This window comes from Arvicola amphibius, chromosome 9 (assembly GCF_903992535.2).
Source record: "Arvicola amphibius chromosome 9, mArvAmp1.2, whole genome shotgun sequence".
In the NCBI taxonomy this organism is placed as follows: domain Eukaryota; kingdom Metazoa; phylum Chordata; class Mammalia; order Rodentia; family Cricetidae; genus Arvicola; species Arvicola amphibius.
Genome location: NC_052055.2, coordinates 60,681,855 through 60,750,437, shown reverse-complemented (window position 1 = coordinate 60,750,437; position 68,583 = coordinate 60,681,855). Strand labels below are relative to the sequence as shown.

General features: G+C 51.6%; 5 protein-coding genes across 6 annotated transcripts in view; all 5 read left to right on the top strand.

Annotated features, from left to right (window-relative positions):
- The first annotated feature begins 8,684 nt into the window (after positions 1 to 8,684).
- Positions 8,685 to 16,901, top strand: LOC119822449 (keratin, type II cytoskeletal 75). The gene is made up of 9 exons (XM_038341772.1): positions 8,685 to 9,218; positions 9,728 to 9,942; positions 10,831 to 10,891; positions 11,405 to 11,500; positions 12,185 to 12,349; positions 14,006 to 14,131; positions 14,233 to 14,453; positions 15,501 to 15,535; positions 16,663 to 16,901. Exons 1-9 carry the CDS (start codon positions 8,685 to 8,687, stop codon positions 16,899 to 16,901), a joined length of 1,692 nt encoding a protein of 563 aa, XP_038197700.1.
- Positions 16,902 to 18,826: 1,925 nt separating this feature from the next.
- Positions 18,827 to 28,669, top strand: LOC119822441 (keratin, type II cytoskeletal 5-like). Its single transcript, XM_038341758.1, has 9 exons — positions 18,827 to 19,306; positions 20,983 to 21,191; positions 22,278 to 22,338; positions 23,104 to 23,199; positions 24,448 to 24,612; positions 25,613 to 25,738; positions 26,491 to 26,711; positions 27,221 to 27,255; positions 28,446 to 28,669. The coding sequence occupies exons 1-9, from the start codon at positions 18,827 to 18,829 to the stop codon at positions 28,667 to 28,669; spliced, it is 1,617 nt and encodes a 538-aa protein (XP_038197686.1).
- Positions 28,670 to 30,463: 1,794 nt separating this feature from the next.
- Positions 30,464 to 40,067, top strand: Krt82 (keratin 82). The gene is made up of 9 exons (XM_038341739.1): positions 30,464 to 30,868; positions 32,515 to 32,723; positions 34,738 to 34,798; positions 35,462 to 35,557; positions 35,878 to 36,042; positions 37,826 to 37,951; positions 38,466 to 38,686; positions 38,878 to 38,909; positions 39,391 to 40,067. The coding sequence occupies exons 1-9, from the start codon at positions 30,464 to 30,466 to the stop codon at positions 39,624 to 39,626; spliced, it is 1,551 nt and encodes a 516-aa protein (XP_038197667.1). The 3' UTR covers positions 39,627 to 40,067.
- A 7,721-nt stretch (positions 40,068 to 47,788) lies between these two features.
- Krt84 (keratin 84) lies at positions 47,789 to 54,559 on the top strand. Its single transcript, XM_038341648.1, has 9 exons — positions 47,789 to 48,322; positions 49,433 to 49,641; positions 50,210 to 50,270; positions 50,848 to 50,943; positions 51,731 to 51,895; positions 52,015 to 52,140; positions 52,574 to 52,794; positions 53,204 to 53,235; positions 54,225 to 54,559. The coding sequence occupies exons 1-9, from the start codon at positions 47,789 to 47,791 to the stop codon at positions 54,557 to 54,559; spliced, it is 1,779 nt and encodes a 592-aa protein (XP_038197576.1).
- An 11,659-nt stretch (positions 54,560 to 66,218) lies between these two features.
- LOC119822558 (keratin, type II cuticular Hb5) overlaps positions 66,219 to 68,583 on the top strand; it is a 7,004-nt gene continuing 4,639 nt past the window's right edge. For both annotated transcript variants that reach the window (XM_038341983.1, XM_038341984.1), the window contains exon 1: positions 66,219 to 66,638. In XM_038341983.1, coding sequence (XP_038197911.1) covers positions 66,219 to 66,638 — 420 coding nt within the window. The remainder of the gene's footprint in view (positions 66,639 to 68,583) is intronic.

Here is a 68,583-nt window from a genome sequence, read left to right as displayed (position 1 = left end):
CATGAATGGTGGTGAGTTCTCAGGAGTGGACGACAAGGCGCCTGCTACTTTGCTTTCTGTGCTCTGCCGCTCCGAGAGAAGAGCCTTCTCCCTGTCCTGATGGAGTACCCCTTCTGTGGTCTGTCAAAATCACTCCTGTTTCTCCGTGGTTCCGGTGAGCGCTCTGATCTCACCGTCAGTAGCTGTTCTTCCGTGGTTCTGTTGAGCCCTCTGATCTCACTGTCAAAAAGCGCCAGAGCTTTATGTGCACCGCCAGCCTCTATGTTCACTTACAGCACTTTCAGGCTGTTTGCCACCAATGCTGTTGTTCATCCCTGGGTTTAGCATCGCTTCTGTGTTGCCAGATACAGCTGTTTTCACATCCAAGGCAGTTCATGGGAAAAAGTACCGATTTCCGTGCCTTGGTCTTATGTTCAATCCATTAAATGAGAGTGAAAAAAACAAGCTTTAAAAAAAGCTCATAGGAAGTGCAGGATGTTGGGGTTGGCTGCTGCCCAATCTGTGCTGGAATTCGCCCCACAGGGATGCTTGGTCTCACCAGTCTGTTAACTCCACTCTGACCATGGGCAGGACCTGCCTTTCCCCTCCAGCCTTGCTTGCCCTCTGGTGGAGATACAGCTATCTCAGAATACTAAGAGAGGAATTAGGGATCAGGTTCTTCACCTGAGATGCCATGTGCTGGGTGCTGATGTCAGCTGGTGACAGATACACCTACACTGAGGGCAAAGGCTAAGCAATGCTTACTCTATAGCTTGGTAATTCCAGCCTGCACTGGGGGAAGATGAATGGGAGCTTTTCTCAGGTTATCTCTACTACCACTCTCTCCCTCCTCAGCTCTGGGCTCTAGCCAAGCTTTATTTTTCTGTCTATCATTTTCCAAGAGTCCTTTTGTGCCTCTGAAACCACGTTCCCCTGCTCTGAGGCTTCTTTATTCTTTGGAGATGAGGAGTAGAACATGTCTGTCATCGGCTCCTGTTGCCACATTATTTTGCTTCTAAATATCTTTAAAACCTCATTATTTGCTTTTCTGTACCTTTGGATGTTTAGTGGTCCAGAGGTCACTTATAGACATAGTTACGGCTGTCTGTGGCACAGCAAAATTCTGGACATTGAAGAACAACCTAAACTAAGATCAGCACATTAAAAGCTGACTTTAGTTGACTTTTGTACCTATCTTTGAAAAATTCTAACCTATGAAATCCAGAATGGTGGACATACACACACAGGCATGCACACACAAACACACACACACACACACATACACACACACCGTCACCATTGCTTCCATCACACTGCAGAGACCAAGAGTAAGAGGCAAGGGGGTGGAAAAAGTGTGTAAGTGTGTGCAGTTGGCAGGCTCAACTTCAGAGAGGCAAAATGAGTACTTGTGTTTTTAAGGGGACATACAGAAAATACCACACTTTCACAGTGTCATCAGGACAGAGAACATAAGTGTTTATCTTCTAGAAACGAGAAGTGGAACAAACAAAAAATAAAACGAACAATGAAAGCCCACTCCCATCCATTGCAGAATCGCATTTCCTTAGTCAATCCAGAAATCTCTGCAACCTCTCGAAGAGTCTCTCCCCAGTTTGTGCTAGAACACAGAAGCCCATTGAAAGTTCAGTGAATCCTTCCTTAATGGAGTCCCTGTTGCCATAGCAACAGCAAAGCAACACATCGGGGCCCTGTCACAACTACCTTCCCCCTTCTTCACACCTGTTATTTCCCAATCCATTCGTCATTTTTCATGAGTCTCTGAGCTCACTCGAGGTTGCCCAACTCTTGCTTAATAAGGTGGTGCTCAGGGTGAGTGAGCGGCACTTTCGGCTATTTCCTTTAAGGGACATCCTTCTCTTGTTAGTCTGGTGGGAGCACAGCCAGAGTAGGCATGGGCAGGAATCCCATAGAGAGCAAGGGAGCCTTGCCCACAGGCCACCTGCCATTTCTCCTTTTTCCGTGAAGGAAAGAGCCCAGTGTCCCAGAGGCTCAGATGTAGACTGCTCTGCTCAGGGACATGTTTCCTCCCACTGAGTCCAGCGGCATGTCTGCTTCACACCCTGAAGTTGCATGTCAGTCACTTACCTGGATTGCACACCAAGAAAGCTGACTAACTGAAAGGGCCTTCCATCAAGCTCCTCATCAAAGACACTAATTCTGCTGTCGTGCTGAGTCATAGCCTAAACTATCCCTCTGCATCTGGGCTTTTGAGTTTGCACCCTCTAAAGGCAGATCAGGGAGAGGTTCCCCTTCTCTGGGTGCCTTCAGTTGATCATTCCCAGCTTAGCGGCTTTCAGTGCTCCAACACCAGTGCTATCATTGTCTTCATGGTCAGTGTTGCTGATTTGGTACCAGCAGCTCACATCTACTTTCACATCGTGCCATCTGAAGGGGAGAGCAATTCCTAGCACAATTCTGAGTGTTGCACGAGACAAACCTTTCTGGAGAACAAAGCACAGCCCCATACCCAGAGGCACTCAGGTGGGCAATACCCACAAAGGTATGACGCAGAAAGAGAAGGTGGGTAAACATTCAACAAATGAATACAGTCCCGTCCTCAGCGTCGTAGGCGGGTTTACTCTGTGGTTCTGTCTTATTTAATCCCAGCTAGCTGAACTATACCTCCAAAAACCTTTCTCCTACTCTCAGACACTGCTTCATGCCTTTCTCTCATGTGTGCCCCAAATGTGACCTACAGAGCCACCAGAAGAGCAAGCTCATGGACAGTCCTCAAGGACTGTTCATAAACAGACAAGTCTACTCACTGTATAAATATTATACTTTCTATTTATGTTATATACCATTGCATAAGACTTTCATCTTCCTCATAGTCCAGAAAGCCACAAGAGAATAGGAACTACAGAAAACAAGCACTTCCGGGCATATAGGCTAACAACACAGAAGCAGGGTGCTGTGCTGAGGAACAGAAGACAACAGTCCTGGGACTCTCTTCGCTCATAAATCATGGAGCTTCCAAGTAGAGGGTGCTTTCTGGGGAGTCTCCAAGCTCCCCTGCACATCCTGGCGTGCCCCTAAAATGACATCCTACCACTGTGGTCCCTGAGGTGACCATGCCTCCCTGTTGCATCCCAGTACCCAGTACCCAAAGGCCTCCATTATTTCCTTTAAGAATAAATAAATAAGAGTGCAGTTTATTGGAAGGGTCAAGATCTGGGGTGTCTCCATGGTAACTGGGATCAGAGAGGACTAGAAAGCAAGGGGCAATCAGTTTCCAGGACCTCCAGGTTCCTGAATACTAAGACGGAACCTGCAAGGTCATGGGGATGAGGTGACTGCTTCAGAGTTCCCTCCCCAGCTGTGACACACACACCAGGCTCAGCAGCCACCTCCACACCAGTTGCAAGCCAATGAAGTTGTGTCAACAGCGTCCCTCAGTACGTCAGTATCGCCCAGCCCACCCAGACTGTGCCCACAGGCTGTGTCTCCATGCCAGTGCACAACACACCAGGTTTCTAGGGAATGCACTCCTTGCTTATTCAGAGGACTTCCGGGTTTCCACCTCCAAGGAAGAGCCAGAGCAGCATTTCATTCGTTTCACCTTCCTCCCTCCCCCGTCCTTCCCACAGCCTCTCAATGGGAGCCAGAAGACCAAGTGGACCAAACAGCCCCATCTTGGGAATAAAAAAAAAAATCCACTGAAGTGGTTGGAGGTGAATGGCCAAGATACATTTTAAATCCTGACTTGTCAAAATCCCCTGGTGAAATGCTGGCATCCCATCCACACCCTACCCCCAGGAAGGGATCTAACTGTGTGTCACAGACAACAGACTTTGTCCCTCTGTGATCTACAGGGTAAGGGAGGCTTAGGCATATGTGGGACAGCAGACAGAAAAAAAAATAAGTAGCGTAGCTGCTGAGAGGCTGGGGGTTGTCACTGGATGGCTTGTTACAGGTTTGTCTCCTCTGGGACCCCAAGGTTCCCCATCTGCACAGCTTCTCCAGGAACCCCAAAGACTTCCGCCCCTTTGCTTCACTCCTCCCTGCAGCTGCGCCCCGTCACCAGCGCATTCCTGTGCAGACCGTTGTTCAGTGTTAAGATGTGTGTTCGTCTACAGAACTTCACACAGGTAACTTCTCTGGGTGTGTCTGATATGCTTGTTCACGGAAGAAGGGACATCTTGCTTCTTAGATGGAAAGAGTGTAGCATTTTGCTGCTAAAACTTCCTGGGAGAATTTTGAGGACTCTGCACTGCCCATCACATAAGTCTGTGGGAAAGAGCGGGCGGTGAGTGGAGGAGCTACACACAGGCATGTCTCGCGTATTGGGCGTCATCAGAACACTGATGACGGCAGAACTCAAGAGAGAACAATGATCATGGCTGAGCTGAGGCAGGCTGGTGCTGCCTTGTAGTACATCATAAACTACTGAGGAAGTGTGACCACCCTCCTGCACAGTCAAGCGAGAAAAATGTTTAAGTCTGGATGTACTGTCTCAGTGAAATCGCATTCTCCCAATTCAGCCCCGCAGAGCAAGCCAGATGGGAGGCTCGGTCAAACTGCCTCTGCTCCCTCCTTTTCCAGAAAGAGCTCCAGGGGCAAAAGGGTTCTGTCTGCTTTACTTCAAACTCTGCCTACCATGACTATAACAGTGAGCAGTTAGCACAGGATAGATGCTGTGGAGCGGTTAGCACAGGACAGGTGCTTCTGAGCTGAAGAGACTCAAGGCAATGGGGTAGGTGGCTATGGCTTGGGTCCTCTGATGCCCCAGGAATGGCCTGCTCTGGGGAAGAAGTCTCCTCTGTCCAATGGTATTCTACCCATATTCCTCCTTGGCCCTGGCCTGATTGAAAGCCAAAATTTTCAGGTACAACCCCCAGCTTCTCACCCCTGATAGGCCTGTCTCCTTCTCTTCTTATCCTCCTCCCAAGTTCATTCCTAGTTGCCAGTCCACTGCCTGTCGATGGGAACGACACTCTGCCAAGGGCCTCAAGTTCCACCGAGCAATCAGCCTAAGCTCAAGGGGCAGGCATGAGAGAAACCTCAGGGTCCAGCTGTCTCAGCTCTGGATCCCAGAATGCACAGTGTCCTTAGGCCCACCACTCCACCAGACCACAGAAGGGTCCCAGAGAAGCCCAGGTGGTCAGGGAGCGGAAAGGAGCCTCTAGGTCTCCTGTCAGGTGAACTCTTGATGCCATTCTCTCTGAGGATCTGAGGAGATACATCTGGGGAGGAAGCAGCCACCCTCCAGAGACACACGGCCACCTAGACCACTAAAGCTCAACAGGACAGGTGGGAGAGTTAGAGCTGGGTCTGCCTTACTGGGAAGGCTTCTTAGCCAGTTGAGGGCCAGGCAGACAGTGCCGTCCGTAGAGTATCTGTCACATAAGCACGAAGACCTGGACTTAATCCCCAGAGACCACATAAAAAAGACCAATAAGGAGGCTCACACTCATAATTCCATCGCAGGATGTCAGGAAAGGTGGACCTGGAGTTTGCCAGCCAGCAAGCCTCACCTAATTGCCTAATCACCTAATCGGTGAGTTCCAGGCCCTAGTGAGAGACCTTGTCTGAAAAAATAAGGTGGCTGGCTCCTGAGGAAAAACATCCAAGGTTGGCCTGTGAACTCCACACATGCACATATGCACGCATACATGCACATACACACACACACACGCATGCACTTGCATGCACATAGATGCACATGCACATATATGCACATATGCACACATATATGCACATGTGCACGCATACGTGCACATACAAACAAGCATGCACTTGCACACACATACGTGCACATACGCACATATATATGCACATATGTACACATACAGGCACTTGCACACACACTTGTGAGTGTATGCTACTCACACATATACACACCAATAAATAAATAAATCAACTAATTAATTATCAAAAGAAACCTCCTCGGTAGAAAACAAAGAAGGAAAGTTTTAAGAGTAGGTAGATGCTTTGGGGAAAGCATTAAAGCAAACTCCTGCTGCCCTTTTCTTCTAGTACAATGGCCAACTTTTGGTGTTCCATTGCTACTAAGATCTATTTCCAGAATAAAATGTGTTCTCCATTCAAAGAAAAGAGTAGGTAGGAGAGGAGTATAGATATTTATGTAGGAATGAAGTTTTCAAAGAGTAAATAAAAATACTATTTTAACAAAGAGTCAGTATGTTTTGAGATTTTAAAGAGGGCAAGCTTAGCACACACAAGATCTCCAATTCACACACATGCTAAATGAATACAAAGAAAGAGGATAATGGCCTGTGTGTTGGCAAGTCCGGCTCGCTGAGGCACTTGCCATCTATTCAAGTGAAGAGGTGGTTGTGGATGGGAAACAAGGCAACAGTGAGAGAAACTGGGGTGCCATGAGGAGGATGAGTGACCAGGAAGATGCCAACATCCAGTTGCCATGGACAGCTCAAGGCTAAGCACCAAGGCCTCTGCTCGCATTCCCTCCCATGGACTAGCGCCATGCTGTGCTCCTGAGCCCTGCCCAGTCAGTCTTTGCTCCGCAGAAGGCTCTGACTTCACTCAAAGTGCTCAGGAAACAAAAGGTCCCTTCCTCTGGGAGGCAGATTCTCGCACAAAGAGAAGCAAAGAACACAAAGGTGTTTGTTACTTCTATGGGCAAAGGCAAGCATGCACCAGCCTAACTAGGACCTAGGTACACTGGCAACCAAGTAAAGAACTGAGCTCTGCTTGGCCCGTGTCAACAAAAGCTGTGGTTCACGGGTTCCCGTGGAAACAAGGAGTCTCAACCCCAACAAGAGAGGCCCAGCCCTTCCTCAGAGCCCCAGGTAAAAGATGGCTCCCAGGATGGAGACCGGCCCTCTGAGTGCCAAGCTGCCATTTCAGGCAGGTGAGAACATCAGCCAGGCACTGTGGGCCTCCCAAAGGTGCCTGTACCATGGCACCTGGCTCCATTTCCCACCTATCAGGTGGTATCAGCCTGTCTCTAGATTAGCTTTTCTGAGTCTTGTTTCCTTATCCACATTTGGGGTCTGAACACCTGGCTATTGTTTCCTATTCACCTACCCTTCCAAACCACAGCAAGAAGCAATCAGACAGCAAGATCATAGAGGACCTGACCATCTGCCAAACAGCTCACAGTAGACACAGGGAGAGGGATAGGGGCGGGGGGGGCGGGGAGGAAGAGGTCAAGGCACACTGGAAACCCGTCAATCCACGCTCTAATACAGAATGTAAGAAACAGTGGAGAAGAGAAGGAGGAGCCAAAAGCAGGGCTCTGCGACAGAGTTCTGTCTGCGCAAGCCTGATGACCTGACCCGAGGTCCACCCGGATCTGTAGCAGAAGGAGAGAATCAACTCGTAAAAATCGTCTTCTGACCTCCACACGTATGCTGTGTCATGCGTGGGTGCCAACAGTCTCTCTCCCTCTCTCCCTCCCTCCCTCCCCCCCCTCTCTCTCTTTCTCTCTCTCTCACACACACACACACACAAACTAATAATAGTAACAATAATAATAATAATTTTTTCAATTTTTAAGACAAGATGAACGAGAGTGGGGGTTTCTCCAGTGTGTGTAGCTTTGGGGGTACAGGTCTTCAGGAAAGCATAGCCTGGGAGATTTCTGGAAGAAGACAACCTCAAAGATAGCTTGATTGTGTATTGTCTTGTTCAGTTACCCAGCATGCTTCAGTTTTCTCTCCCCAGCAGGACCATGAACTTATTGCTAAGGATCAAGAAAGTGTGCTGTGTTACTTCTGGATCCTCACAGGAGCCGTTCTAAGGCAGGCATGTGGCCAGCGTTCATGAGTGCCAGTCTCTGCAGGAGACAGAGTGGACATGTAGTCTGCACTCACACTAGAGGCACTGTGAACGGGTTTTCATACGTGAAGACTCTCCATAAACTCCATTTTGCAGACACACCCTGAAGTTCAGAAAGTTTTATGATGAGCCCAAGGTGCCGTGGATGGGCACTGGAGGGGCTAGGATTCAAACCCAAGTCTTCCTGCTCCCACTCTGTCCACAGAAGACAGAATTGTAAACGGCCTTGAATGTCAAATATTGGCATAAACATGACATACACACAAGTGCATACCAACATACATGATCCAGGAAGTTGCATATGATGTCCAGCAAGCAGATGGTTTTGAGCAAAATTAAAGGGTAGTCAACGCTGTGTGGAAGGCTGTGGGAGATGAACGCCGACCTGAAGGACCAGCCTGATGGGGTTGGGGAAGGCAGCCCGCAGCTGCTGAGGGAATGCTAGGACAGAGACACATACCAAGAATAGGAAACACTGTTGCAGTGGTTGTGTTGACACAAGATGTTTGGACTGAAGGGAGTTGGTCCCAGGCCTAAAAAAGCTGTTCAGAAATGAGGCAGTGTTTTTGCGTCCATTAGGAGATGCATGATTAGGACATGACTGAGGCAATTAAGTCGCTTCTCACCCGTCTGCTGATCAAGTTACAACTAGAAAGAAGTTTCCACGTGGGGGAGGGGAGGCAGCAAACCAACCAGTGCTTTTTTTTTTTAAATGCCATTTCCTGCAGGGGTACTCAGGGTGAGCTCAGGGTTGGCAGATGCCTAGGGGATGCCATCAGCATGGCCCCCTTCATTAATCAAGCCCCGCCCTCTGTGGGGGCCTATAAAAACCCAAGGGCTTGCCCTTCCTTAGCTGCCTAGCTTCTCCATCCCCTTCAAGAATCTACCTCGAGAGCTCCTGCCACCTGCCTGCTTCACCCGCCATGTCTCGGCTGTCCACCGTCACCTTCCACTCCAGTGGCAGCCGCAGGGGCTTCAGCACAGCCTCTGCCACCACCCCAACTGCTGGCCGCACCCGCTTCAGCTCTGTCTCTGTGGCCCGCTCCTCAGGACACAGTGGGGGACTGGGCAGGATCAGTGGTGCTGGTGCTGGTGCGGGCTTTGGAAGCCGCAGCCTCTACAACCTTGGGGGGACCAAGCGAGTCTCCATTGGTGGGTGTGCTGGTAGTGGCTTTCGGAGTGGCTTTGGTGGCAGGGTAAGCAGTGGGTATGGGGTCAGCAGTGGCTTTGGTTATGGTGGTGGCATTGGAGGGGGCTATGGTGGTGGCATTGGAGGGGGCTTCGGTGGCTCTGGCTTCCCTGTCTGTCCCTCTGGAGGCATTCAAGAAGTCACCGTCAACCAGAGCCTCCTGACTCCCCTCAACCTGCAAATCGACCCCACGATCCAAAGGGTGCGGAAAGAAGAGCGCGAACAGATCAAGACCCTCAACAATAAGTTTGCCTCCTTCATCGACAAGGTAGGGCCTGTGCCCACCCTCACACTCCCAGTGCAGGAATGGCTAGATGGGAAAGCTCAGCTCAGGAGACAACAGCAATACAGGTTCCCCGGGAGAACATTCACCAACCAGTACCAGCCCTGGGCCATGGACAGAGACATTTTCAAGCCAGGCCAGCTGGCCCACAGGACCTTGTAGAGATGCCCCACCCCACCAGGTCCTCTCTGGGAGTCCTCTTCCAGAAAGAGGGCTTTCACTGTGCCAGCTACCCTGACCCAGAGAAGCACTGAGAAACTCAACCCAGACTCCATGGCTCCCACCATAGAGGTTATGTTCTCCTCCGTGTCCAGTCCATTGAAATCTTAGAGTCCTTGCCTCCATGGGCTTCCTCATTTGGGAGTGGAATTATCAATTGTGTCACTTCTGGCTGAGCGTGGGGTAGAAGGGGCTTGCCTACACTGTTAACAAGAGCTCACGGTTCTGCCTCCCTAGCTTCTCACGTGAGGCTCGTTCTCTCTGCTCCTTTGTAGGTGCGCTTCCTGGAACAGCAGAACAAGGTCCTGGAGACCAAGTGGAACCTCCTGCAGGAGCAGGGCTCCAGGACTGTCAGACAGAACCTGGAGCCCTTCTTCGACGCCTACCTCAATGACCTCCGCCGGCAGCTGGATGGCGTCACTGCAGAAAGAGGCAGGCTGGATGCTGAGCTGAGGAGCATGCAGGAGGTCGTCGAAGACTTCAAAGTCAGGTGAATAGGAGACGGGCTCCCGACTCCACACAACCATCCCCGGGGCTGTTTCTCCAAGGTCCAGAGAGGTGCAAAGGGAGTGAATGCCACATGAGCTAGGAGGCTTGGGTGTGCAACCCAGAGTGCAGACAACAAAGATGGTACATGCAGGGTAGCAAGGGACCTCTGTCTCTGCCTAGCTGCTAACAAACACAAAGGGCCCATTCTTATCTGTCTACCTGCCGAAATGAGCACCAGCGTCATCAGACAAAACAAACAGGGTCGCTCATTCTGGGCAACAATGTTGCTGCACCTGCAGCCTGCTGCTTATATCTATTGGATGTGAGCCCGGGGAGGAGGGGGGTGGCTGAGATGGCTCAAATTTCCCAAAAGGGCGAGTGAAGGAAGGTAGCAAGGCAGAAGGAGGGGTTCTGATCTTCCTTGTGGAGGTGAACACTGTTTATTGTATGGGCTACAGTGCAAAACCATGGTCCTAGCAAGTCTGTTAGCTAGCTTGATCACAACACACACTGAAAATATTTCAAAATGTTCCTGAAAGACTGTCCTGAACAAATAAAGTTTTCTTTGCAGGTCCGGTGGGCACTACTGAGGCAGCATAGATTTTTGGTGATTAGGACTATGTGTCCATAATGGAATTGCCTAAGCTCATGATTCTATTCTCATAAGTCTATGCTCACCTTCTAATCTTATAAAGGTTTCTTTTAACTGGAAGAAGAAATGGTCTACCTTTTATAGAGGAAGAAGTAGAGGTTAATGAATCATCCACAGTCATGTGCAGGGCACCGAAGAGCTGGAAAGGAAAGGAGGTCTTTAAGTCTTGCCAACACAGCGGGAGAAGCTAAACCTTGCTCAATCTCACACCCCCTTGCCCTCACCTCGTCCTTGCAGGTATGAAGATGAAATTAACAAGCGCGCCGCTGCTGAGAATGAGTTTGTGGGCCTGAAGAAGGTGAGTAGGGACATCTCTTAAATGAGACTGAGGTCTGAGCCTGTCCTCCCGGCACTCAGAAACAGGAGAGCTGTGTCTGAAGCCAGCCTAGGCTACATGGTGATAACATGCCTCAAAGAAAGGAGGGCTGGACATCCAGAGTAGGATCAGGGCTTATCCAGCATTCCCTTTGGTCAAGATCCAGCACTGAGTGGTGGAGAGAAGGAACTTCTAAGAGGAGGAGGAAGGTAGACAATACAAAAAGACATGAGACTTAGCATTAAATCTTGGGGTATGAGAGAGTCTAGTCCTGAACTCATCCAAGAAATATCACATCAATGAGATTATGTGATGAATGCAAACCTCCCAGAATACACCCCTGTATTGAAGGCCCCCACTACTTCTGCTCAGGTCTCTGTTAGCCCAGGAAGCTTAAACCCCAGTCTCAGTGAACTTCTATCCCAACCCCTGAAATCCAGGCTTGATTCTGCTCAGCTTCTTTTGACTTGCTGTTTGGATCTGGGGTCATTTCAGGATGTGGATGGAGCCTACATGAACAAGGTGGAGCTGGAGGCTAAGGTTGACTCTCTGACCGACCAGATCAACTTCTACCGGATGATCTATGAGGCCGTAAGCGTCTGCAGGTGTTTCTGTGGCTCCTGGTACCAGAGCCTAGAGAGGAAATGAAGCCTCAGGTGTCATTCCCTTAGTGAGTCCAGTCAGCATGGTGCCAGAGAGGAATGCTGGAACTTTGGCATCTGAAACAGTTTCAACTCTGAGGCCTCTCTCCCCACAAATGTCAGAACAGCCCTAGCTAGGAGGGATGCTGGTTCCCAGGTTCCAGGCTCTGCACCTGCTCCCTTCCCTCTGCTGTAGCTCAACTGACTGGCCAGAAGGCTTCTAGGGCTCTAAAGACACCTCATTTGGATCTCTGCCATGTGGAAGGCAGATACCTGGGTCTATGGAGAGACGGAGGAAGGAAGTGATGAAATCACCGTGCAGAGGTATGGTGGCAGGACCACCTGACCCTGCAGAATGCCTCTGTGAAGCTGGGGGGCCACTGAATGCATAAATAGAAAGCATTGTTAGACGTCTTGAGAGGCAATGTAGAGAGAATGGCTCCACCACACTGATCAGTTGTCTAGAAATTTCCAGGGCCAGGACTGGGATCCCTGGCACGATGGCCCAACTAGGAGTCTGGGAAGGGAAGGATTTCCACCAGGGAAGCCAGAGAAGGGACTCCTAGCCTAAATAGTTAGTCACTTCAAGATCCCTTCCTCTTGCCTGTGGTGACACTGAGTTGATGCCCTGTAGGAGCTGTCTCAGATGCAGAACCAGGTGAGCGATACCTCTGTGGTTCTCTCCATGGACAATAACCGCAGCCTGGACCTGGACAGCATCATCGCCGAAGTGAAGGCCCAGTATGAGGACATTGCCAACCGCAGCAGGGCAGAGGCTGAGTCCTGGTACCAGACCAAGGTGAGTTGATAACGTTCGGGTGAGTGTTCTGAGGCTGTACCTCATCGCCTCTCTCATTTCTTCACTGCGCAAGTGCAGCCCTGGTACTAGGAAAACCTAGCTTAAAGTCCTTACAGACCTCTAACCACATGCTAAGTGTGTGTGCCCAGTTGGTGTTGGGTGCTCAAAAGGACATGCATGGTCCCCACATTTCTCTCGATAGAGTGGCCTGGATGAGATTCCAAAATAACCAAGAATTATGTATAACAGTCCTAAAGGGCCCATGAATCCTTCCTATAAGCTCTGAGGTCCTCCACTCTGCCAACGGGGCTTTCGATATAAATATAGAAGGTGCAATCAGAGAGCCCAAAGTCGGGAAGGCCAGAAAGTGGGTGGGCACCATGGAAGGGGAAGAGCGTCACCAGAGCACTTCCAGCAAGATCTGGCTCAGCAGCCCAGCAGGAAGGGTGAGCGACAGTGAAAGAACAAGAGGATTTTAAGGCTGAGTGAGAGGCTAGAAGGCAAGGACATGAATATGAGTGGGAGACTCGTATTTGAGAGAGGGAGGCTGGAATGACCTTAGAGAGCTCCAGCTGAAAGCCTGGGTGAACAGCTTTGTCCTAAACAGTGTAGCAGACCCTGAGGCATCCCCTTGCCAAACCCAGGTCCCTCACAGGGGCATCTGCTTGCCACTCTGTGACATCCCTCCCACCCCGTCCTGCCCTGAGCCCTGCACTAGGTCCTTCTGGTAGGTAGTGAAGCAGGCAAGGAGTCGTCTGATGCCAGGGTCCACGGTGCATCTCCTTAGCAGTGAGCAGAAGATAGGGAGGACTTAACTCCAACTGGAAGTGAAATTGGAGACCTCTCCCTGTTGGCTGTTGTTCCTTCCAGTCCTGAGTATCTGGCCGCAGGGGAAGCTGGGCTGTTCAGCACTTTCCAGACAGAATGGATCTTGACTCAGACAGGCACTGGTCTGGAGCGGGCAGGAGCAGGCAGGACAAAGCTATCCCTCCTAAACGAGCACGTCCCAGACACAGCTAACACGAGCACCAAGACCAAGGTTTCTGCTGGGTCAGCACTGGGCCTCCTGTAGCCTTTGCGCCGTGTAGTTTCCTGCCTTTCCTCCCTGGTCCCCACACTGCTGTCTGCAAGGTTACCTAAGTTCATGGGCTTAGCTGATCCTGATACAAGCCAGACCAAGAACTCCTCTCCCACAGCGACAGCCAGCAAACTTGCCATCATTCACCCTGCCACAGGGTAATCTCCTACGTCCCCTTTTCCAGTCTAGAATGTTCTCTCTCTGAGCTGTCCACATAGGCCCCTCTTCTCATCCTGCAGATGATAGCGTATTTCCTGCAGACGCTTCCCTTCTGCCCTCCCACCCAACCACACACACCTTCAAACCTAAGTCGGACTCCTTTGGGGCACTCTGAAGGACCCTGCTCATTTACTACTTATCTTTTGGATACAAACTGAGCAATAGTATAAGCGTCTGGAAACGGGGGTCAGCTTGTGTTTGTATGCCACTCCCGGAGTCTGCTGCCTCCCCAGGGAGCAGAGGGGCCAAGGAAAACCACCTGGGAAGATGAATGAGGGGAAGGGGCGAGTGATTAGAGAGTGCGTGGCCTGCTGGGCACACAGGCGTTTGACTAGACTGCCCACGTCTGCTCTTACCAGTATGAGGAGCTGCAGTTGACAGCTGGCCGCCATGGCGACGACCTGAGAAACACCAAGCAAGAGATCGCAGAGATGAACCGGATGATCCAGAGGCTGAGATCTGAGATCGATGGCGTCAAGAAGCAGGTACAATTCAGTCAGACCAGGAGTTCCCATTTCTTCTGTGTTATCCCACCACCTCCAAAGGCTCCTCTCATGGATCACAGCGACACCTCCTTTCTTTTCAGTGTGCCAGTCTGCAGACTGCTATCTCTGACGCTGAGCAACGTGGAGAGCTAGCCCTCAAGGATGCTCGGGTCAAGCTGGTGGACCTTGAAGATGCCCTGCAGAAGGCCAAGCAGGACATGGCCCGGCTGCTGCGCGAGTACCAGGAGCTCATGAACGTCAAGCTGGCCCTGGACGTGGAGATCGCCACCTACAGGAAGCTGCTGGAGGGCGAGGAGTGCAGGTCTGTTCTCAGAGCAAACAGAGCTTACCGGGCAGCCTGAGCTGCAGCAGTGAGTGAGGGCACAGTCTCTTCTCAGGCTGCTACGCCACCCCAGGTGCCATGCGCCCACAGAAATGCAAGGCCTGAGCAGGTCTAAGCAATCACTTTCTGTTAAAGGAAAAGACATATAATTTTTTAAAAAAATAGTTATTTAAAGATTTATTTATTTATTTTATTGTGTGGGTATTTTGCCTGCTTGTGTACTGAGAGCACGCCTGGTCCAGATCTCCCTGGAGCTGGAGTTACTAATGATTGTGAGCTACCATGTGGGTCGTGGTAACCTGGGCCCTCCATAAGAACAAGAGCTCTTAACCACAGGCCGTCTCGCTACACACCTTAAAAAGCTTTACTTTAATTAAAAAATAAAAACCTTGCTCTCCTTCAATTTAGTGGTCAAAGGGATGGGCTTTGGAGGCAGATGTACCCTGTTTCAAACCTCGTGACCATGAGCAAGTAGCCTCTCTGATCTTCAATTTCTCGCTGTAAAATGGATGTAATAACAGCTACCTAATAGGGCTGATGGGAGACGCAAATGGCACGGTGAGCGTGACAGACTCTCAGTAGAGCGAGCATTTAGGAACAAAGGCCAGTTGCTGAGACAGTAATAGCCTGACTTTGGATACCTTTCCACACCTGGAATAGCATGACAATACTCCCTTACTGAGAGGAAAATCTGGTTATAGGGGCCATCCGGCCTTTTTGATGGACTCTAATCTGATTGGTTTTCACTTCCTCGGGGTGGTGGGGAAGGAGGGAATGGGTAGACGCAGTTTAACACCAAGCTTTGCCTCTGAGGTTCCAGGCTCCACACCTCCACACCTGGGGATCCTTTACTGTTTTTAGTACTTTGTTGTTTTTAGAGTTTCAACTGGCATGACTTTCTGCAATAATAAAAATAAAGGGGTTTTCAGTGCACTTAAAACAATCACAAAATTTGTATTGAAAATACCTGCCAGGTGAGAGCCTGGACAGTGCGTTTGTAACCTTTCCTCCTCTCCTCCCAACCAGGCTGAGCGGAGAGGGAGTTTCCCCAGTGAACATCTGTGAGTACACACCTTTGGCTTGGCGCTCATGTGGTCAGGAGAAGGGGCCAATACAAGGCAGCTGTTAGAGCCCTCAGGCAGAGTTCACTCTGATAGTCAGAGGGCTCAAGTTGAAGACAAAATCATAGTGGATTAGGGGAGCTTGTGCTATTTACTTATTTACTGTAGTATTGGGAGTTAGACCTGGAGTCTTGGTGTATTCTGACCTTGTTCACATATCCCCACCCTGTCTACGGGTCCTCATACCCGACGCCACATGTCTTTGTGTTTTGTGTCTCCCATTGAGCTTAACCTGAGTCACCTGTGTGAGCCTGGGATAGCACTAGAGGGATTTTTTTGTTTTCTGAGACAGATTTCATGGAACACAAACTGGCCTCAAATTCCTGATCCTCCTGCCTCTAGTTCCCAAGGTAGATGTGAGTTTTTGGGCTCATGGTTCTTCCCTCTGGAGCGAGAGTGCAAACCACTGCCCAGGTGGGGTGGTTCCTGAACTTGTTCTACAGGAAGCGCAAAAGCCCAGCCATATCTCCCACCTCCCAGAATTCCATGGGGCTACAAGTCTAGTTTCAAGAGCTCAGAGATGAGCACCTGACGTGGACAGGAGTTTTGCCTGAGTCCTTTGGAGAGAATCCTTTACACTAGTGCCAAACCAGGACAGTGAGGCAGTCCTGCCACCTCTGAGAAGTCCAAAGAGCCAGCTGCTGGTCTCGGCTCTACAGAGCGTTGCTGCAGGAAAGCCCTGGGCTTTACAAGACAGCCACCATCTGCGTTTAGAGTGCCACACCAGGGGGACACCAGGGGAGGAACATGTGTATTCCTATGAGCTTCCAGAAGAAAGAACATGCCAGAGTCAAATCCAAAGACAGCAACAGCGGTGGTAGAGCAGAGGGGAGAGGGGAGCGCCTTCCTGGAGACGCCTAAAGAGAAGCACTGTGCAGTAGAGAGCCTGGAGAAAGAAGACAGCTCAGAACAGCGGAGGTGGAGGTCTAAGGCAGCATCTCACAGAGCAAGCAGGGGATGTCTGTGAGACCACCCATCTCGGCCACAGACACTCCATAGCACAGGCTCTGACATCGGGTGCCTTCTCTCCTGCCTGCAGTTCTGATTCTGTCCCCTCTTCTCCACAGCTGTGGTCACTTCAACAGTTTCCAGTGGCTATGGTGCTAGCAACAATATTGGAGGTGGAAGCCTGGGTCTTGGTGGGAACAGTGGCTACTCCTTCACCACCAGTGGTGGGCACAGCCTGGGTACAGGTCTGGGAGGATCTGGTTTCACCACCTGTAGCAGCCGAGGCCCAGTGGGCAGTGGCTCCAGTGTCAAGTTCATTTCCACCACATCATCCAGCAGGAAAAGTTACAAGCACTAAGGCGGCCAGCCTGCGGTCTCCCTTGCCACTACCGCAAGTAGCCTCCTCGCACTCCTAACTGGATGCCTGGGCCCTTCTCCCATATCCTCTTCACAGAGGCCCCCTGTGCTGCCAGAGATCCTGGCCTCCTGGCTAAACCCATCCCCTGACCTATGGCAACCTCCCTACAGTCCCCAAGCTGCTCCTGGTACTTCTATGTGCCAGACACACAAAACGAAAGCCCACTCTCTTCCAAAGTTCACAGTCAGTGGATCTGCAAGTGCCCCTTCAGCATCACCTGTCCCTTTCCTCCAGCCGAGCGATGGGGGTCTGTGTTGGCCACCTCCACACCAGGCTGTCTTGTCCTTCTCTGGAGCCAGCCAGAGCCAGTGCTCCTCTGTCTCCTCCCGGAATGCCTATTAAATACATGTGTCACATGTTTGGCTCAGCCCTCTGTGTGTAGTGGTGATGAGCCCAGGCCAATTCTCAACCAGGGTTCCACACAAGCGGTACTCAGGACACAACAGCTTCCTAAGGAGCTGAGGGGGGAGTATGGGGATGACAGCAGCCAACAGCCTTCCTCTCACTTTTCTCTGGGATACTTGTTTGGGAAGTCCCAACCCCTGGGCAGAAGAAGCCTTGCCCAGCCTTCTCCTCTTCAGTATGTCATCGGGGCGAGGCCAGCCCCTCCCCACGTCAGCCTGTGTTCTTGACATCACTGACGTAGGATGGGTGGTCAAAGCAGTGGCCAGCAAAGGAGTCGATTGTTCCCCGACAGCTTCAAACTCGCAGCCCTGAGCAGCAAAATGACAGGGCGGTAGAGGAGTTAGAAGTCAGCCCTCAGGCCCGGCCAATGAGCCTGTAATCGCAGACAGCGGGAAGACGCCCAGGAAGCGGCTGCACATTCCTGAGGTTATAGTCTCCTGGTCCCCTCCTCTCAAGACTATGGGGGGGGGAGGGATGATGGGACTAATCCTGAGTAGGGCTCAAGTTTGTTTAGACATGGTGGGCTCGACCCTTAGGATTCACTGCAGAACTGATAGAAGCTGTCAACCAGAGCTGCAGAAACCATTTGTGCTAGGGAAGGAGTCCAATGACATAGGAGTCAGGAGAGCAAACTATGAAATAAAGGACCACCATCTAGAATGGTTAAGAGGGTAGAGGTTTCAGATAGAGAGAAAAGACTCTGAGACAATTGTTAAATTCTCTAAGACCAAGGAAGACAACAGCTGAGGGGAGGGATTTGGGGTGACCTCTGACTGCTCTTTAGGAAGGACAAGACACCCCATTTTCCCTAGCTTTGAGAAGTTCAGGGATTCTGGGCATGTAGCCCAGCCAGCATGGGTTCTAGTATTGTCCCAGCATTCCCTAGCTGTGTGGCTTGTGTGCCAAAGGCTGCAGGTAGGAACCAAGGGCAAGAACAGCCATGTTGAAAGGTAGAAGGTGGGGTTCAGCTCACAATACTCACTGCCCAAGAACTGTTGGCAGCGACTCACCTTCCATTTTCTCAAAGTTACAAAAATACAATGTAATAATGTTTATGGTAGGCCTGCCACAAAGCATGGCGCCGACTCAACAATGGGGCCTGAGCACAGTTTGGGGTCCAGAGTCTGAGAGCTGGGCATGGAGGAGAAAGCTGTAGGTGGAAGCAAGTGGGGGGATGAGGGGTGTCTGGCAGGTGGGGAGCTCTGAGGCCAGGCTTGCCTCAGGCTGGACTCCCCAGGCCCGCTCCTGCCCAGGGAAGGGAGTTCCCCACGGTGATTAGCGGGCAGGAAGATGGACTGCGGCCAGACATGCCATTGTGGTGAATGCAACAGAGGGGTCTTTGATCTGCTCTGGCCAAGCCCAGCTCTTGAAAGGGATAAAACTCAAGTTGAGTCCAGGCGAGCCAGAATCTAAAGACTCTTCGCTCCTGCCTTTGCTGCCCTTTGACACCAACTTCCACCATGACCCAGCGTTCCTCTGTGACCATCAAATCTGGGGGCACACGGAACTTCAGTGCCTCCTCAGCCAGCATGATGCCTGGCTGTCGACCCGGTTTCAGCTCTGTCTCTATGTCCCAGAGCGGGAAGAGTTTTGGAGGCAGCTTTGGGGGTGGTTTTGGGACAAGAAGCCTACACAGTTTTGGGGGTAACAAAAGAATCTCCATCAGTGGGGGCTACCGCTCCAGCCAGGCCAGCTTTGGAGGTGCTGCCTGTGGGCTAGGGGTCAGCGGCATAGGGTACAGAGTTGGAGGAGCCTATGGTGGGTATGGATTTGGAGGTGGGATGGCCCCTGGAGCTGGAGGCATCCATGAAGTGACTGTCAACCAGAGTCTCCTTACCCCCCTGCACCTGGAAATTGACCCATCTCTCCAGCGGGTTCGAAAGGAGGAGAAGGAGCAGATCAAGACCCTCAACAACAAGTTCGCCTCCTTCATTGACAAGGTGAGGGGCAAGTGGGGGCTCCACCACTGAATCACTGAATCTCCACAACTCCTCGCTGTCTGGGTTTTCCTGAGGTCACCTGGGGCTTCCCAGGACCTATGCACCCGGGGCCTATGCAGTCTGCTGATAGGTAAGGAGCAGAAAGTACCCTCTCTGTCAGCCTGAGAGCTCTCAGACCCACAACGAGGGCATTGCCACTCTGACCGTCAGTGAAAACGGGCTTAGCTAGACAGTTTGGAGGGAAGGTGGTAAAAGAACAAACAAAGGCTAAGGGTGCGTGGAAGCGTGTTGGGTTCCTTTCCTTCTCCCAGGTAACTAACTCTAGTGTCCTCCCAAGGCAGAGGTGTTTCCCTGGTGACACACCTTGGGAATAGCGGATGTCTAGGAAGAGGAGTAGTGAAGGGCACTGAGAGGACACGTGTGACTTCAGCCTGAGTCCCAACAGGCCTAGAGGTCCCCAACTCTGGGAGAGAGCCTCTCGGGACACGACGCCATTATGCACCCTCTCATGCCTCAGCTGGGAAAGAGCGTAGTCACAGCCCTGGTCCACTCAGGCTGTATCGCTGGGAGGAAGGCGAATATGAGGTACAGAGACGTCCAGCTCAGGCCCCGCTTTGGATTCCACCGAGGGGAGAGTTTCCTCTCCTCTCCAGCCCCCGTGGGGTGGAACAGATGGACTCTCAGGTCCCTTTGTGGCTTTGTTGCTTTATGAATGCCTCGTCGTAGGGAGCAGATGCTTGGGTGGAGAGACCCAACCGAGGACGCTGCTCAGGCACCAGCCCTAAAGCTTTGCCACTTGTCATCCCACCTGGCCTGGGTTATCTCAGCAGGGGTGTGGCGTCCTGGAGCCTGCTGAGAAGGGGAGATAGGTCCTGGGCTCTTCTTTGTTCTGGCTTGTCTAGAGGGGGTGTGGAAATAGTGGGGGAACCTGGGAAGGACGGGGGACAAGGGCATGCTCTCTCCCACAGTGGGAGAGGGAAAGAAAGACACACTTGTTAAAGACCTCTGTGGAGACATTGCTGCCTCCGAAGTCAAGGAGGTATTGTTCTTCTATTTTTGCAAACTAAGTGGCATTCCAGTTCCTCCCAGGGGAAGGACTTCAGGTTGAAGGAAATCAGGATCAAATGGAGCTGAGTCCAGAAACCCAGACTGCAAGGGACTCAACCAGCAGGCTCAAGGGAGGGGATTGCTCAAGAGCTGGTGAGAGGCGTGGCTAGGACTGTGCCCAGGTTCCCTTAGTGCCCAGGGGTGGCCCACACTAGCATTTGTAAAGGGCACAGGAAGTGGAGTCCAAGTTCCAGATCTTGAGAAATCTTCCCAGAAGGGAAAAGGAATGATAGACTTGTCTGCCACATCCTCCCACACATATAACAGGAATCATTTTGGGCTCAGGCAGTCCTAAAGTTCTTTTCCTAAGTTCCTGCCAACACGGTTGGTGTATCAGATGTTCCTTTCAACACAGTTGTGTGTATCTGATGGCCTCCAGCCCCCTGGACCTAGTACTTGCCCCCCAAGACTACTGTTCCAACACTGACATGGGTCTGTGCATCCAGGCCCCTTGCAGCTCAGGGGGAGCAGTGGAAGCCACCACCTGCACTAGCGGGGATCCCACATCGCAGAGCATGTGAGAGGCTGAAGCAGGGAAGCCCTCACAATCTCTGACCTTTGCGGGACAGGTGCGGTTCCTGGAACAGCAGAACAAAGTCCTAGAGACCAAATGGAGCCTGCTGCAGGACCACAAAACCACCAGGACCAACTTGGAGCCCATGTTTGAAGCCTACATCGCTAACCTGAGGCGCCAGCTGGAGTGTCTGGGCGGAGAGCGGGGCCGGCTGGAGACAGAGCTAAAGAGTATGCAGGATGTGGTGGAGGACTTCAAGAATAAGTGAGTGGGCACTCAGTCTAGCGGCTCCAGAGCCCTGCCCTGGTGCTCCGGGGGTTCAGGCAAAATGATGAGGGTGCGCTGTTCTCGAAAACTGCCCATGTGACGGGAATGGGACACACATTTGGGGCATGAGATGGAATCAAATTGATACACAGAAGTTTAAAAAAAATGAGCAGAGATTTTGGTCCAGAATGTTAGGGTCTGAGGAAGGAAGGACTGGAATTACCGAGGTAATGACCATATGAATCCAAAGACTCATCCATATGTAACAGCCTTTAACTTCTGCAGATAGGAAACACAAGCGCTGAGATGGCCCTGCACTTACTCAAGCTCTAGAGTTAAGAATTTTAGTCAGACTCCACCTTCCCTTTTATTCAACTAAGTGTTAGTTTATAGGGCTTGTGTTTTCACCCAGTCCTGTACAGGAGACTGGAGAAATAGAGAAGAGATTCTCCCAGGAATACACGTGGCTCTCCAGTCACAGTGAATCCCAGCTGGCTTCTGCAGGGAGCATGGGCTCTCCCGATGCTGAGGCAGCCTGGGTGGGGAGTGGGCCGCTGCAATGGAAGGGAAGCCCCCTTCTCAGACGATGCTGGGCAGGGAGTACTGTAGCGCCATGGGTGCCAGAGCGAGTGCTGCCAAGTTGAAGAACGAGGCAGCCAGGGCTGGGGAGGGAGGGGGTCTTACAGTCTGAAGATTCCACCTGTCAGGATACGGTTCAGTGTGACTGAGACATTGAGGGACATGGCAGCAGCCTAGAGTGGCATGAGTCAGGCTAAAGAGGAGGAGGGGTTGGAAGGGGGGATGCTTCTTTAGCGATCCAGGTTACAAAAGCACATCACAGGAACGGGCATGGTTCTACTCTGGCACTTTCAGATGGAGTTTTCTTTCGGCAGAAGTGGGGCTGTTTGACTTGGGGTCCGGAGGCACATGTGTATGAGGGAGGCACACCACAGCAGGATGTTTTCCATGTGTGCCTTCCTGCCATAACCTTGAGCAGAAGGATACGCAGGGTGTGCTGGAGGACTTCTCGGCCTCACTCCCAAGCCCTCCTCCCAATACCCACTCTTTTCCTCCTTTCCTCAGGTATGAAGAGGAAATCCACAAACGCACAGCGGCAGAGAATGAGTTTGTAGTACTCAAAAAAGTAAGTGGCAAAGGCGTTTTCACTCACTGCAGGTTCCTGGGGGAGGCAGAGCCTTTGCTGAATCCTCGGTCTTCTCGGAGACATATTTGACCTTAAACAGGAGGCCACTGAGGTCCTGGCATGTTCAGTTTGTTGTACAGAGGTGATTAAAAGCAAGTCAGGATCCAGGACTCTCAAATCCAAGCTGTATAAGTCACAGCTCCAGCCTCTCTCTGTGCACGGTGCAGTGTAGGGTAAGGAGAAGACAACTGGGCCTGGTCTTAAGCTCAGAATCCAGAATCCAGAGCCGATCTTTGGGCAGGGCTGTAGGAGGATCGGGCAATGCAAGTCTAGAGGTCTGACTGTCTGGCTTTGAGACTGGCAGAGGGAAGGAAAAACACCAAGGATTAAACTGAAGGAAAAATGGAGTAGCAACAAGGAGAAGAAGGGAAAGGGGCAGAATGGGCAGGGGCATGAGGATGGGAGCCCATGCAGTCTTTGGGGAGAGTGCTGAAGAGCTCATAGGAAATGGGAGCCCCATGACCCAGAACAGGGCATCCCCACCCTTGCTCTTGGCACTAACTGAGGAGCAGCAGACAGGCGCTCCTGAAAGTCATACTATGTGGGCCTCCCCATCCCTCTAGTCCCACTCAACAGCATGCAGCAATAACATGGATTCCCTGGGGAGCCGAAGCTGCCCCAGTAGCTTCAGAGATATAGTCTCCAGAGGCTGCTAGTCGACCCAGGGGAGGAAGGACTCAGAATGACCTCATGTTCCGTGCCCAGGATGTGGATGCAGCCTACATGAACAAGGTGGAGTTGGAGGCCAAGGTGGATGCCTTGATGGACGAGATCAACTTCCTGCGAGCTTTCTATGAGGCGGTGAGAGACACTGGTGCCCTGTCTGGAGGGCTGGAGGCTGGGACCCACCCTCACCCCACTACCCCACCCCACCCCACCCCCGGCACACAACTGCCATCTCTTTACTGACCTCCTTTCTCCTCTCCTCTCCTCTCCTCATCCCACCTGTGGATTGGTTTTTTTTAATATTTATTTATTTATTATGTATACAATATTCTGTCTGTGTGTATGCCTGCAGGCCAGAAGAGGGCACCAGACCCCATTACAGATGGTTGTGAGGCACCATGTGGTTGCTGGGAATTGAACTCAGGACCTTTGGAAGAGCAGGCAATGCTCTTCACCTCTGAGCCATCTCTCCAGCCCCCCACCTGTGGATTGTGATTCATGGGGCAGATCCTACTCTTTAAGGGGGAAAATAAGGTTCTTGGGAGTAGCAAAAAGTTTCCAAAGGTGAAAAACTCAGCCTTGGCTAATTAAAATAATCAGAACATGTTAGAATACTGTGTTCTGCTGGGCAGACAGCATATCTGTCTGTCACGATTCAGGGGATTCCTACAGAACTGTCTGAGTCCTATGGCTCACTCCTTAGCCAGCCAGCCCCACCGCTGTTCTTTCTGGAGCACCGGAACTGTTACAGCAGCAATCATGGAGCCTGCAGGTGCTTCCTCTCCAGGTGTGGCGACTGCCTGTCCCTCCTAAAGATGTGTTTTGTGGAGCTCCAGGGTACTCGTCTGTGGGTTGTAGGGGCAGCACCACAGACTGAATCAAGACCCTAGGTTTTGGCCTTTTTTCGGAGCCCTTTCTGCTGTTTCTAGCTAATCTTCATGCCCCATCCTATAAGCATAGCACAGGACAGTCGGGAACAGGATGGACTCAGCAGTGCCTGGTCCCTTCTGACTCAAGCTTCTTGCCCAAGGCAACAACAGTCTATTGGGTGTGAAGGGCTGGGCCTCTTCAAAGAGTGAGTGATCACACTCTGACACTCCCTCAACAACGGGAGTGGCTTCTGGAGAATTCTAGCTGGAGTTACCCGCGCTGCACTCAGGTACACGTGTGCTGATGCTGAAGAACAGCTGTAGACTCGATGGTCTCCTAAATATTCAGAGCTGAGAGAGGAGCTGCACTCCACAGTGCAAGACGCTCCGTGCCAGAACCTGTCCCAAGGGGTTGTCAACCCCAAAGCACATGTATGCACTCATATACACATCTGCACACATGCGCGCACATGCATGTGCATACATGAATGCCCTGTCTTATCTCTCCTCACAGGAGCTGGCTCAGCTTCAGGCTCAGATCTCTGAGACCTCTGTGGTTCTCTCCATGGACAACAACCGCAGCCTGGACCTAAACAGCATCATTGCCGAGGTCAAGGCCCAGTATGAGGACATTGCCAACCGCAGTCGGGCAGAGGCTGAGTCCTGGTACCAGACCAAGGTGAGGTGCCAAGATCCAACAAATTAAACGGGCACAGAGATTGAAAGCTTTATGAGCAAATAAGATAGGAGTCTATCCTCTCCAGTGTCCCAGCCTAGTGGGGTCCAAAGTGTCTGAGTCCCACTGAAAGGTTCATGTGTTCTGAACATCACCCAGGGCCAACACCATCAGGAGCAAGGGGAAGAGTCGGAGTTTTCGAGGCTCTGTATCAGAGAAATGGGTGTAAGTGGTCAGTTGCAGTCACCGTGCTAGTCGGAGGGGACGGTGTCAAGATGAAGGTCTAGTGCCTTCTAGATGAGGCCAGAGGATGCAAAAGAGAGAGCTGGAGCTGGTTGGGGCCAAGGCTCTGAGGACAGAGACTTGGTATGGACAACAGAATGACATTTCCCAAGTTGGAATAGACACTCTGTTCTGGGAGTCAGGGAGACAGTACGCTCTGGTAGCATGACAAATGTATGGAAGGAGGATCTCTATCAGAAAGTACGTGCATGCATGCATGTGTACGTGTGTGAGTGCGTGCATGCATGCGTGCACGATGGAAGGAGGATCTCTATCAGAAAGTATGCCCTGCGTGTGTGCATGCGTGCGTGCGTGCATGCGTGCGTGCGTGCATGCGTGCGTGGTGTGTGTGTGTGTGTGTGTGTGTGTGTGTGTGTGTGTGTGTGTGATGCTGATCTGGGAGAGTCAGATGCATGGATAGGGAAGAGAGAGGCCAGGAGCAGGAAAGGGGGAACTAGCATGGCCACAGCTGTCCAGCTGCTGCTGCAGTGTGTGGATAAGGAGAGCAAGTCCGGAGCAAAAACTGATGCCACTGAGCAGACTCAGTGGGCACATTGAGACAACATGGGACCTTCTGAGCAGTGCCATAAAGGTCTGGAGGGCCCTGGGGAGCTCCAGCCCTGACCCTCTGAGCAGCGCACTGAAGGTCTGGAGGGCCCTGGGGAGCTCCAGCCCTCTCTCCTTGGACCTGACTGTTCCTCACCTGAAAACTCTCCTCCAGTATGAAGAGCTGCAGCGGTCTGCCGGCCAACATGGGGATGACCTCCGTACTACTAAAATGGAGATCTCTGAGCTGAATAGGGCCATGCAGAGGCTGCGTTCTGAGATTGACAACCTGAAGAAGCAGGTAGGACTGATATCTCAAAGACAATCCCATCCAAATCCCTGCATCCAGGAAGACCTGGATCTGTGCTGTCCTAGTCAGGGTTTCTATGGCTGGGATGAAACACCATGACCAAAGCACCTTAGGGAAGAAAGGGTTTATTTAGCTTCTGCTTCCACATTATAGCTCATCATGAAAGGAAGTTAAGACAGGAACTCAGGGCAGGAACCTGGAGGCAGGAACTGATGCAAAGGCCTCAGGGGTGCTGCTTACAGGCTTGCTCCGAATAGCTTTCTCCGCCTGCTTTTTTGTAGAACGCAGGACCACCACTCACAGTGGGCTGAGTCCTCCCCCCATCAATCACTAACTAAGAAAATGTCTACAGCCAGATCTTACGGAGACATTCTCTCAACTGAGGTTCCCCCATTTCAGATAATTCTAGCTTGTGTTAAGTTGACATAAAACTATACAGCGCTTGGGGCTTACCTCAGTTGGTGCAGAGAGAGGTCTGTCAGAGAAGGAATGGAGAAGTACTTGCCTGAGCCAGGCCCTTTTCCCTGGAGCACAACAAAGCCAAACTGGTCTTGCTTTATATGCTTACCTACGACCCAGAGGAAGACCACAGAAAGCCATCCTGAGAACTCTACATTATCCATGGGGACTGAGAACAATCTTACACTCAGACTCAGTGCTCTGACTTCCACGGCACTGACACACTTCAGGGAAATTAACCTCCGTGAGCGGTGTCACAAGCTGCTCCTTTCTCCTGTGGGCAGTGTGCCACACTCCAGGCTTCCATCGCTGATGCGGAGCAGCGTGGGGAGCTGGCACTCAAAGATGCCAAGCACAAGCTGGCGGAACTGGAAGAGGCCCTGCAGAAGGCCAAGCAGGACATGGCGCGGCAGCTGCGCGAGTACCAGGAGCTTATGAACGTCAAGCTGGCCCTGGACATCGAGATTGCCACCTACAGGAAGCTGCTGGAGGGCGAGGAGTGCAGGTGAGCTCTCACCATAGCCCAGACAGATGCTACCAGAACAGGATAGTACGCTACAGAGGCCTCACGGACCACTGACCGCCCTGCCCCTGCATAGAAGGGTCAAGGTTAGATACAGGTGGCATTCACTGTTCCTTCACAGGTTCCCTCCTATAGCTGTTCTGGGCCTGGGCTAGGGGCAAGGCTATGAGGCAAAGGTGACCACAAACTCCAAAACAGGGCCCTTGTGACTTGAGCCTTATAACACACTCAGCATCAGTTGTCCCACACTTCAACCACTCCGTTCTACCTCATTGGCACGGGGGCTCACTTCCGGTTTCTATCTCTATTTCCCTCTGGGCTTCCCCTCCTGTATTTTTGCTAGAGTCTAGAGCTCATGAGCCGGATGCCAGACTTGTTAAACACAGGGCAGGCTCACAGCATGTGCTCAGCATTGATGGCTTCACATGCAAGGGACTGGGAGCTCTCTAAGTCTTCAGCAATGACACATTCTCTCTTCCCACCTGCCACAGGCTCACTGGAGAAGGCGTTGGTGCCGTGAACATCTGTGAGTAAATGTCTTGGAAAGACAGAAGGCGTGGTTGGGGGAGGAGAGGTGGCGTTGGGGCCCTAACATCACTGAGATTTGGAAATGAACAACCAAGGCAAACATGTCATCAGCCCCTCTTCTTTGTTTGGTTTCCTTCCCTATTGGTGTTAAGAGTGCTTAACATTCTTTGTCCCTGGAAAAGGAGTCTGTGCACTATTCCTCATTCTGGAGAAGTGTCCTCAAATACTGCAGGGGACCCTTTACCTCTTGGTGGTTGTAATGTGGTCGCATGCCTAGCCTAGCCCTAGAGGATCCTGAATAGGAAAGAACTACCCATGCAGCCAGGGTCCCCAGTCCTCAGCTACTCTGGCAAAAGCATGGGACAGCTTAAAGACCTAAACGTAGGATTAAAGCAAATTATCTGAGAAAGTAAAGCAGACATCTCAGCTTTGCCTGGACATCCAGGATACCAGAAGGGTTGGTCTCTTGTCTTCAGCAGTGATGTGACAGTCCTTAGTCATGATCATGGGGATGAGAGCCCCGGGCCTCACCCAGGTCAGACAAGCCAGATTCTGTGGTGATTAGAGAAAATGTCAGGAAAAGTCACAGGAAGAGCAGACTCCCAGAGGGAGGACTGGCCACAGATTCAAGTGTCTGACAGGCTGGGAACACTGTCCCCTCATGGGCCTGAGTTCACTGTTGCCAAGGTATTGGAGCAGACACTAGCAGCTCTAGAAATGAAGCTGAGGAGATTCCAGTACTTGGCAGGGAGACTCATCTAGGTGGCCTTTGGAGCTGTCCTGATATAGGAGTCCAGAATCCCCTCCCCAAATTTGAGGCCTTGTGTCCCATCTAGTGTGAGAGCCCTAACAAAGAAAGGGACAACACATCCTAGGAACCTAAGACCTGTCCTCAGGCAGGAGTGACCTTGAGCGTGCTGCTTGGTGCTTTGCACCTCCATCTGCTCATCTCTGCACTGGAGGTCACGGCCATGGGGGCATCTCTTTGAGGGACCAGTACCATCACAACTGTGGGAGCTTCAAGAGTCACAGAGTCCCTGGTGGAGCTCACCCCAGTGGATCTGCCTCCGGAGATAGCTATCTGTCATCTGAGCTTCCGTGGCAAGAGAGGCAGCCTGGAGATGAGGGTGGGAGGGACGACTGACAGCTGACAATCTGACAATGTATCCTGTGGCTTCTTTTCTTCAGCTGTGGTCTCTTCCTCTGGGGGCACAGGCTACAGTGGAGGTGGCGGCCTCTGCATGAGTGGCGGCAGTTACAGTAGAGGTGGCTACAGTAGCAGTGGCCTCTGCTACGGTGGCGGTGGGAGTAGTGGTTTTAGCTCCACCAGCGGTCGCAGTGTGAGTGGCAGCAGCTCCAGCATGCGGATCGTCTCCAAGACATCATCCAGCAAGAAGAGTTACAGGAGCTAACGTGCTACCTGCCTTGCCACTGTCCCCAGCCCCCAGCTCCCGGCACTAAGGCCTGATGCTTAGTTACGCTCACCATCCCCAGCGAGAGACACTGACACCAAGTGGCCTGTGAGTTTTAGGTCACCTTGTCCATCTTCTGCCTCCAAGCAGGCCTTCCAGGGATACCCCACCCACTGTTCATCTCAAAGTCCTCCCTTACCCACACTGACCCAACTGCTCTAGGCCAGGCCTTTGCCCCTAAGCAGTAGGGGTTGCAGAAGTCCTCCTCTGGTACCTGCTTGGGCTTTACAGTCCCAAGGGGTTTTTCTTACTCATTCCTCCATGAGAATTTGACCTTGGTGTCCCAAAGTCACTTTCATTGTGTGCTTCCCAGCCTCTGAGGTGACTCTGAGTTGGGAGGATCATCCACCCCCTCATCCTGGCTTTCTAAGCACTCCGGGCAGAGGCAGACAGGAAGCTGGAGGAGAAAGGCAGATCTTTGCAGCTTTCTCTTGCTCCGGGGCACAGGGACACAGGTAGCAGAGGAGAAGTGTGGGGACATAGGAAAGGAGCTGCATGGAGGGTTTGGGAGCTGGTCTTCACAGTGGCTTCATCTGAAGAATTGTGGGCCCTCAAATATCTGTTATGAGTTCAAGACCAAAATATTTCCCAAAGGCAATTAGGCTATCCGCTGCTGCACTGTATGTAAAGGAAGCTAACAGCTCTGGAGTAGCAGCCGCACCTCCTGAGCTGTTCACTGCTCTTCTGCGTGCCTTTTTCCTGCTTCAATAAAACGCCTTTGAGCACCGTGGGCCTTCAGTGTACTGCATCTTACACCAAGCGACAACCTTGGAGCTGTGAACTCTGGGAACGGGTGATTCCCACACTACAACTATGAACGATCCTACGCTCTGCTCCTGAGCCCCGGGGTTCCAGGAGCTGAGCATGGTTACCGAGACCATCATCTGTTGGACACAGTGGGAGGCTCCGGCAAGCCCTGTCCTCATGGCTCAGCCCACTTCCCATGCCCAGATCAGTTTGGTCTCTCGGTACCATCATCCCTCACACCATTTCCTGGGCCTTCCAGCAGGAAAAGTCCCCACCCATGTCCAAACAGCCCATCTCACTCTACCCCTTGCCTCCCGACTGTCACCTGACCTCTAGTTACACCCCTTACTCTCAGACCCAAAGCTAAGCTATGAATTAATTCCCAAGGCCCAAGACAGTTTTACATTTCAGTCTGCTGATTTATAGGTGGCAAGAACACACAGCATACTGGGTCAGGGCTCTGAACCCAGGCTTCCTCCTCTGGAGCCAAGACCACAGGAAGGATAGAGAGAATGGGGTCCTATCCCAGAGTGCAGGATCTAGAGGAAGACACTGATACAACCCTCTGACAGTCTTCAGAGCATCTGGCCTGCCCCCACCTCAGGGAAGTCCCCTTCTGTGAACAACCCAAGTCCCACTCTTCTTTCCCAGAGGCTGAGCCACCGCATACGACATCCATAAGTGCTGGGTTGGCCCCTTTCATCAACTCCATAAACAAGGAAGAAGGACAAATAGAATTTTTATGGGACTACCACCCCCCAGCTTTGACCACTGGGGCTCCTTCTTGCTCTTTGCTACCCTAATTATGCAATGTGTACCTAATAGCTGCCAATATCCCAAGCTCATAAACCTGATTTAGTAGTGATTAGGGGTTTGAACCAGTCCAGTCTCACAGCCCCCACCAGATAAAAGGGGAAAAGCTGAGCCACTGTTTGGCCAGTCCTGCCCCATTCTGCTCTCCAGGGATCCATCTCTGCCTCTCAAGCCATGTCATGCCGAAATTTCCAGCTGAGCTCCAGATGTGGCAGCCGAAGTTTCAGCTCATGCTCAGCCATCATGCCCCGGATGGTCACCCACTATGAAGTGAGCAAGGGGCCCTGCCGGCCTGGGGGTACTGGGGGCCTCCGAGCCCTGGGCTGCCTTGGATCTCGGAGCCTGTGCAATGTGGGCTTTGGGAGGCCACGTGTGGCCTCCAGATGTGGCATGCAGGGCTTTGGGTACCGAGCGGGAGCTGCTTGCGGACCTCCCATGTGCATCACCCCTGTCACGGTCAACGAGAGCCTGCTGGTTCCCCTGGAGCTGGAGATCGACCCCACGGTGCAGAGGGTGAAGAGGGATGAGAAGGAGCAGATCAAATGCCTCAATAACCGATTCGCATCCTTCATCAACAAGGTAGGGGCAGCAGGTTGGGGTGAGACATGCTGTTGCTGAGCGCATCCCAGAGACAGGCCGTTTGTCCATGGGTCTTTAGGCATTCCAAGGCTGCTTGTCTTTGGAAATTCCTGCTTCTCTGTCCAGACTAGATTCAAACTTGCAGCGTTCCTCCCGCCTCTATCTCCCAAGTAAGTGGGAGTACCTGCGTATATAATCACCTCCAATCCAAGCTGCCCCCACCCCACCGCTGGGGTGAAGCAAAAGTGAAGCAAAGCTCAGGCCACAAGGCGACTGTTACCCAAGTCCTGTACTTGACAGCCCCAAAACCAAAGCTTTGAAAAGCTACAAGGCAGAGTGACATGCTAAGAAGAGTGTCACCTCGAAGAGTACTGAGCTGGCCTGTCTTACCCTAGGCCACCTGGGTTTGTCCCCACACCCTAGGGAGTCAGGATCCACGCCAAGGGCTAGGCTGTTGTTTCTGGAGACCTCAAGGATTAGGGCAAACAAGCCTGAGTCAAAATCAGAAGCCCTAGGTCTAGCCACCCCCAAGAAAACATAGGCCAGGGATGGACCAAAGGGTAAAGTCAGTTGCTACCAAGCCTGACACCCTGAGCTAGATTCCCAGAAGCAATATGTTGGAAGGAGAGAACTGACTGCCACAAAATTTCCAATGACTTCCACATGTATGTCGTGACATATATATGCTCTCGTGCATCTACATGCACGTGCACACACACACACACACACACACACACACACACACACTGGTCCACTAACCCTGTTTTACTCTTTTTTGTTTTGATTTATTTTTGGAGACAGGGTTTCTCTGTACCTTTGGAGTCTGTTCTGGAACTTGCTCTGTAGATCAGGCCAGCCTCAAATGCACAGAGATCTGCTCGTCTCTACCTCCCAAGTGCTGGAATTAAAGGCATGTGCCACCACCGCCTGGCTCCGTTTTTCTCTTAAAGCCTGTTAGGTTCTGGTTATAAACATGTCACAGAGGGAAGCCCCACCTGGGAGCCTCTGCAAGGTTACCAGCCTCCTGCTGATGTGACGACTGGTCCAGAGTAGAGCAGTAGCCCTTCCGCAGCTACCTTCAGAGGCCTGATATGGGAAACCCCATACCAGAACTGCAGACCATGCTCTGTGTGCCCATGACTGCCCAGGGACCAGAGCAACTCACTCAGGTGCTTCCAATCTTAATTCCAACGCACAAAGATGGAAGAGGTGGCCCACAGCTGCCCGTATTACTGGAACTCAGGCTTCCTTCAGATGCAGCCACATAAAGTAAAGCCGCAGAGACAGAAAAAGTCAGCAGTGCTAGGTCACAACCCTTGACCTATGCTGAGGGACCTTGGACTCAGGCATTCATGTGGGTGTGCTTACGGCAAGGAGAGGCTCACAGAAGAGGAGGCATGGTCCAGGTCATGCAGCTGCCAAAGGGCCAGCAAGAGAGCTGCATGTGGGCTGCGCAGGCCAGTGAGACAACACTCTTTCCACACCCTCATGGACCACTGAGGGGAAGGTGAGAGTCCTCTAAGGTCCCTAAGGTAAAGGAGACAGAAAGCTAGCTCTTCTTAGGTGTCAGTCTCTGCAGAGCCCTGGTGATTACAAAGCATGGTCTCCAGGTCTTTTCTGCATAGTGACACCCATTCTTGTGGCAGGTGCGCTTCCTGGAGCAGAAGAACAAGCTGCTGGAGACCAAGTGGAACTTTATGCAGCAGCAGAGGAGTTGCCAAAGCAACATGGAACCACTGTTTGAGGGCTACATCTGTGCCCTGAGACGACAGCTGGACTGTGTGTCCGGGGACCATGGGAGACTGGAGACTGAGCTCTGCAGCCTCCAGGATGCGCTGGAGGGTTACAAGAAAAAGTAAGTGGTCTCTGCCCTCCCCCTAGAAAGGGACTAGAGCAAGCTGCAGAAACAGCTCAGACTGCAGCTTCCCCATCTGCAAAACAAGAAACTCAGCAGCAAAACAATTAAGTAGCACAGAGCATCCAAATTATTAACCACAGAGGAAGCCCTGAAGTGTGTCTTTGCTCCGTCTTCCTTCCCTTCACCCAGCTTGAACGGGGTCACCTGCCACTTATGGAACTTAAGTCTCTGCAGCCACATTTCTATCGACATTCTGCTCGCCTATCCCCTGCAGACTGAGAACTAGCCATCCCTGGGGCCCTTTCCTCCAGGATTTTTTGTCTTCTCTTCCCTCCATTTGATGAGCCTCTTCTCAGGATTTCCCCGACTCCCATCCAGCCATTAAGCTCATGTTTTCTCTCTCCTGACTTCTGACTTCCCTGTCCTTCCCTAGAGAACTGTGGGTTTCTGTTGGCTGTCCCATCCCATCCACTCTCTATAGGACAGGCTCTGAGCTTCCCTCTCAGTGTGCAGTACATGGCTGATGTTAAGGAATAGGCTGGCAGGCAAGGAAAACACCAGCTGGTAGGGGAACCAGAGAACTTGTACCCTGGAAGGTTATGGGTGGGTCTGCCCAGAACCTCATGGCAATGTATGGGGCTTGGGATAGGAAAAAGTGTTCCCACTGAGGAGAAATGGTACAAGAAATCTAGACAAGGGATGTGCCAATGGAGTGGAGCCGTGACTGTTAAGTGGGAACCATGGCCGTCTTGGTGAGAGGAACTGTGCCGGGAAGCGATGCCAACCCCTACCTCACAGCACTGACAACCTTCACACTCAGCTTTGCATGGGTACCATGAAGACTATCGGAAGAGAGAAGGGATGGGGGCAGGGGCGTAGGAAGCATCTGGACGAGGTACCATTAGACCATGACCTTGACAGATAAGTTTTCTTCCCGTAGGCTCCTTCTGAAAGAGACCTAAAGCCTGGTGCCAGCACTTGGGAGACTGAGGCAGGAGGATCGTGAGTTCTAGGCCAGCCTGAGTTCACGGGTTACAGAGTAATACTGTCTCAAAAAAAATCTTTTAATTAATTAAAATAGAAGCCAGAGTGACTTTAAAAACGGAAGGGAAGGAGGAGCAGGTGACAGACAGACATAGAAAGGTAAAACCTTCTTGAGAAGTACATGGCCAGACAAGCTTAGGCTGGTTTGCAGCTCAAAATGAGTTTTAAATATGAGGTCCTTCTGGCACACCAACCTCAACAACAAACTTATACAACACTTGTCCTAGCCAGTGCTTTGGCATGAGATATCACAGGTGTCACCAACTCACAAGGGCCCTTTGAGGCAGGCCTGGGTTACCCTGTTCTACTGGGGATACCCCCATGAATAATGAGGCCCACAGAAGCCATCATCCGCCCAGTTTGGTTATGTCTAGTGAGACAGAGTGAGGATTCGAACTTGGGCAGTAGCTCCAGAGCTCCTTGTCGAAGCTGGGCAGAGTTCCACTGGTCAAAAGAGAGCTGGGCGTCAGGAACACAGGGACATTTCCACGGACACACTGCTCATCAGTCACTAGCCACTGAACCCCTGCTTCCTTTCCCTCTACCTTGGGTACAGTGTGTGGGCTGAGGAGCCCGCACCTAAGCTGTTTCTGTGCTCTGGTAAGTAGGTAATTGCTACCTCTACCACTGGGCTTCAGGTGGGGGCCAGACTTACCCTGCAGGCAAGGAAGAGGCACAAGGTCAGCTGGGAATCTCCCTAGAACAACAGCCACCTCAGAGCGTGACCTTTCTCCCATTCCAAAAGAAATGGTTAGATAAGGGGACTTCCTCCACAGCAAGAGAGTGAAGTATCCTTGAGGACCCCAGGGTGTCAGCCATCACAGATGCAGGTGGCAGTGGGAAAAGTAGGCTGACAGGTAACTGTGAGATGTTCCGGTGACAAGTGTCTGTCTCCAGAGAGACACAGGCACAGCCAGAGCCCTCACCCCCTCAGAGGCCTTACCAAAGCAATGCCCCCCTGTTATAGGTACGAAGAGGAACTGTCGTTGCGCCCCTGTGCTGAGAATGAGTTTGTCACCTTGAAGAAGGTGAGCTGGTGCTTAGGGAAGCCAAGATCCTGGATACCAGCCCTAGGCGGTGTCCACCATGTCCCAAGCCCTCCACCACAAATAAGTTCCTCTCCGTGGTCTCTCGTGTTGACCCTGCTGACCGCGGGAAGGGAGAGAGCCTGACACCCCAATCAGCTCCACCTGCATAGAAACAGGGACTGACCTGGTCTCCACACATCCTCCCCCAGTTCACATGGGTCAGAGCTGGGGAACGTCAGGGCATCCGCCTGCACAAGCAACCGTCTGCCCACGTGGCTGATGCCAAGGAAGAAGACAAACACTGATTCAAACCCACACAGAGCCACCTGCCCAGCCCCTCAGCTGGGCACTCAGCATCTCCAGACCCCTCTGCAGTGGACCTCTGGGGAGCCCCTGGCCCTGCTCCTGCCACATCCACCCCCATGCAGCCCTGCCCCGCATAGAAACAGTGATTGATCTGGTTTCCACATATCCTCCTGGGGGTCAGGCCCAGGCCTTTCCTCCTACCCATGGCCCCATCTTCCTTTGCCTCCACCTGGGTCGGAGAAGAGCCCTGGGCCCAAAGCTGCCCCTGCCATCAGTTTGCCTAGGGTCCACTTGGCTGGTGTTGGACATGACTGAGCACACACTGACCCAGGTCATGGCTCTTCCACTGTGTTACAGGATGTGGACACGGCCTTCCTGGTGAAGGCTGACCTGGAAACCAACTTGGAGGCTCTCGAACACGAGATTGAGTTCCTGAAAGCCCTGTTTGAGGAGGTACTGTCAGGGACTCGGTCTTCTGGGTGACCTATCAGGGCAGTTCCAGAGGGGCCGGGTGGGCAGGAGTGCCAAGGCAAGTTTTAAAGGGACATCTCACGAACTCAGGGACTGAGACTCCCCAAAGTCATATTATCTATATCGGTGGTTGTCAGTTTGCCCCTGGAGAAATTCTGGGTCACCACAGGGACAAAGGGGACAAGGACAAAGAGCAGACAGGGAACTGTGGGTCAGGAAGAAAAGTTACAAGTCTCAGGAAGCTCAAGCAGGCTGCTGTCATGGCTGGACCCTCAGTGCTCATTCCTGCCTGGCCTCCTCAGGAGATCAGCTTGCTGCAGTCCCAGATCTCTGAGACCTCAGTCATCGTGAAGATGGATAACAGCCGAGACCTGGATGTGGACGGCATCATAGCTGAGATCAAGGCCCAGTACGACGACATCGCCAGTCGCAGCAAAGCAGAGGCAGAGGCCTGGTACCAAAGCCGGGTGAGGCTGGGTGCAGAGGGGGCAGGGCTGGGGAGAGGCATCAGAGCAGAGGAGGAGGCAAAAGCAGGGAAAGGGGAGAAGCAGAAAAGAGGGTCCCAGTGCTCTGTACCCCAAGAATAGCTAAAGATTTAACAAGTCTGGGCCACTGGTTCCACGGCACCAAGGAACCCCATAGACACAGGTGTCAGGGCTTCAGCTCTGTCTGTATGCAGACTCTAGAGTGGCCCTCTAAGCAGCATACAATCAGTATAATTGGTGTTGATGGCAAAGAAGGTCCCGGGCTTGCAGTGTAGGCGGAGGCCGCTGGCCTGGGTGTTACTGGTGGTACAGAAATGGTGATTAAGAGTGTCCCAGACTCAGTAATTAGGGGCTTGCAGGGAGGGTAAGGAGAGCCCCTGGGCAGCTGGATTTACAATCCTGCCATCTCGTCCTCAATGCCTCGTCTGTAATACAGCCTGTCTCAGCAACTGTACAGAGCATTTCTCATAGGCCAAGCACAGAGCACAGAGCTGCAGATACAACAGGGACCAGGGTGGTGGTCCTCAGGCCTGCCTGATACAGCAGGGACTGGGGTGGCCCTTAGGCCTGCCTGATATACAGCAGGGACCGGGGTGGCCCTCGGGCCTGCCTGATACAACAGGGACCAGGGTGGCACTCAGGCCTGCCTGATACAGCAGGGACCCGGGTGGCCCTCAGGCCTGCCTGATACAGCAGGGACCGGGGTGGCCCTCAGGCCTGCCTGATACAGCAGGGACCGGGGTGGTCCTCAGGCCTGCCTGATACAGCAGGGACCGGGGTGGTCCTCAGGCCTGCCTGATACAGCAGGGACCGGGTGGTCCTCAGGCCTGCCTGATACAGCAGGGACTGGGGTGGTCCTCAGGCCTGCCTGATACAACAGGGACTTGGGTGGTCCTCGGGCCTGCCTGATACAGCAGGGACTTGGGTGGTCCTCGGGCCTGCCTTCCTGTTGTTTTCCTTCTTAGAGGCAAGGTCAAGGACCAGCAATAAACAGGACAGAGCACCAGAATGTCTGTCAGATGGTGACACACAACATAACCATGAGTGGGTAGGGAGGATGACACACAGGGGTGCTGTGGAATGTAGCTTTAAATAGGGTAGTGGGGGAAGAGGTGACACCAGGCTGTCCCTGTCTGAAGGACTCTAAGGTCCTGTTGGGAAAGACAGGACCAGCAACAGCCAGCCCCGTGGGAACACTCAGTAGTTTCAAGGACAAACAGCAGGTTTCCACAGCTGTCAAGAGGGGCAGGAGATGGCATCTGGAATAGCAGGAGCATGGACACCTGACCTGTTCTCGGAGAACACGTGATGCCCAGAAGCAGAAAGCAAGGGAAGGGCAGCTAACTTAAAAGAATTTGTTTTACCTTGAATCTGATTTCTGGTTTTTGTTGTGGTGGTTCATTTGCTTGCTTGCTTGTTTGTTTGTTGTTAGCCAAAGCAAAACACCACATTTTATTTTGACTGTTCAACTCTAGGCTGAACACACAATCTTTTCAATGTGCAGAGGGACATGGACAATGGAAAGAGCCCTCAGAACAGCTCAGGCTCTGGGGCAAAGGAAAAGGGGACAGAGACTGGGGCTGCATGACTTAGGAATGAGAAGTGGCCCCGACACTGGTGAGAGAACCAGAAAAGGAATGGAAAGCAAGATGGGTATGGGATACGTGTGGGCATGGAAGCCCTGGAGAAGAAGCTGGGGACAGTGAGGAAGGGACCAAGAGACGCCACAGTGAGGGTCTGGGGTCTCACCTCTCTGTCCCTACAGTATGAAGAGCTGAGACTGACAGCTGGGAACCACTGTGACAACCTACGCAACCGCAAGAACGAGATCCTAGAAATGAACAAGCTGATCCAGCGGCTGCAGCAGGACATTGAAACAGTCAAAGGCCAGGTGACCCAAACCCCTGAGGCTGGGAGAAGCCTCTAGAGGCCCACTTGTCTGCTGGGCCTTGCAGGACGGGACAAACATTGCTGGTGGGCAGGGCTGAAGAGAGACAAGCCCAAGTCACCTTGTTTCACGGGAGGCGAGCCCTTCTCTAGAAGCTGCCAAACCATGGCACGGGCAGACCACAAAGTCGGCTGGCCTGCTCTCAGAGCAGTAGTGTGGAAATAGATTTCAAACCCAGGCTCAAACCCTGGAATCCTAACCTCCAACATGACTAAGGTGTTCATAAAATTAGACCTACTCAGTTCTCCTAGGCTAGTGAAAAACAGCCAGGCACTAAAATCTCTAGCCACAACCCCACCCCTACCCACCCCTAGCTGCAGTAAATGCCAGATCTCCCCACAGGGAGAGCCTTTTTCCCAGGATGGGCCAGGTGTACAATCCTAGGGCCTGCAGTTATAAGCCATGTGTTCCTCTGCCCATCTAAGTCCAGTGACACCTTCCTGTGCCCTCTCCCCAGTGCTGCAAACTTGAGGGAGCCATTGCCCAGGCAGAGCAGCAGGGAGAGGCGGCCCTCAGTGATGCCAAGTGCAAGCTGGCAGGGCTGGAGGAGGCCCTACAGAAGTCCAAGCAGGACATGGCCTGCCTGCTCAAGGAGTACCAGGAGGTGATGAACTCCAAGCTGGGCCTGGACATCGAGATCGCCACCTACAGGCGCCTGCTGGAGGGCGAGGAGCACAGGTGAGCTGAGGGGAGGGCGGGCGTCAGGGTGGTTGTTATCCTGCCTCCCCAGGGTGGCTGCTGCTGTTGCCATCCCACAGTCTAGAAAAACAAAGCAGGGACCGCCATAGCACCTCCTCAACACAGTGGGGGACGAACTAGCGGAGCATTCTCCTCGAGGCAGTGCCTGACTTCTTCCCTTTGTTCTCTAGGCTGTGTGAAGGTGTTGGGCCTGTGAACATATGTAAGTAGCTGGGTCATACAACCTGGAATCTGGGTCTTGGTATTTGATTAAGTGAGGTAGAAGCCCATTACTTCCACCCTGCCCTCTGGAGCCTCTCACACCCCCACAGGAAGAGCTTACCTGCCATGTATCCTGGGCAACTGGAGAAAAACCCAGCAGGGCTGTCCAGGGGCCCAGCCCAGTTCACCACCTCCATGAGAGGATGCTTTGCTGGAGGGTTAGCCTCAGGGTCAACGAGAGAGGCACAAGGAGCGAGGAGAGTCTGAGAGGGGAATCAGGCATTAGGCCTGACTTCAACAGGCTCCAGGGAAAGAAGGGTGAATGTATGGGAGGCTTCAAGCACTGGATGTGATCGGATCAGGAGACAGGGAAGTCAGCTGCTGAAATGGCTGTCCTTGGAGGCGGTGGCAATGCTGGAAGGATTGTAGTTCTGACTGGATAGTCCAGGGTGGGCCCTGAGCACATCTTCCTGTCCCCACAGCGGTCAGCAGCTCCAAGGGTGCCATGTTCTATGAGCCATGTGTGGTGGGCACACCCATGCTGAGGACTGAGTACAGCACAGGGACCATGGGTGTCCTCAGGAGCAATGGCGGCTGCAGCGTGGTGGGCACCGGTGAACTCTACATCCCCTGTGAACCCCAAGGGATCATGGGCTGCGGAAGTGGGCGGAACTCCAGCACGAAGATGGGGGCAGGTAGCAACTCATGCGGTCGTTAGTGTTAGCACTGCCTTGGTCTGGAAACCCTGGGCATCACACCTCCACAGGGCTGAAGACTAGAATCTCCCAAATCCTCCCCTCCCACACCAACTTCACATTGCTCTAGAATGGTCCTGGGAGCTGAGCCACGCTCACCTCCACTCTAATCTTCGAAGCTACATTTCAGATATCTGGGTGCAGACCCCAAGCTGGACCCAGCACGGGTGGGGAGCAGTGAGAGACTGTATTCCCCCCGTCACCTGAAGTTGCAATGGTCAAGAGAACGACAATAGTCTAACCACTTCTCCCCCGGGTGAGATGGCTAATTGGGCACATGACAGCTTATTCTGTAGAAGGCTCCCGGCTTTCCTCACACAGGCAGCCCTACCCTGCCCACCCCTACCCAAGCCTTCCTAGCTCCCTTCTCTCCGGCTCTCAAAGACCTAAGAAAATTTAACTCACAGCACTATTATAAAAAAAATCAAAAGGAGATTCCCCAAATCCCATTCTGAATTCCAAAACCAAGGTCCAAAATTAGAGTTCCCGGGCCACTGGACGCTGCTGGTGTCTTCCCAGTCCTGAAACTCAAGAATGATCTTTGGGTAGTATGTTGGACTCAAACTGAAAAATATATGTAGCTCTCATTGGCAGTTGATGGCGAGACATGCTCAAAACAAGGGTGATAGCATGTGCATAGACGCTGCTCAGACAGTGAAGAGCTAGCCTTGGCTAAGGACCCAAGCCCCAGCCCTGTCCACCTCTGTACATAGCCACTGCTTCCTGCCCCCTCTCATTTAGTACCTCTAGCATTGGGCCTTGAGTCAAATAGGAATCTGTTTCACCCATACGGTGCCATGTAGCTGCCCCAGTCATTTAGTGACTTGTTCCGGGTCTGAGAGAGAGGAGGTGCCAGGCTGACCTACAAAGCCTGCCCACCTAGAGTTCAATCTTTGAGGAGTCTCTGAGCTGACTGTTCCCAATAAACTGACTCTGTTCACACTCTAGGAATCAAAATGTCTCCTGCTTGGTATGGGTTATGATACGGCTGGGGGGACTCATGAGCAGCCTTGAAGAATTGTGGTTTAGGAACAGAAATGAATGTATTACGCTCACAGGAAAACCCCTGTATACAAGATATGCAAGTGCCCTACGGAATAAATATGACATCATACAAGTCATACCTAAAACGTACATCACACACTTGCAAGACCTTCTCCATGTTATAAGCAACACACGCATTGCACATAGGCCTCCCCATTTCATGGATCCACACACATGATCTAGAGACCCTCAGGGGCCTATCATGTCAAGCTTAGCATCTCCCAAGCCCTTGGTTCTTCTCCCTCTGCACCTTTCCATTATCTTGGCAGCTCCCACCTGGGGAAAGCTTTGGAAATGAGTGACAGCTGGACTGGGTGAGGATCAGGACTCTTCCTCACTTCTCCTCCTTTAGCGAGGCTCAGGGCCTGGAAACCAAACTGGATGACCGGATGCCAGCAGTTCCATGCTCCATGAGTCCCTAGTACTCTTCCCTGCTGGCCGCATTGATCCGAGTTCACCCCCTCCTCAGGAGCTTTCTGTCCCTGTGTCGCTCTTGCCAGAGTCAGAATGAGCCTCCTTCCCACAGCCACATGCCCTGTCCTGTGCAGAGCTGTAAACTAGAGGACCATGTTACTGGGATGATGAAGAGGCCCTGTTAGCCCCCCAAGAACTCTGGGCCAAACTATAGAGCCCTAAATAATGCTCAAGACGAGCTAGCGACTGTGCTGAAAGTCAGTCTACTCTTAGGTACATACCCAAGAAAAACGAATGCCTATATCTACACAAAACACGCACACAATTGTTGCAATGTTCATAATAACCAACATTTGAAACAACTCAAATATCCATCAACAGATAAGCAAAATGCAGTGACCCAGCCAGACAGTGTAACGCTACTTTATCCTTGAAAAGGAATATGGTGCTAATGCATGCTGCAACATGGGCAACTCTTGAAGCATGCAATGGAATAGAGAAATCCATGGAGATAAAAGGTGGAGGGCAGTTGCTAAGGGCAGCCGGCCAGAGAGGACACTAGGAACCAGGGAAGCAGCGAAAAGGTTCTTTCTGGTGTGATGAAAGTGTTCCGTATCAGTGAGGACAGCTGCAAATGCCTGTGATTAGACAGAAACTCTGCCAAATCCCCTTAAATAAGCATGGCGCTGCGCCCACGGCGCTGCGCTGCGTATTGAACGCTGGTGCAGTCAAGGGCAGTTTCACGAGAGGGCAGACCTGGAGCACTGAATACAGTTGGGGTGACTGAGCTAGAACGGTGGGGGGCATGGAACTAAGGGTCTCACTTTAGTCAACAGGACCCAAAGCTCTCCGGGAAGAGGAGCAGGTGGCAGGCAAACCCGAACCTCAGAGCTCTGCAGGATTGTGAGGGGAGAGAAGCCCCTGGTGAGAGACCAGGAGGTGGGTCTAGGGCTCGCCCTTCACATATTGAGGGAGAGCCTCCATCTCTGCCCCTGTCCCTGTGCCTGCCAAGCTCCCTGCTGGCTACTAAGCCAGGACTCTGGGAAAAGGGCTGGCCTGGAGTCAGCAACCAGCCCCTCTGAGACTCCGGTTCTAGGTCAATGGGGTTCCTAAGAGTGTTTGATGGAGAAGGAGCTCCCCAGCAAGCACAACCCGCTGTGCACACCTGACTCAGACCTGCTTGCTGGAGAAGGAGCTCCCCAGCAAGCACAACCCGCTGTGCACACCTGACTCAGCCTGGCCGCATCTCAGAGACTCAGCACATCTCCAGATTTTGGCAATCAGGCACTTCCTGTTGTCTTACAGTAACCCATTCTCCCTTCTACTGTGGGAGGTGACTCAGGGAAGGCATAAAGTGCCCCCTGGTGGTGACCTGGTAGTTCTCATTCTACTCTACTCAGGGAAACCTCCCATCTGTGCAGCACCTCTGGGTGCTGGGAAACAAGAGGGATTGCCAGTCCTGCTGGCTGGCAGGAATCCTAGTTCTGCATTGAGGGTCCCAGTAAAGGCAGACCCGTGAGGAGGATGGGAGATACCCTTGTGTCTGTCTTCCTGAGTGTCTCATAAGCCTGTGTTCCTCTCCCTGTCCTGCTCCATGAGCTTGTTCCCAGAATCCTCTGCTCCTACCCCAATGGCCTTTCCTCATGCCATCACCTCTGTGGCCCCAGGCTCTCTCTCACTGCTGCCTCTCTTCAGCTAGGGTTACCGAGAACACAGAAGGAAGCCCAGGAGCTTGGGTTGAGACAATGGCTTCAGAAATGGCAATATGATCCTGGAGGCTGTGTCAGGAGGATGGCAGAGTCAGGGTTCGCACGGAGTACAAGTCGTTCTAGGCCAGCCTGGGTAAGCGAATGGAATGGGGAGTGAGAACAGAGCGCAGTGATAGAGTACTTGCCTAACATACGCAAGGCCCTGTGTTCAATCTTCAGTACGGAATGGGGGAGGAAGAGGGAGAGAAGAGAAGGGCAGGGAGGGGAGGGGAAGAGAGGGGGAGAGAAATAGGGGAGGGGAGGGGAAGTAAAGTGAAAGGATGAGGAGGGGAAAGGAAGGGAGGAAAGAGGAGAAGAGAGGAGAGGAAAGGGGAGGGGAGAGGAGGGAGGAAAGGAGAGGGGAGAGGAGAGGAGAGGAGAGGAGAGGAGAGGAGAGGAGAGGAGAGGAGAGGAGAGGAGAGGAGAGGAGAGGAGAGGAGAGGAGAGGAAGGGAAGCTGGGTCACCAGAACTGAGCGAGCAGGCGTCAGTGCACACACTGAAAATGTGGAAGCCATCTGAGTATCACACCTGTGAGGAGCAACATTTCCACTCTGAGGAGCTTACATTGAGTAGGCAAGGAATTTGAATCCAACCTGAAAAACATACCCCTCTGGTGGGTAGGGGTGTCACCCAATAAAAAGGGGTCACTTTACCTCCTCTAGGGAAACTTTGGGTCCTCAGTCTGAGAGGGCACAGACAAGAAGGTGCTGGACAATGGGCTTCCACCTCCAACCTACCTAGCCACTTTCGGGGGTGAGGGAGGGGGGACGACTCTGGAGCTGGCTTTCCGGGCCGGAGCAGGTCTCAACATGAGACTCTCCCAGCCAGAACCTGATGCTAGCACAAACTCAAGCCCAGGCAAAGAGGAAGCACTTTGAAGAAGGTGGAGTTGAGCAAAGCCTCCTCGGCATCTGGGCTTTCCCCTCCTGCCCTTCCCTCACACACCTGCAGACCCAGCCAGGCCTACCCAGGGTTCCTGGACCTCGCCTGGCTAGCTAGGAGGGGATTCCCCTCTCCTCCCATGCCAGATAGTATCATGATGACCCAGCAATCGTAGCTCGGTCACACTGCTGAGCAGAGGCAGGTCTCTGGGATTACACCCAGGCTTCCTGACAAAAGAAACTGTCGCAGCAGCAAAACCTCCAGCCGAGAGAGAGCTGTCAGGGCGACTTCTCCTCCGGCCTCCACCCACCACCCCCGAGAACACCACTCAGGACTGTGTTACGCATCATGTGGCGAAATTATGTCTCAGAACTCTAAAGTGCTGATGGTGACAGGGCTGTGCTTGACTGGCCCCAGTCACTCACTCCCACCTTTCCCGCTCAGGAACCCCAGGAATGCCTAATGGGGTGATGAGCATCTTGCCATGGGAATGTGGGGTACAGTACAGAAGCCGGGGTGGGGGCTCATCAGAAGTAGAGGGAGGATTGGGTCAGAGGGCCGACACCAAGAACAAGTATGAGGAACCTGGACTTGGGCAGGCTAACCAGGCCCCTGAAGGTCACTGGCACACCACGTACCCGGGTGATATTGACTGCTACACTATTTAGAATGGCTAGGGTGTGTTAGTGTTGAGGCCGGAGTTTCTAATTGGTAATGTCCTTGTTCCTAAGCTCTCTGTGCACAGCACTGCTGTTACTGTACCTACCTGTCCAGAGCACCCTGTGCACGGCCACACTGCTGCGGGGTGGGGAGAGTGGAGTTAGCCAGTCCACCCAACTCCATCAGCGACTCAAGCCTTCCTTCCTCTGTCCTTCCTGCCACCTGTCCAGCTCCAGTGGCGTTCTCTTGTCCCCTTCCCACTCTCTTGTGACTGCTAGTCTTCGAGACATGCAGATCTCTTTCCTCCAAGCAGGTAAACACAAACTCCAAGAATCAAAGCTGGAGAAAGATCTGGCTCCTTCCCGTGAGCTCCCACATTTCTGTACCCCTACCGTCTCCAGGGCCATATCTTCCCATGCTGATGCCAGGAGGCTCCTCTGCCTAAAATAACTACAGAGCCAAATGCCCAAATGCCCCTCTATCCTTCCTCTGTCTGCTTTGTCTTTCTACGTTTAACTCTTGAGATGCATTCATTCATTCAACAAAACCCAGCAGCACGTCTACCCATGCCCCTCCCCCAGCATCCAGTGCGGGGTTAGGGGGGAACACCTGGTAATGTTGCTTCCTAGAGCTAGCTCTTCTGACAGGGCATACAGCAGACAGATGATTGCAGTCAAGCTGATGCAGAGAGTACCTCAGGTGGTAAAGTGTTCTTAGGAAGAAGAAACCAGGGGAGGAGGAGAGGGGACTCCAACAGCAGGTGAGAAAGTGGCCTATGGATAAATACCTGAAAGAGTTGATGGAGCTCTTAGAGGACAAACAGCCCCAGGGTAAAACAGCACATAAAAGCTCAAATGTGGTAGCTCATGTTTTTAGTCCCAGAACTCTGGAGGAGGCAGAGGCAGGCAGATCTCTGAGCTCAAGGCCAGCCTGGTCAACGAAGTGAGTTCCAGGATGGCCAGAGGTACACAGTGAAGCCCTGTCTTGAAAACGAACAAACAGAAACAGGAAGGGATAAATGTCTGCAGCAGGGAAGTCCCTCCTGAGCGGAGCAAAAGCAGGGGGGGCTGGGCAAAAAGCAATGAGGCGGCAGGAGCAAAAGTGTTGGCAAAAGCGTTTCCGAGTCCCTCCAGAGAGGCACTGGCTCTGAAGGCCCTCAGCAAAGCTAAGGCATGGTTAAGTAAGTCTTTGAAGGACTCCTAGACCATGGTGTTAAGAATGGTCTGAAGGAACAGGATCAAAAGCCAGAGACATCCCAGGAACGTGAGTCAGTAGACCCACTGAGGAGCAAGCAATGGACCTCGGCTAGCACAGCCCCGTGGGCTAGTAAGCACGTGGGGTCCAAGTCTGCTGACGGTAGGGTGTGGATGGGGGATGAGACAGGATGATTCCAAGCTTATCACATGGGCTCTTAGACAGTGAGACTGGAGAATAAGAATATGAAGTCGAAAGAACTAGGGGAAGTTTGGGATGCATTGCTTGAGGTGCCTGTTTGATATCTAAATGGAGCTACTGGTTAATATATATGCTTGGGGGTCTGGGGGGATGGCCCGGTGGTTCTTCCAGGGGACCCAAGCTCCATTCCTAGCACCTATACTAAGCTCACAACCCAGTCTAACTCCAGCTTCAAGCCATCCAACATTCTCTTCTGGCCTTCGTGGGCTCCTGAACTCTCGTGCACATACCTTCCACACAGATATACACACACAGGCACATACTAAAAATAAATCTTCAAGAGGACACAGCATGCGGGGCAGTGTGAGGTGCAGGCATGCGTTGGTGCTCACTGACAGGCAGAGTATTTAAAGCCTTGAGTCTGTGTGATGTCACCAAGGGGTGATCACGGGCGAAGATTAGAAACAGTCAGAGGCTGACCCGGGGACACCGGGAATGTAAAGCTTGGACATGTGACTGGCTAAGAAGACTCAAAAGGAGTTGGAGAATACATTGTCTGGAATGGAGAGAAGGCCGTGTTTGGAAGATAAAAGGGAGTGAGGGAGACCATGGAGGCCGTAATAGAAGCTGCTGGTGAGCCTTACTAGAAATATTCTCCTGTTCTTTATTTTCCTTCTCCTCCTTTAGACTAACAGCTGACAGAAAAATACTGATATGGCATGGTGTATACACACACACACAAACACACACACACATATATACACATATACATACATACACACATATATACTATATATATACATATACATACACATATATACTATATATACACATATACATACATACACACATATATACTATACATGCACATATGCATATGTATACACACATATATACTATATATACACATATACATACATACACACACACATATATATACTATATATACACATATATGTAGACAGATATATAGATATCCCAATCATTCAAGCACATGTTTCCGCCAAGCATAAAGCAAGGCCAGGCACTATAATGTAAAAAGCGAGCTGGAGCTTAGAGTCCTGAATATCTGTAATATTGCCAACTGTGATCAACTGCATGGCTTATCCAGGTCCTTTCTGCTTTGTTTCTTTAACCCAACCAAAAAATTATGAATGATTCAAGAAACTTGTGAGGATGTAACTCAGCTCCAGGATATGCCTGGGGCTTAAAGGTGGAGGCTCCAAGCCATGTGGATAACTCTACACATGATGCCTGGGACAGAGTAGAGACTGAAGGAGAAATGTCCTTTGAGAGTCTTAAATTAGGAATGTGTCCACACCAGCCCCAGTGAGGTCTGCTCTAGAATGAGCCCCTATAAACAGCCAGACCATGGAGGGAGAACTCTGCAAAGGGACCTTCTGAGCACTGAGTCTTTCCGCACAAACGCAGGAGCTCTCTTCTCTCTGCAGGATCTCTTCCTTGAGCTGTGCATACCGTGTCTCCTATGCACACACCCTCCTGCCTTGGGAGAATTCGCTCTGGATATCCACATTCCTCCAGAACCTCTGTCTGGAGCTGTTGACATTCTGACTCTCTGGTGGTTAGCCACACTTGGGCGGGGGGCCTTTGTATTTATGAGCAAGGCAAATTAATATCCCCATAATGGCAATTGTGGTGGACTTATAGGGAAAATAAGACTATAATGTTTATGTGTTTATATGTTTTTAATATTTATAGGTTACCTGCTCCAGCCCGCATCCTGATGAGACTAGGTGTGCCTGAATTAGTTCACTGTGAAGGACGTTATAGACAAGAGTTTCTGCTAACTACCCAAGCTCATAAATGCTTTTAAATGGCTTTTTTTTTGTTTTTATGAGGCCAATCCTCATGTCCACACACACATAAAAGGGGTGAGAGGGATCCACTAGCCTCACAGAGACTCTCAGCTCCAGCTCACCCCACTGTATATCGCTCCTCAGCTGTCGTCCACTAAGCTGCCATGTCTTGCCGCTCCTACCGAGTCAGCTCTGGTCATCGGGTGGGCAGTTTCAGTTCTTGCTCAGCAATGGCCCCTCAGAATCTGAACCGCTTCCGGACTAGCTCTGTCTCCTGCAGGAGCGTGTCCGGCTTCCGTGGCTTGGGTGGCTTTGGTAGTCGGAGTGCCATTCACTTTGGATCATCCTCACCTCGGATCGCAGTTGGGTGCTCTCGTCCTATCCGCTGTGGAGTTGCCTTTGGAGTTGGCTCTGGGGATGGGAGTGGAGTTGGTCTGGGCTTCAGGGCCACCAGTGGTGTTGGCCTGGGTTTTGGAGCTGGCAGTGGCCTAGGCTATGGTTTTGGTGGGCCTGGCTTTGGGTACAGAATTGGAGGAATTGGAGGCCCATCAGCCCCCTCTATCACGGCTGTGACTGTCAACCAGAGCCTGCTGACTCCCCTCAATCTGGAGATCGACCCCAATGCCCAGAGGGTGAAGAAAGATGAGAAGGAACAGATCAAAACCCTCAACAACAAGTTTGCCTCCTTCATTGACAAGGTACCTTGCTGGATGACCCCTGAAATAGGTACTGAGAGTTAAGGAGTGCCAGGGTGCTCTTCTCCTTCAAAAGAGCTGGCCCTGGTCTGAGCCATTGCTTTGTACCTAAGGCATCTGCCAAAGGCATTGAAGGACTGGTGGCTTTAGACTGTTCTTCTCTGAGAATAGACAAACCAGAGAAACTGCTGCATGATGAGACAGACTAAGATGCTGGCCACAGATTCTGGAGAAAAGGAAGATGGTCCAGCCAAACCTACGGGGATATGGGCAAACCAAGTCCTATTTCTTTGTTACTTGAAAATGTCTCCTACAAAGGTGGAGGCTTCAGTCAGGTATTCGATTGGCTCCCGTGTGAAATATTTCATCCTTTAAGATCACGGTGTTCTGAAGGGAGTTTTTATAGTTCCTGAGTCCTGTGGACTCATCCATTTAGCCTCGGGAGAGTGGGGAATGGACTGGAGCGATATTCACGTAAAAGACAAAGAATTCATGCACCCAACATAGGCTACCACGATCTGGTTGAGATGGAGCAAAATACAGATGGCCATCAATAGCTGATACAGAGAAATAATGATGTGAATTTTACAAAAGCAGATACCCAGTTGACTGTGTGTGCATGGAGATGAGGCTTGGTCTCTGGAGATAGGAAAGAACCTCTGTGAGCTCATTTTGCCTTGGAGCCAAAGAGCTCAGCGATAGTATATAGGAGATGCTGGTCAAGATGTACGGTTCCAGGTAGCCACTTCTATAGCACATCCCCGATGTAGTCGCTGCTCCATGTACTCTGCTGGGGTTGGCCGATATCTGCTCTCAGATACAGGCAAGCCCAGCGGAAGCTCATCCTTCGAGCTTCCTTGTGATGACACTTTGCTTAGGTGTGGAGGGGAGAAGTGGTACTGAAATGTCTCTGTAGCAAAGTGTAGCTGGGTGTGAGGAGAGGGTCACAGAGCTGCCCTCCTGGCTTCTGATGAGCTAGAGGCACAACGAAAGTCAGAAGAAGGAGGAACACTGATCATACGCGGCAGAGCCTTCACTGGCTATCTGGAGACCTGGCCCACACAGGTGTACTATCAAGCCCTTTAATGTGTTGCCTTTGTTTCTTGGATGTAGGTGAGGTTCCTGGAGCAACAGAATAAACTCCTAGAAACAAAATGGAGCTTCCTTCAAGACCAGAAATGTGCCCGGAGCAACCTGGAACCTCTTTTCGATAACTATATCACCAGCCTGAGGAGGCAGCTGGATGTACTAGTCGGTGACCAGGCTCGGCTGCAGGCTGAAAGGAACCACATGCAGGACATCCTTGAGGGTTTCAAGAAGAAGTGAGTATGCCTGGGTTGCCCACACCTGGGCTGCCCACACCTGGGCACTGTATTTCCAGAAGCAGAAGCCCAGTACAGATGAGATAGAATTGGCTAGAAAACCAAGCTCCAGGATGCAAGGAGGACAGTGTTGTGAGAAGTCAGACAAGGAGGTCCTCTGTGCGGAAGAAACAAATTTGGAATGGCGTGGGGTGGGGGTCGTTCTTAGCACTGCCTGTCGGTATGCCTAAATCAACTCTGGAAAGGAGGTCTTTTGGTTTTAAAGAAGCCCCCACCCTCAGCACTGTGTCAGGTCCTACCTCCTCTGTGCTCAGCTGCAATTCCTGAGTTGTTTCTCACAGAGAAGTGTAGGAAGGTCCAGATTTTCAGACCCTAAATCCAGGTTGAGAAAGTAAAGGATTTGGAGGGCCACTAGCTTGGAGAAATTTCTAAAGAGAGGACTGACAGATGCTATACTGTGAGTAGCAACGGAGAACCATGTTCCTAAATAAACCAGGATCATGCTGAGGGCTTAGTGAGGGCTGGGGGGTAATGTAAGTAAGGGCTTACCCTCTCCTCCATGCCCCAGGTATGAAGAGGAGGTGGGATGCCGAGCCAACGCTGAGAACGAGTTTGTAGCTCTGAAGAAGGTAAGGCACAGCAAGGAGTCCACGGGAAGTTCTATGTTGAGTCACATGTTCTCCAGAACCCCAACCCCAGCCCCAGCAACTTCTCAGACAGCCCTATAGTGGCTGAAACTGCTCATCTAACAACAGAACCCTAAAGATCATATCCAGTTCCCTTCAAAGTTTTGATTGGACCACAGATTGAGTTTGGGTGCTGTGAGTTTGAAAAAGATGGACTCTTAAGTTTTTTGAATTACCAAGGCTTTCTTGGTAATTAAAAATAAATCCGTTTATTTGGTGTATACAGGAAGGGCGCGTGTACACCATGGTGCATGTGTGGACAGCTTGGGAGAGTTGATTCTCTCCTTCTACCATGTGGGACCCAAGGATCGAACTCAGGTCTTCAGGCTCCATGGCAAGCTCTCACCTCCTGAGTCATCTCTACGGCCCCTTTCTTTGTTTTTAAGTGGGTTTCCACATTACTATAGGGGAAGAGGGACCATCACAGTAGGAACGGATGACTCCTCCTGCCTAGCTCCGGACCTCTAGGTGGGAAGGGTGAATAACAGAGGCAGTGAGCTCATCCTTCCTTTTCATGCAGGATGTAGACACAGCTTTCCTGAATAAATCAAATCTGGAAGCCAATGCGGATGCCCTGGCCCAGGAAGTTGAATTCCTGAAGGCTCTGTACCTGGAGGTGAGGCTCGTCTTCTCTAGGCATTCAAGGAAGGGACTGCTCAGCCCGCATGCCCTGGAGGCTGAGTCAGGCCTTTGGGTTTTCTGCATCTAGTTCCACGCCTACTCAGACCTATGTGTTCTCTCTCACCTTGTCTCGGGGGATGAGGAAGGTCAGGGACTTCACAAGGTATCTCCATAGCCATGTTAGGCCTGACAACGACCTCCTGTCACCTGTGATCCAGATCTTCATTGGCCAAGCTAAAGGAGGGGTTTTGGAAAGTCTGGCAAAATGAGCTGCCAGAAGGAAAGACATGAATCTGATTTAACTAGCCAGACCAATGCCATGTGTTTCCGTGCAGCCTATGTAGGCTGAAGAGGAATCAGCCAGAGCTGCAGGGGAAGGTCTCAGCAGAGTGGAGACTCTGGTTCTCTGAAGACTCTGGATCTAAGGATCTAGGTTCCACTGTGTTTTAAAATGTTGCTCCCTCTCAATGGACCCTGACCAGCCCAGCCACCATGTGGGTAGATAGCATGAATTTAAGCAGCCGTCACTGGTCACCTGAGGTACCCTGGTTTTGATAGTCACCTAAGCCAGAGCAAGCACCCGGAGGTATGCTCTAAGCATATGACAAGGGTTCTAAAATCAGACACAATTGCTTCTTAAGCATGCCTTTTTTTCTGAGTCTCAGGCTGGATGGGGGTAAGAAGCAAAGCTCCCTGTTTCTGATTCACAGAGGACACTGTGACAGAGTCCCAGCTACTAATGGACCACTGAGTCCCTCTGCCTTGCTGCTTCTCCAATACAGGAAATCCAGCTGCTGCAGTCACACATCTCAGAGACATCTGTCATTGTGAAGATGGATAACAGTCGGGACCTGAACCTGGACGGGATCATAGCTGATGTCAAGGCCCAGTATGAGGAGGTGGCAAGGCGCAGCCGTGCTGATGTTGAGGCCTGGTACCAGACCAAGGTACCAGACCAAGGCAACAGGAGACTGGGGGAGGGGGACAGGTGCCCTGGGGTGATGACTTTAGTCTGAGGTCTTCAACCCAGACTTCATGTGGTCTAAACACTGCATTCTGCTCCTAGTATGAGGAGATGCAGGTGACAGCTGGGCAACACTGTGACAATCTACGAAACACGCGGGATGAGATCAATGAGCTGACCCGGCTGATCCAGAGGCTGAAAGCAGAGATTGAACATTCCAAGGCTCAGGTGAGAAAGAAAAGGAGAGAAAGCTACAGAGGGAGGAAAGTCAGGGTCCTTGGCTTTGAGAAGCTCCAAGTCTGGTAGGTAAAGGACCCATCAAGACCTAGACACAAAACCAGAGGGCTGTCCAGAAAACTTCCAAGAAAAGAGAAACATGGAGCAGAAGGAAGGCCTGGGTAGGGGAGGTAGAAAAAACAGAAAACTGGAATCCTTAGGTATGTCTCAAGGCAGCAGAAAGCCAATGGGGATGGAGAGCAGGAAAAGCAATACTCCACCCCTTTGTGACCACAGTCACCATCCCTGGAAAAGCAGCCACCTAGAGCTCCAACCCAGGCCTGGCTCTAGGTTTCACCCCTATCAGTAAGGGCAGCACTGCCAAGCCCACTGGGGGAACCCTGCGTTCCTAGCAAAGCCCATATGCGGACTCCCTTCCCCGCAGTGTGCCAAGCTGGAGGCCGCCGTGGCCGAGGCAGAGCAGCAGGGTGAAGCGGCCCTCAATGACGCCAAGTGCAAGCTGGCAGATCTGGAGGGTGCCCTGCAGCAGGCCAAGCAGGACATGGCACGGCAGCTGCGGGAGTACCAGGAGCTCATGAATGCCAAGCTGGGCCTGGACATCGAGATCGCCACATACAGACAGCTGCTGGAGGGCGAGGAGATCCGGTGAGAGCAGGAAGGAGTGAAATCAGACTTCCAGAAAGGTTATCAAAATAAGGGGAGGGAGCCAGGTGAAGAAACCTGGAATGAGCAGTCTCTAGAGAGAACAATACATTTCCCAAAAATATTAGCTGGTTGCCTACGATACAGGATCCGAAGGGACTGTGCTTACAAATGCGTTTACAAGCCAGGTGCACCAGGCCATAGGCATTTTACCTGGCTGATTAATTGGTTAAAATATAATAATAAGTCGCCAAATAGTTTAGTTCAACAACTTAGAGGCAATCTCTAGAAACATGGTATGTTCCAAAATTGAGCTAGGAGTTGCTGGTGAGACTCACCTGTCTCTGTCTACCCAAACAAGAAGCCCTCTGACAGAAAGCACGTGAATTCATTCATTTCTTTCTCTCTCCAGGATCTGTGAGGGTATTGGACCAGTAAACATATGTAAGTATCTAGCCTTTTCTCAGACAATTTCTTAAAGAAGCTCCTGAGATAGCTCGTCTGGCCAAGACAGTCAGGGGCGCAGACCATGGGGTCCCTAAACCGGGAGTATGTCCTCCACAGAGGCTCTGGAGCAAAAATAAAAGTGGTTTATGGGCCTTTGAAGTGGGGGAAGCTCCTGGAAAGAGACATGTGGCTTTCAGTGGCTGTGTTCGCTGCCTTAGCAGAGACTTAAACAGAAAGGAAAGGCTGTGTCAAAGAAGAAACTCATATTTGGATTGCAGGGATGGGGCAATGGGAAAATGGAAGTCGTCCCCCTCCCCCAGCCCCCTGCTGCTTCTAAATAGAGCATGGGCTGTTCCCATAGCAAGCGTGCTATGTGCTGGCACTGCAGAGCAGGGAGAGCCCACATGCTGTAGAACTCCAGTCTTCTTGAGAAGGGTAGTACTAGCCAGTGCCACGCTAATCTTGGAAGGACACCCGTGGGGGTGGGGCAGGCAGAGCACACCAAATTTACTCTCAGAGAAGAGAATGTCAGGCTTATATTCAGGGCCGCTTTAAGCAGGCTTAGCTGGATTCCAGTCCTGAAGTATGGGCTGTGTCCAGTGGAGCCCAGTGGGGCTGCAGAGCAGAGTCATCAGTGGGGCAGAGACAGGTGGCCAGGACAAGGTGCTGGCAGCATTTCTTGTCTGGTCGATACATGGAAACAAGCAAGAGTTGCAATATAACCAAAGAGAAACCACCCTGTGGTTCTACAAAGGCCACTGCTCCCTGGGCGACACATCTCACTTGGACCCTCAAATCCACCTAACATGGGACACAGATAAATAGTAGTTTGTAGACATTAATGGCAGACGATATGTGGGTAGAGGCAAATGCCCAGGGTTCGAGCAGCATCCTCCCCCTTCCATCCTATGTAGTCTTAGGCTCTGAGCCACTAGATAAGCAGCTGGTGAGTTCTGGATTGCATTGCTTCCCTTCCTTCTCCACAGCTGTGAGCAGTTCTCGAGGAGGGGTGCTGTGTGGCCCCGAGTCCTTGGTCTCTGGATCCAGCTTCTCCCGCAACGGTGGGGTCACCTTCTCCAGCAGCAGTAGTGTCCGCACCACTGGAGGGGTTCTGACTTCCTCAAGCCTGAGGGCTTGTGGGGACCTGCTGAGCTCTGGGACTAGAGGAGGCTCAGTGCTGGTGGGCGATGCCTGTGCCCCTAGCCTCCCCTGCCCACTACCCACTGAGGGTGGCTTCAGCAGCTGCAGTGGTGGCCGTGGCAACCGCAGCTCTAGTGTCCGCTTCTCATCCACCACTAGCTCTCGCAGGACCAGGTACTAAGATGACCACAGTCTGGAGAAGAACCAGCTGAGCCTCCCTTGCTTCTGTCCCCTGAGGTGCATAGACTCTGGTCCTGAGGGATCCCCGGCCACTCTTCCTGCCAGTACACAGCCCTAGCCATGTCCTCTTGAAGGGCTTTTTATTGTGTAGACACACATCCACAGCCCCAGTGGCACTAGCTTCTCCCTAACCTCCTGTGTCTTTTCTTCGGATCACCTTCAGGCTTCAGTCAGAGTAAATGTATTTTCAGCACTATTCCAGGAAGCGGTACACCCGGGAGAAAGGGAGCATCCAGAGAAGCATGAGCACAAAGCCCTGGGGCCTACAGGTGTCCTTAGCCACTTCTTGTTTCCCTCATCTCCGCTTCCTTGGCAGAAGAGGCTTCTCGTTCCCTTACCTGTTCCCAAAGGACACAGTCCTTGGAGACCACAGGGATCCCTAAGTCTCCACGGTGGTTCTCCTCCCAGTGGCTCATCCGCACCGGCTGTCTCATGGCTGCCGGTTTATCTGTGATATGTGAGTCTGCCGAGTAGGTGGAATGCATAAGGAGAGGGGGCTTCTCAGCTCTGGGTGTCTTGTCCTGTGGTGATATGAGGCCCAACTCTGTGCCCTGTTGCTGCAGCAGGGTCTTCCTGCAAACCCCAGGGGGGTGGCTGGAGGTGGGTGGGTGCCTGTTTGTACTACTCTCTGTGTTCCTGGGTTTTCAATAAACTTGCCAAGCTAACTTCATGAGGATTCTGCCTGTTCATCCAGATCACACTGAGGAAGTAGCCTACGGGACCCCGCTAGTTCATTCTAAGGAGAGTGTGATCACAGCAAGGGCTGGTGTCCTGGACCCATGGAAAGAAAGGATCTAAGTCTCCCAGGGAGGGTCTCACGGTTCTGGAAGGCAGAGGTGACAAGGATTCGAGGTTCTGAAAACAAGTACCAGCCCATCCACTCTTCTGTGGGTCAGCATGACCTCTTCCTGACCTTGCTGACTCCTCCCCTTTTCAGCAGCTCCCAGCCCACCACCAAGCCCTCTAGATCACCACAGTGATAGCCTTGACTCTCTGTCCTCACTTGTGTCTCCATCCAACATACTCAGCATAAGGCTACTAGAGAAGTCTTTCTCACACAGAAAACTGGTCATAGCGCCACTGTTTAAAGAGAGGCCACAGTATGTGCAAAAGCCTAGAGACCGTGGATAGCATGGCAGGTAGGGAGACCTGCCCGGAGCCAGGTAGATAGCGTGGCAGGTAGGGGGAACTGCCAGGAGCCTGGTAGAATGTTACTAGAGGTCAAGATACAGCAGCAAGTGGAGGGCAGGAGTTTACGAGCAGGGACCCAGGCAGCACCTGGCACAGTGGTCAGGGCCCAAGCAGCCGTCACACTCAGCACCGTCCTTCTTCTAAGGCAGGCATACACCTAGTTTCTTCACACATCCTGTCTTCCCCGACCCCAACCAGCAGCCTGGACACCTGCCTGTCACCCTGCTCAGACAATCTTACCAGTCTCCTGCCCTCTGCTCTAGATCCCCCTGAATATCTGCCTCATCTCTACCAAGTCACATTTCTCAGCTGCAGCAGCACGGACGCTGCCCCCATAAGGCCTTGGTGTCTCTCTCAGCCAGACCAACAGCCTCTCACCATTAGTGCCCAATTCCTTACCTCAGCTCCAAACTGTCCTCTATCCAGCTTCTCTTCAAAACTTCATGTTGGTCCTTTTCATTTGCGCTGACTGACATGACACTACGCTTTGTGATGGGCATGTCACAAACACTAATGGACTGCAGGAATGTGGAACATCCCTTGCCTTTGCTCCCTCAAAGGCTCTTGTCCAGGGCCGGGTTCCTGCAGTGGAGGCACAGGATCTGCAGCATCAGGTGCCTGCAGCACCAGGCAATGTGGCCCTAGTGGCCGGCGGCACTGTTCAGCTGGCTGTGGCCAAATCTTCGCAGACATCTTTAGCTTCTCTCTCTCTCTCCCAGTCCCATAGTAACTTTTGGAAAATCTTAGCTTAGCGCTCAGTCGTCACCACGTCCCTGCCTGGTACTAACACTCAAACTGCTATCTCCTCCCCAGGCAACAGCAGTCAACTTCTGACTGGTCCTTACTTCAGCCTTCCTTCAGTCTGTGTGCCAAGAGCCGCCAGAGGGACCCTATGGAAAGCAAGCCCAGGGGCTGAGGACAGAACTGAGGCAAAGGGTGTTCTTTGAACCAGAAAGGCCTGGCATCTAATCCTTGATGCTTAGGAGATTTTAAAAGAGAATAAAATAAAATATAGCACTCTAGATGAATTCAAAGGTAGCCATTTGAGTATTCTGAAAAGTAAACAAAAAGAGGCCAATTGTGGCCAAAGACAAGGCTTCAGGAAGTGGCCAAGTGTTTATTACACACACACACACACACACACACACACACACACACACACTCAAGTCCTTGCTTGGCCTGAGGGTGGAGCAAAAAAGCATCGGCTTGGACAGCTGAGATCCCCATGAAAATCCCACCTTTCCACACGAAGGGAAAAGGAAAGGGATTTTATACATTGGAAAATACAGAAGCAAAGTCCACACTCTGTTCTTTTATGGCTTTGCTCTAGGGCTGGGCCCTGCCGGGCTTGGCAGGACTTTGTAGCAGGATTGTGGAAAGGAGCAGGCAAGCTTGCAATCTATCACGTGCCTCCTGCTAGCAGTTCCATTTACTATCTGGATGTGCCTTCGGCTGGCATTCAACAGCCTGCGGCTTAGCAAATAATGTGTTCTTTCCCATGGGCTTCACCAGAACATTCTCAAAGCTCTTAAGGAGACCAGAACAAGCAAGCTTGAACTCAAATGACTTTTAAGTCAGAATGGGCTCCAGATAGAAACTGCGTCACTTGTGAGCTCCCACAGCCTTGAATGTCACTGGCTTGGAAAACCCAAGGCAACATTCCAAGAGCTTGGAGATTTGAGGTTAGACTACCGACTCCACCCACATTTCTAGCAAATCCCTGAGTGACATGGCCTGCTGTGGGAGCTCCTTCCGCTCCCTCAGCCAATATTTTTGTCCGCTCTCTAGAACAGCCTCAGAGCATCCAGCACAGGCTTGAAAAAAGGAGAGGCTTTGTCACCACCAACCCTCCTGGGTCAGCTGGAGCAGGCAGCCTGAAACTCACTGGGGTGGTTTCTGCACTAAAACAAAATTTGAACATAAAGATTGTTTCAGGACCCTGAGTGGACAAAGCACCAACTGTGTGTGTGTGTGTGTGTGTGTGTGTGTGTGTGTAAACTAAAGTTATTTTGATGTTCAAGAAGTCAAGAAAACGTGTGCAATTCTCATAGGGAGGGAGAGTCAACAGACCCCCGTCTCTGTTGATACAGCTGTAGGGATTAGCACACAGAGACTATGGAGTGCTACTGTCTCCATGCTCTGTACGGTAGGGAGAGACACATTTGAAATGAATAAAGGGGGAAATTAGGTCTTGGAATTCAGGCCTGCAATCTCAGTACTCAGAAGGCTGAGGCAAGGAAATTGCAAATTCAATACAAGGCCTCTCTGGGTTAGAGTGAGTTTAAGGACAGCCCGAACAACTTAGCAAGACGACCCTACCTCACAATAGAAAGCTTAGAAGTGGCTGGGCTAGAGATCAGGGAAGAATGTTTGCATGGCATGTTCAAATGTTTGCTAAGTTCAATCCTCAATGAAATAAGAAGGGAAGGGGAAGGGAGGGAGGGAAGGGGGAGATAGAGAAAGACAGAGAGAAACAGAGAGTTCTCAGAAGCAGAGAACAGATGCTAAGAGACAAAACAGTGGCATTTACAACTGAAAGCAGGATGCTTGGACAGTAAAAACGGTGATGAACTTCACAGTAAAAAGAAAGCCTGGAGGAAGGAGCCAGTGCTCTGCAAACAGAATAATTGTCATTATCTACTAGCGAGAACAAACAGAAAAGAACTGGAAAATATTAAGCAGAAAAGGTGACACGTTGCGCATGGGGATAATGATCCAAATCACTGGCCGGCTTTCTCAGCAGAAGTGCAGAAGATGCTGGAGCAGCACATTCCAAGTGCCGAGGACTGAGTAGGAAAAGAGCGTCAAGTGCTCCTTCGTTCGGCTGTTTCTCTGGGGGAGGGAGGGGCTGAGCTGGAAGCCAGACTCTCCTATATGCTAGGCAAGCCTCTGCCCAGAGCTGCACCCGGCCCTGCAAATACGGGACCCCGTGGCCAGCAAACACATCCTTCCATAGCAAATGAGGGACCCCGTGGCCAGCAAACACATCCTTCCATAGCAAATGAGGGACCCCGTGGCCAGCAAGCAATCCTTCCCTAGCAAATACGGGACCCCGTGGCCAGCAAGCACATCCTTCCCTAGCAAATGAGGGACCCCGTGGCCAGCAAGCACATCCTTCCCTAGCAAAGGCAGGAAGAAAAAGGCAGACATGCCCTGTGAGAACTGAGACCCGCTCGGACCCAGGCTTGAGGGCTTCAAAGTGAAGGGAGCAGTGCAACGCAAGAATGAAGGAAGAGTGACAGGGAGTGTCTGACCAAAGGCAGGAGACTGTCTGTCTTCTTCCCTTATAGTCTTCAAAGTATGCACAACTGCTGAAAACAAAACTGGCAGCCTCCTCAGATGAGGTGAGCGTGGGCCCCGAAGTGCTGTCCGTGATAACAGTAATAGCAAGGAGGTGGGAATGGAAGTGACAAACCCTAGCTATATCCAGGACCACCGGTGCATGCCTGCAACTGTAGTGTTTAGGAGGCTGAAGAAGTAAGTCTGAGGCTAGACGGAGCTGTATAGACACTTCCAGACCAACCTAGGCTACCTACAAGACCGTGTGTGTGTGTGTGTGTGTGTGTGTGTGTGTGTGTGTGTGTTAGCTCTAAGTTGGTTGGGAAATATTTTATTATATACGTTACAGTACTAGATAAGTTTGGATAATTTTTGAATTTTTATTTATTACAATGGTGTGTGTGCATGGTGGGCTGGACCTGTGGAGGTCAGAGGACAGTCTTGTGAGCTATTCTCTCCCTGTACCTTTACATGGACTTGAGCTCTTGGGGTCAGACTCAGGTCACAGGCCTGTACAGCAAACCACTGGGCCATCTCACCACCCTCTAAGGGAATATTTTTAAATATTCGAGGAATAGTTAATGGAATATTAATAGAAGCTAATATCAGAAAGACCAAAAAGAAATCAAATAATAGCCATAGACTTCAACAGACCCACGTCAATAACTGGTTATAATACACAGGGTCCAGTTGTAGTGCCAGGGGCACAAACTCCCCTCTTGTGCTTCCAGTTGACAGAGGCAAACCAAGGTCTGAGAGGTTAAACTCCATACAGGGACATGTGCTTGCCTGTCCCTGAACCTTAATGAACCACTTGTCTTGTGGGTAAAATGGAGACCTATTTTCAGTCTCAAAATGTCTGTGGAGATCACACTCGTGCCCCGGTTTACCTGAAGCACTTAGCTAGCCTGTAGTCTGGCACACCACAGGTGCTGCACAAGAAACCCTTGAGTTGTTTTCATAGTGAATGTGTCTGCATTATTATGATTAGTGAGAGACAGCTAGGGACAGCAGATCCACCACTGCGATCTCATCCTAGGTGGACACCAGGTAGGCACAGGCATCCGTGCACAGCTTTCAGTTCCTAAAGGGCTGGCATCCTGGACATCTCAAGACACCTTCATGCTTTCTCTGCTCAGCCCCAAGCTTCTGGCAGACCAACTGATGGTGTTTGCTGCCCTCTGCTGGCCACCAGCTTCAGCGAGCTTGCTGGAGCGTTCAAGCAGATGACTGGAAACTTCAGCATCGTTCAAAACTCTTTCCCCCCCTCTCCCAAATTGTATTTAGAGCCCTTATCTTATATTACTCAATAAAACTTTCTATAAGATTCCTATCTCATGCTCACCAACTTCACATGGCCGTATTTATGAAGTCCTGTGTCCTTGGCTGTCTTTGTTCTCTTGGGTGGCCACACCACCTTGGGCCAAGAAAGAGACACGAGTGGGAGCTTCCAAGTCCTGCAGTTCTCAAACTTGGAGTGGTCCTCTGGACTTGGGGTCTGGTGTCGCACGTAGGTAGCGTTTTTATCCACCTTCAAACTTTGGAGATAGTTATTCACTTGTACACAAATACAGTCAGCCAACACATAAGCAACTAAATTCTCAGAGCACTTGCAAGTGCTAGGGACCCACCAATGACAGACAAAATGTCTGTCCCCATTGGACTTCTTTTGGGGTGTGGAAGAAACACGTGATGGTGGACACACAGAATTCATGGGTTATACAGTGCACTGGAAGGGTTTAAGTGTTAAAGGATTTTTTTTTAAGTAGCTAAGGGTTGGGCAGATGGCTCAGTGAGCAAACTGTGGATATAAGGACCTAAGTTTGGATCTTCAGCACCCATGTAAAACCCAGGGTGTGGTCACAAATATCTCTAACTCTAAGATAATGGGCAGAGACAGGTAAATCTTCAGAGCTCACTGGCATTCCCAAAACAGAGAGCTCTGGATTGAGTGAAGAAGAGATCCTGTCTCGGGAACTAAGAAAGAAAACAGCTAAGGAAAACAACTGAAGCTGACCTCTGGCCTCTGCAAGCTCACACATGGGATACACACATGCGCTCACACACACACACACACACACACACACACACACTCACACTCACAGAGCAATCAGAGATGGAGGCAGTTCTAGCATAGAATGGGAGGTCACCATTTTTAAAAGAAGAATCGGAAAGTTTTTTGCACAAAAGCCCCACATGAAGCAATGGAGGCCTTTTGGATAAGAAGAGGACACTGAGCAGAAAGGACAGCCTGTGGAAGCCCTGAGACAGGAGTGTGCCAGGCATGTTGAAGGACCAGTGTAGGACCAAGAGCAGAGGAAGGAGACGTGTGAAGAGCAGAAAAGGCCTTTTCACCTGCACACAATAAGTCAACGGGACATTAGAGCAGGTAAGTGATATGATCCACTTTCTTATAGAAAGTCTAAGACAGGTAGGTCTCTGGGAACTGGGGGTCCGAGAGCAGCAGCGGGGAGACCAGCAGTGCAGCTTGTCTCTTCTCTAGCTAAATACAGCAGTAAATGCACGACTGCTTTCTGGGTCCATGGTTCAGCCGAACACAGCAGAGGAAACCGCACCTACACTGAGTGTGTTAGGCTTGTCCTTGTCCTGCTCCCTATACACCACAGTGTGACAATTCAGACAGCATTGACATTGTATCAGACACCAAGGTTACCTAAAAATGACTTAAAGTGCTCAAATGATTGCTGTCTCTAAGCAACTTCTACATCTTTGTGTAGAAGTGCCTTGAAGTCTTTGGATTTTGACATCCTTAGGGTTCCTGAACCAATCTCCCATGGGCACCCAGGAATGACTTCATGGCGTTATATAGCTGTCTTCTTTCCTAAGATTTGGGATGGGTTTCTACTTCTAAAATGAGAGTAAAGCTTTCAGAACCACTAATGTGGCCCAGTCCCGAGACTAGAGGTTCTGCTGCTGAGCAGGAAAGCCACTGTTGGGAGGACTGGGGGAGTGGGGAGCTGGAGCAGGAAAGCCGCTGTTGGGAGGACTCGGGGAGTGGGGAGCTGGAGCAGGAAAGCCACTGTGGGGAGGACTCGGGGAGTGGGGAGCTGGAGCAGGAAAGCCGCTGTTGGGAGGACTCGGGGAGTGGGGAGCTGGAGCAGGAAAGCCACTGTGGGGAGGACTCGGGGAGTGGGGAGCTGGAGCAGGAAAGCCACTGTTGGGAGGACTCGGGGAGTGGGGAGCTGGAGCAGGAAAGCCACTGTGGGGAGGACTTGGGGGGGGGGGGGCGGGAGCAGGAAAGCCACTGTGGAGGACTCGGGGAGTGGGGAGCTGGAGCCGCTGTTGGGAGGACTCCAGGAGTGGGGAGACAGCCTGAGAGGACAGCTTGGGAGAGAATGGTCTCTCGGGGTTTCCAGAGAGAAAACCATGAAGAAGGAGTGAGGACAGGGCAGGGAGAGCTTAACCAGCTGATGCAGGAATAGCCTGTGCTATCCCAGGCAGACATAGTTGTTCCTCCAGCTGCTCCCTATTTCTTCCGTGCTGGATCTCTGAGACATGCCCAGATCTATGAACACTGAAGAAAGAGTCAGGGGGCCAAGAAGCCCCTAAAAGAGCTGCTCCAACCATGAGCATTTGACACAGATTTGGTGTCAAAGTCAAAGAGTGACCAGCAAAGTTTTTTAAAAAACCATTCCTGGGGTGAGCCAGATGTCCCCCGGTCTCCATACCATACTTGGGATGAAAAAGCAGCCAGGCAGATACACATATAGAACTGGTGGGGTCAGCAGATGCCTCTAGGGCCACTCAGAGCAGGACCAGTGAAGTATCCATGCCCTCCTGCCTTCTGATAAATCCAAGAAGGCTTCCTGCAAGCAGAGGATTCCAAGTCCAGAGGAGCAAGGAAATGGAGGCAGTGAAGCCGAGCATGGAGAGGATCAGACAGGCCCAGAGCACCCAGCGTGGTACAGATGAAGATGGCAAGGCAGAGCCAGGAGGAATGAGTGGCTGGGCCGCCAAAGAACACGGGAGTGTGCTCTGTAGACTACAGGCTACTCAGCGCGTCTCAGAAGCTAGGGACTCCAGGGTAGTCAGGGGTGTTTTCCATTCAGTTAGACTGCCTAGACACGGCCACTAGTTCTAATTAAGAACTAGTCATGGACTCTTGAGTGGAAGTTCTAACACTGGGTGGAGCCTTAAAAGATGTTAGGCCAGGAGGTAACTGGACCAAACGGCATGAATGACAGAACAGGAAATAAGAGGCTATAGAAGGGCATGATCTGAGTGCCCGGGGACACCCACAGAGGCATTTTATGAGGCTCAGAGGAAGAGAAATCACTGCTTCTCTCCCAATGAGTAGTTCACAGCAGCTTCCCGAAAGAGGCCGCTGTTCCGGGACATTCCAGGCAAAGGTATAACTGCATAGAAGGCTTGGGAGTAGAGACAAGGGTGCAGTCTAATGACAGCAGTACCGAGGTTGGTAGTGACTAAGGGGTAAACCATGAGACCTGTCCCCACCCGTCCTCAAAGCTCCTGACCTGGAACAGCCAGGGACCTGGGTGTCCCCAGCTGGGTGTCCCACAGATGTGTCTCCACAACAGCTGCCTGTCCCGTCAGGCTGTGCCACCTCCGAGCAGCACTGAGGTTTGGCCTACCTGTCCCCTTTGTCTTCTACCCAGGCAGTCCAACAGAGCTTTAGGGGGGCCGCTTCCCTGAGCAGCCTAACAGTGGGGATCAGTGTTGCAATGGCTTCATCCTGAGGCAGAGACAGCCGTCCTTCCCCTGTGCCTCAAGACACCCGCACCTCTTGTACCTATGTTCTGCCCCTGCCTGTCCGGGCCCAGGAGTTGTGTCCTGAAACAGTGGCCAACCAGGCCTTCCCTAGCCCTGGTGGCCAGGCCTGTTCTGGGTGATGGCAGGGAGCACACATATAAATTCCATGTGTTGGTGAGGAGAAAGCCTAGGACTGAACTCAGGACAAAGGCAGCTTCAAGGACAGCAGGAGGTGAACCTGATTCAAGCAGCAGCGTAGAGGGGGGCAGAGGTGCCCAGGGTTAAAGTGGACATTCCCAGCACCCTCCTGCCCGTTCTCAGCTTCCTCTCGGGCATCCCTTTGCTTTCAACACAAGCTCCAAGTCTACACAAAAGAGAGTCAACAAGGTTACTGTCCAAGCCCTGGAATATACCCTAGACCCCTGGCAGCAGGGCCCCATATAGGGCTAGAAGCTGGGAATCATCGTCTGTGCTCCCCCAAACGGCTTCTCCCTCCACCTCCAGGCTCCACCCCAAGTTTTTATAAGAGTGAAATCAGGCCGAGGAGACATTAAGCACAGCCTTGAAAGGGTAAAGAAGTTGTGAGGTGCAGAGGAGGCGAGAGCTAAGGGTGGGGCTGGAAGAGGCCCACACAGCAGGGGGGGTGGGGTGGGGTGCTCCCCAAGGGAGGCAGCTGCTCCCTTCCCACAGACCTTCCTGATGTCCCAAACAGTCTTGCGGGTTTGTCACCTTTCTCAAAAAAAAAAAAAAAAAAAAAAAAAAAAAAAAAAAAAAAAAAAAAAAAAAAAGAGGGTTAGAATAAAATCAAATCCTGGAAGGGAACAGAAACTTTAGGGAGATGAACTTCCAAAGACGCGGTTAGAGAGGAATCGAGCAGAACTCGGTCTTGCAGCTTTGATTCAGCTACCTCAGTTACTAATCCCTGTTGCTTTCCCTGGAGGTGCCAGTGTGGGAATGTCCTTTGAGGCCCGTTGGTAAGCACCTGGGCTTCCCCCACCAGCTGCCCAGAGTCTCTCCACCTTCCCTGATGGTTCAGAGTGGGGTATAGGGTATATATCCATCTGCCGAATGCCAGGTGAAGACCTGAGGCCGGCAGGCCGTGGAAATTAAAGCTCACAGGACAGAGAGAAAAGCATGGTTAGATGGGAATATTTGGTTCTGGGAAAATACCCGGTCTCTAGGCAAGCTTGCCAGCCCTCCTTCTCTAAGGTCTGAATTCCTCAGGTGTCTTTAGAGCCCCCCTGGGGGCAGAGACCATATCCTTGGTGTCTGTGCTCCATAAACATTTGCAGAATGGCATCATTATCCTAATAAGTGGCCCAGGGACACACAGGTAACAGGGATGTTAGAAGGCCATGGTTCCCAAAGGCCCCAGGAGACAAAAATCCAGGCCCTCTGACAAGAGTGAAGCACCAGTCCACTCCCATCTTCATACATTCAGTGCAGGCTCTAACAGACCTGGAGAGGCGGCGATGCAGGACAGTCTATGAACAGGTTCCCTGCTCTGGCTGGCGGTCTTGGAAGGGGCAGACACTAACAAGACATGTTTCTTCTTAGAGAGCAAATAGAAAAGGCTTGGGAGAAAGCGGATACCCAAATCGAGGTTCCCTCAAGGTTGGGCACGCCTTCCTGTTTGGGCCACATGGAAGAAAGTGACCGAAGGAGTCTCCCCGTTACACACAAGTGGTCATTATGTGGCCGCTGAAACCCCAGTGGTTTGTACTTCTGCTGGGTGAGAAAGACAGGCTCTGGACTGGAATCCAGACGGTTCCAAGCACTGTCTTCTCCAGCCCCTTGTTCCTAAGAACACACGGTCAGAATGACCCCTCTGGTCCCGAACCACCTTCAGGCAAGCTGTCCGGGCGTGTGAAGCTAATCCAGGGGCAGTGATGGACATGAGAATACGAATACGCCTGCATGGGGCCAGGGGCCACAGCGCAGCCTTCCTATGTCTCAGTCTACCTGGGACTCCGGTGATTCTGTGCCCCCCACTGCTGCCCACGCCGCCCCCAGATTGCTAATGGAGTTCAAATCCGTCCCCGGGTGTGGGTTGAGGCCATCTCAGAGAGACCGTGTGAAAATTAATTAGTTAATGTATGTAAAGAGCTTTGAAGATGAAAAGTGCAGCGTGGTGTCCCTAATAACATCTTCAGTCTTTTACGGGGCCCACGTCGCCTCTGAGCTCACCTTTAAGATGAGTCTTTGGGGAGTTGCTGGCAACCTCCCCAAGCCCATAAACAACATAAAATGCCTTTTCACTGCTTTTACGCAGCCAACCCCAGCTCTCCCCATCAATAAAAGGACCGCAGAGGATCAGAGAGACCCAAAGGACTCCAAGCCTCACACTCTGCAGCCTACACCAAACCCCACAGCCACTTAGACGCCATCCAACTCACGCGATGTCCTGTCGCTCCTACAGGATCAGCCCAGGATGTGGAGTTACCCGAAACTTCAGCTCCTGCTCAGCTGTGGCTCCCAAAACTGGCAACCGCTGCTGCATCAGTGCTGCTCCGTTCCGAGGAGTATCCTGCTACAGGGGATTGACCGGCTTCAGCAGCCGAAGTCTCTGTAACCCGAGCCCCTGTGGGCCCCGCATGGCTGTGGGAGGCTTCCGCTCAGGGTCCTGTGGACGCAGCTTTGGATACCGCTCAGGGGGTGTTTGTGGGCCCAGTCCCCCCTGCATCACCACCGTCTCTGTCAATGAGAGCCTGCTCACGCCCCTCAACCTGGAGATCGACCCCAACGCTCAGTGCGTGAAGCATGAGGAGAAGGAACAGATCAAGTGCCTCAACAGCAAGTTCGCGGCCTTCATCGACAAGGTGAGTGTGGTCTGTGATGGCCCAGAGCAGACCTCAGGCCTGACTTCCCTTTGGAAGAGTCCAGTCTGTTGGGAAGACAAATTGGCTGCCAGGTTAGGGACAGGAGAGTGGAAGAAATGCAGACCCACGGAAGTGGATGGATGCATAGCCTTCATTTGGTACTTGGAAAGTTCATTATGTAGTCTAGAAATCAAGGCTATGGTTTAATGTGTGTGTGTGTGTGTGTGTGTGTGTGTGTGTGTGTGTGTGTGTGCATGTACATGTGTGTATATCTGAGGACAACATGAAAAGGCAGGGGGGTCACTACAAGCCTGGTTGAGGGCAAGAAGAGTGGAAGACAATACAAACAGAAGGCATGGTGGCCTGTGCCTAGGCAGAAGACTGTTCAGGCCACACTGTCTCCTTGTGGGCTGCCTGTGGCACTTGACAGTGTGACACCGCAGGCAGGATACACCCTTGAATAGCAGGACTGACCTCATGGGTTTATGTGAAGATTTGAGAACTCAATTCTGGAAAGTTCAGGCCAATAGCAAGCTTGCAATAAATGTCAACGGTTACTCTGTCTTTTTCAAAGACAATAGTAGAGGAGGAAGTATGACAGCTAAACAAGGGGGTGGGGAAAGGGATGGGGGAGGCTGGAACAGAGACAGGGACAGGGAGGATGCCTGCCTGCAAAGACACACTCCAATACTGGCAAAGTATCAAAGCTGGGCAGCTGTGGAGAGGGAGTCTAAAATTCCTGATGCTTTTCTTTAGTGGTCTTAATAAATCCTCCAAATCACCCCCATGGGGAGGTCTTAATATCCACATTGTAATGACAAATGGAGCTGCAGATGCTTAGGGCACTGCTCGGACATACTGTGGGACAGTGAAGGCAATAGATGGGGACTGGAGACAGCACTCCTCCAGTGTGTGTGAACTCGTCCTTACTACCCCTGGAGTCTGCCTCTCTGTCCGTGATGTGGAGGAAACGACTTCTGCATCCCCCTCCCCCAACAGAATCAAAACAAATGAGTCAACTTCATAGACAAATGATACAGACACAGACACAAATATATAGAAATACAGATACAAAACCAGAGATAGGACATAAAAACAGAGAGAGAAAAGACAGAAACAGATGAAGACGTGGACATAGGAAAAGATAAAGGTCTTAGACACAGACATAAAGGGTCATAGGGGTGTTAGGTGTGTATGTAGTGAATGTGTGTGATGTGGTATAATGTTTGTGGTGTGTGGCATGGTAAGAGTGTGTGTGATGTGTGTAAACAGTGTGCGTGTGTGTAATTGGTGTGGTATGTGTGTGTTTATGCATGGTATGGTGTATGTGTGTGAGTGTGTATGTGTGTGTGTAGGTAGTGTGGTATGTGCGTGTTTATGCATGGTATGGTGTATGTGTGGTGTGTGTGTGTATGTGTGTGTGTGTGTGTATGTGTGTGTGTGTGTGTGGTGGTATGTGGTGTATGTGTGTGGTATGGGGGGGTGCACACGTGTGTGGAAGATGTTCCAAACACAGGCCTGGGTACCACAGAGTGTTTGTTGGAAAAATGGCTGAACAACCACTAGTAATTAGAGTAGCTTTATTGACTTGCTCTCTTTGCTGCATGTTGGGGACTGTTCTGAACAATACACATGTATGAACTGGCTCAGGCTTCACATCTGTAGCACGACAGCCATGGAGAGAAAAGCACCAAGGGGCTCAGCAGTTTGCCTGCCTCAGTCTAAGAAACCAAAGTTGGAGCCTGACCTGGCTTTGAGCCAAGTTAGGAGCAGTGCCACCAGTGTCAAAGGACAGAGAGTTCTAGCAAAGCACACCACACACATAACACACACACACACAAAATATGCACACATGCACATACATACAGACATACGTACACATACCACAGACACATACACCACACCAATCACACATATCACATACATATGCACACATACCACACCA

Coding starts and splice junctions, on each gene's coding strand:
- Krt84 (XM_038341648.1), top strand. CDS start 47,789: ATGTCTTGCCGCTCCTACCGAGTCAGCTCTGGTCATCGGGTGGGCAGT. Junction 49,642..50,209: donor CTTGAGGGTTTCAAGAAGAA/GTGAGTATGCCT, acceptor TCCATGCCCCAG/GTATGAAGAGGAGGTGGGAT. Junction 50,944..51,730: donor TGAAGGCTCTGTACCTGGAG/GTGAGGCTCGTC, acceptor TCTCCAATACAG/GAAATCCAGCTGCTGCAGTC.
- LOC119822449 (XM_038341772.1), top strand. CDS start 8,685: ATGTCTCGGCTGTCCACCGTCACCTTCCACTCCAGTGGCAGCCGCAGG. Junction 9,943..10,830: donor GTCGAAGACTTCAAAGTCAG/GTGAATAGGAGA, acceptor TCGTCCTTGCAG/GTATGAAGATGAAATTAACA. Junction 15,536..16,662: donor AGTTTCCCCAGTGAACATCT/GTGAGTACACAC, acceptor TCTTCTCCACAG/CTGTGGTCACTTCAACAGTT.
- LOC119822441 (XM_038341758.1), top strand. CDS start 18,827: ATGACCCAGCGTTCCTCTGTGACCATCAAATCTGGGGGCACACGGAAC. Junction 23,200..24,447: donor TGCGAGCTTTCTATGAGGCG/GTGAGAGACACT, acceptor CTCTCCTCACAG/GAGCTGGCTCAGCTTCAGGC. Junction 24,613..25,612: donor AGTCCTGGTACCAGACCAAG/GTGAGGTGCCAA, acceptor ACTCTCCTCCAG/TATGAAGAGCTGCAGCGGTC.
- Krt82 (XM_038341739.1), top strand. CDS start 30,464: ATGTCATGCCGAAATTTCCAGCTGAGCTCCAGATGTGGCAGCCGAAGT. Junction 30,869..32,514: donor TCGCATCCTTCATCAACAAG/GTAGGGGCAGCA, acceptor TTCTTGTGGCAG/GTGCGCTTCCTGGAGCAGAA. Junction 32,724..34,737: donor CTGGAGGGTTACAAGAAAAA/GTAAGTGGTCTC, acceptor CCCCTGTTATAG/GTACGAAGAGGAACTGTCGT.